This window comes from Malaya genurostris, chromosome 1 (genome assembly GCF_030247185.1).
Source record: "Malaya genurostris strain Urasoe2022 chromosome 1, Malgen_1.1, whole genome shotgun sequence".
In the NCBI taxonomy this organism is placed as follows: Eukaryota; Metazoa; Arthropoda; class Insecta; order Diptera; family Culicidae; genus Malaya; species Malaya genurostris.
The window spans coordinates 137406229-137478317 of record NC_080570.1 but is presented as its reverse complement, the minus strand read 5'-3'; the positions used below and the strand labels follow the sequence as shown (position 1 = coordinate 137478317).

At 37.8% G+C, this 72089-nt stretch overlaps 2 protein-coding genes across 19 annotated transcripts in view; both read left to right on the top strand.

The window, feature by feature from the left end:
- Positions 1–23684, top strand: part of LOC131425894 (neurobeachin) — a 241630-nt gene extending 217946 nt beyond the window's left edge. For 9 of the 18 annotated variants that reach the window (XM_058588152.1, XM_058588154.1, XM_058588150.1 and 6 more), the window contains 7 exons: positions 6938–7162; positions 7417–10171; positions 10241–10581; positions 10650–10746; positions 10808–11004; positions 11081–11232; positions 20128–23684. In XM_058588152.1, the coding sequence (XP_058444135.1) occupies positions 6938–7162; positions 7417–10171; positions 10241–10581; positions 10650–10746; positions 10808–11004; positions 11081–11232; positions 20128–20218 (3858 nt within the window). In that variant the 3' untranslated portion in view covers positions 20219–23684. The remainder of the gene's footprint in view (positions 1–6937; positions 7163–7416; positions 10172–10240; positions 10582–10649; positions 10747–10807; positions 11005–11080; positions 11233–20127) is intronic. The other 9 variants (XM_058588157.1, XM_058588156.1, XM_058588164.1 and 6 more) reach the window with 1 other exon arrangement.
- A 10681-nt stretch (positions 23685–34365) lies between these two features.
- Positions 34366–69946, top strand: LOC131425893 (CKLF-like MARVEL transmembrane domain-containing protein 4). The gene is made up of 4 exons (XM_058588149.1): positions 34366–35320; positions 63930–64097; positions 64295–64408; positions 68868–69946. The coding sequence occupies exons 1-4, from the start codon at positions 35159–35161 to the stop codon at positions 68946–68948; spliced, it is 525 nt and encodes a 174-aa protein (XP_058444132.1). The 5' UTR covers positions 34366–35158; the 3' UTR covers positions 68949–69946.
- The last annotated feature ends 2143 nt before the right edge of the window (positions 69947–72089 follow it).

Genomic DNA, 72089 nt, shown 5'->3' with positions numbered 1-72089 from the left:
TCGGTTCTTTATTTTAAACGTTAGATTGGTACATGACATTTACTTTTTGAAGATAATTTCATTTAAATGTTGACCGCGGCTGCGTCGTAGGTGGTCCATTCGGAAAATCCGCTTTTTTATCGACAAATTTTGTTCAGCGATGAGGCTCATTTCTGGTTGAATGGCTACGTAAATAAGCAAAATTGCCGCATTTGGAGTGAAGAGCAACCAGAAGCCGTTCAAGAACTGCCCATGCATCCCGAAAAATGCACTGTTTGGTGTGGTTTGTACGCTGGTGGAATCATTGGACCGTATTTTTTCAAAGATGCTGTTGGACGCAACGTTACAGTGAATGGCGATCGCTATCGTTCGATGCTAACAAACTTTTTGTTGCCAAAAATGGAAGAACTGAACTTGGTTGACATGTGGTTTCAACAAGATGGCGCTACATGCCACACAGCTCGCGATTCTATGGCCATTTTGAGGGAAAACTTCGGAGAACAATTCATCTCAAGAAATGGACCGGTAAGTTGGCCACCAAGATCATGCGATTTGACGCCTTTAGACTATTTTTTGTGGGGCTACGTCAAGTCTAAAGTCTACAGAAATAAGCCAGTAACTATTCCAGCTTTGGAAGACAACATTTCCGAAGAAATTCGGGCTATTCCGGCCGAAATGCTCGAAAAAGTTGCCCAAAATTGGACTTTCCGAATGGACCACCTAAGACGCAGCCGCGGTCAACATTTAAATGAAATTATCTTCAAAAAGTAAATGTCATGTACCAATCTAACGTTTAAAATAAAGAACCGATGAGATTTTGCAAATTTTATGCGTTTTATTGTTTAAAAAAGTTCTCAAGCTCTTAAAAAATCACCCTATATATTTGGAAAAAAAATATCTCAAAAAAAAAAATAATCACAAATTACATAAAATTTTCGAGATAAATGAAATTTATTTCATTTGCAAAACTGTTTTAAAGTGAGTGAAATCAATAGTATATAAAAGATATACAGAAGTTTTCGGAAAATCTCAGGAATATAAAAAAAATTAAGGAAATATTTTTAGTTTACAAAGTTGATCACTTTTAAAAAAAATTAATTTTTTTTTTTCGAAATACACGAAATATGCGAAAAAAAATTTATACCGCTTTAAAAAGAATTATATAATCCAAAATTTTCCAAATGAGTAAATTCACTATGATTTGATAAAAAAGTACAGTTATTAATCGAAATTTTCCGAAATATAACAAAATTAGCACAATGCTCAATTATCATAAAGTTCTGCAAAGTTTTAAAATCATACTAAAAATTATTTTATTTACCAAATTTGACAATTTTACAAAAAAATTACCAGATTTATAACATTAACCGTCAAAGTTTGTGGTTTCTATTTTTTGTAGGCTGAGTTGAACCTACAAAATTTACAATATTCATGAAGATCTCGGCATTCCCAGAATTTCAAAATCAATTTTGTTTATTTTTTTTTCAAAATTATAATAATTTCAAAAATCAACGAAATTTTCTGGAATTAACACTAATTTTTAAAACTTACAAATTTTGGAAAGGTCACGAAATCTACTAAATTTAGGAAACAATAATAACAAATTATACATTTTCAAAATAAATTAAGGCCATCGTCCAAGTACCATGCGCGCGGGTGGTTTTAGGAAATTTTCGATGGAAATTTTGAAAAATTTGACAAAACCAAAAACATACAGACCTTTGAAATACTTTTATCTGTCTACAGGGTGAAAATGTCTGGAAAATTCGGAGGATTTTCCGAGTTTTATCAAAAACAGCACTGAAAAAAGTGCTTTTTTTTTGTAATTTTTCACTATTATTTGAAAAAATAATTCGATGGAATGATTTAAAAAAAAAAACGTTATACTGGCAACAAGGATCACATTCGGAAACATTTTTTGAAAACCTTTTCACGCTTTTCATGGAAAATCAACGAATTTCATATAACCGATTTCGTGGAAATTTTTGAAATTCGTGGATTTTCTATGAAAAGCGTGAAAAGGTTTTCCAAAAATGTGTCCGAATGTAATCTTTGCATCCATCATAAGGTTAATTTGAAAAAAAAAATTATGTCATTGCATTATTTTTCCAGATAAATGTGAAAGATCACAAAAACACTCATTTTTCAGAGCTATTTTTGATAAGATTCGGAAAATCCACCGAATTTTCCGGCCATTTTCACCCTGTAGATAGATAAAAGTATTTCAAAGGTCTGTATATTTTTGGATTTGGCAAATTTTTCAAAATTTCCATCGAAAATTTCCTAAAACCAACCGCGCGCATGGTACTTAGACGATGGCCTTAAATTTATTTCATTTGCAAAACTGAATAAGTTTTCAAAGTGAGTGAAATCAACATTATATGAAATATATACAGAAGTTACCAGAAAATTTCAGGAATTAATAAAAAAGAAATATTCAGAGTCTATAAAGTTGATCACATTTATAAAGAATCGATTTTTTTAATATACGAAATGTACAAAATATAAAATTTTTATCATGTTAAAAAAGGTTAATTTTCCAAATGAATGAAATGAACATGAATTAATAAAAAATTACAGTTATTAAATTTTCCGAAATATTACAATCATACAAAAAATTATTTTATTTACAATATTTGACGAGTTTTTCATAAAAAAATTACAAAACTTACAAAATTTACTGTCAAAGTTTGAGGTTTCTATTTTTTGTAGGCTGAGTTGAACCTACAAAATTGACAATATTCATAAAGATCTCAGCATTCCCAGAATTTTAAAGTTACAGAAATAAAACAAACGAAATTTACAGATTTTGTTATTTATCTTCAAAATTCGTAAAATTTTAATATTTTATTAATAAATGAGATTTACTGGAATTTACACGAAGTTTCAGAACTTACATCATAGAAATAAAGATCACGAATTCTACTAAATTTAGAAAAAAATAATCACGAATTGTACAAAATTAATATATAAATATAATTAAAATAACGAGATAAATGAAATTTATTTCATTTGCTAAACTGAATAAGTTTTCAAAGTGAGTGAAATCAACAGTATAAAAAAGATATACAGAAGTTTTCAGAAAATCTCAGGAATATATAAAAAATTAAAGAAATATTCTGAGTTTACAAATCTAAAAAAAAATTCGAAATACTATGGCTGGTCAACTAAAATTAATAAATCGGTAAAAAGTAGCGCGGTTTGATTTTCCGTAACAATCTGCTTCTGGTAGAAAAGGGCAGACTATCAATACAACCTTCATAGGGTCTGTCGCTGACGATATCCAGCCAGCGACTGGCACCGAGAGAAGACTAGTGTTTGATGAACAGAGAAGATGTTTGGATGAATGATACCGGTCGAGTGACGGCCAGGATGTAGACCATGTTCGATATACGTTCTATCATGCCTAACCGTGTTTTAGAGTTGTGTCTATTACAAGGTTCAGGGTGGCGAAATGGTAGCGCGTATGCACGAAATGCATAAGAACACAGGTTCGAGTCCTGTCTCTGAGCGTATCTTTTTCCAAAAAATCATCTTTTCTGTTAAGTTTTTCATTCATTTGGCTTCTCCAGTATATGTATCCACTCAGTAATTGCAAAAACTGAGATATACAGAAGTTTTCAGAAAGTTTCAGGAATTAAATAAAAAATAAAAGAAATATTCAGAGTTTACAAAGTTGATCACTGCTAAAAAAAACGATTTTTTTAATACACGAAATGTGCAAAATATAAAATTTTTATCACATTTAAAATAATTTACACCTTTCAAAATTTTCTAAATAAGTGAGATCAACATGATTTTATGAAAAAATAAGATATTAACGGAAATTCTCCGAAATATTACAAAATAAGCAGAATTTTCAGTTACCATAAAGTTCTTTAATGTTTTCAAACCTACAATGAGAAAATTTGATACTTTTAAAATAATACTAAAAATGATTTTATTTACAAAATTTGCCTATTTTACAAAAAAATTATAAGATTTTCAAAATTAACTGTCAAAGTTTTTGGTTTCCATTTTCTGTAGGATGAGTGAATCCTACATAATTTACAATATTCATAAAAATCTTAGCATCTTAGCAGAACTTAGAAGTTACAGAAATGAAAACTTGTGGCAAAACTGTGCAAGTTGATAGTTTTCAAAATGAGTTAAACCGACAGTATATAAAAGAAGTGCAGAAGTTTACTGAAAATTTAAAAAATTTACAAGAGTTTACAGAAGCTTACAGTGGCCTCACCAATTTTAAAGAAATGCGTCAAATAGTCCTAAAATGTGTTCAGAAATTTATTAAAGTGACTAAGTTAAAAAATATTGCAAAATTTACATCATTTACATGACGATTTTGAACAGTTTAAAAATCTTTTAAAAATCCTGCTAAATTGACTAGAATTTACATAAATTTTCAGAGTTTGCAATTTTTTTAGAACTCAAATAATTGAAAAATATTAAAAAAGAAACAGCGAAATATAAAAAATATACACTATATTTAGTTTTAAACATGATCAGTATCTAACGGTGAAAACAGGTTGGAAAATTGACATGCGAATGCAACTATTGAATGAAAACCGCGAAAAATGTTAGCACATAGATGGGACTCGAACCCGTAGCTACTTAGTCGGGGAAAATTGTTTTACCAATTAAACTACCCTGCATATAAAAACACATGAAGAGATAGCCCAATTGATTAGAAGACCCAAGCATGCTTCGCTGTACTTGGTCACCACGGCATTCACTTGCAGTCCTATATCTACGGAAACAAATTCAACAGAACACATACACACTGATCACAAGTGTATTTTTTCCTTTCTACTTTGCCGTCGACACTGATTCGAGGTTCGAGTACCGTCTCTGCGGTAACATTTTCGCGGTTTTCATTACATAATTTCATTCACATGTCATTTTTCCAATTATATTTGAATACTTTTAAAAACTATCAAACTAGATAATATTAACATAATTTAGAAAATTCGTAAAATTTTTATAATCCAGAAAAATATGCGGGATTATGCATTACACATATTTAACTAATTAATCAAAATTCACAAAAAAAAATTAAGAAAAAACAAATTTTCGAAAATATACACATACGAATCTGCTATGAAGTAGAAGACCAAGCTTCGCATTGAGCTGTGCTACCTTGACTTTGTTTTCTACAAAGTTTACAATTCATTAAAATTTTGCGTCGTTTTCCAAATTGGCAAAACGGGTTAAATCTACATTATCTACGAATTTTTTTAGGAAATTGCAGAATATAACAACTTTATCAGATTGAAAGTTTACAGAAGTAAATTTAGTCTGCAAAAATTCTAGAAATTCATCGAGATTTATATAGTCAATTGATCCGAGGTTACAAAACTAGTAAACACTCACAGCAATATTCCGAAACTTCAGTTCGTAAAATTCACAAAATTGTTAAATGTACGAAGCACGTAATTTATTAAATACATAACTCGAAGATCACATATGATTTTTTTTTAAATTTATGAAATATTTAAAATTAGCGAAATTTTAAAATAAGTGGACTCACTGGAATGTTAAAAAATTTTACTAAAATTTATATAAAATTAACACAGTAGCAGTTTCAAAGAATAATAACTGCATATTGTTTCAAAATTAGGCAAATTCGACTCAGTTCGATTAAATCGGAAAATGCCTGTGTGTGTATGTGCTTGCACCATTCAGCGAATTTTTTTTACCGTTCAATTTTATCGAAGATGGCTGAACCGATTTCAACAAGCCTAGGTTCGTTCGAAACTTCTATTGAGCCATTGAGCAAGTTCGAAGATCAAATTTCTGTTACTTTCGGTTCCGGAGATAGAATGATAAAAGTGACGTAACCGACAAAACGCGTTATGTTTTTAACCGGTCAATTCTCTCAAAGATGGCTGAACCGTTTTCAACAAGCTTAGGCTCGTTTGAAGGCTGATGAGTTGTTGATCAAGTTCAAAGATCAAATGACTGTCTTTTCCAGTTCAGGAGAAATAATGGTGTAAGTGACGTAACTGAAGAGGTGCATTATTTTTTCCCCGCTCAATTTTCTGGGAGATGGTTGAACCAATTGTTACAAGCTTAGGCTCGTTTGAATGCCATTGTTGAACCATTGCTCAAGTTCGAAGATCAAATGGCTATCAATTCCGATTTCGGGGATAAAATGGCATAAGTGACGTAATCGAGTTACTGTACTCAAAAATAGTCAGCAAATTTCGATAAACTTATTTAAAAACTGCAATGTGGTCTTTGATCAAGTTTGGAATATTATGTCGAACATTCCCGATTCGGGAGATGTAATTTGTTATATGACTTAACCGACACAACGTAGTGTTTTTAGTGCGCCAAATTCAGGAATCGTCGAGAAAGCCTTAGACACGTTTGAAAGCTACTATTAGGATATTTTATAGGCTCACAACACGGTTGTTCTAAACATAACTGTTCCATATTTAATGGGAGAGATTATAATCTAATGATTGTAATAAATCAGAAAGGCATAATCACCCCACTATGTTGATTAGGAAGAGTTTTTTCCAATATTTTTGTAAAACTTCAAACTTACTTTCCAGTAGGCATAGAACCTCCTCATCTTTTACTCGTACCAACCTATTTACAGCACTTAAATGGTGTATTGTCTAATTCGTTTCAAATATTTATTGAATTGTAATGGGGCAGATTAATCGAATTAAAAAAAACAAGGTTTTTATCTGTAGAAACTCTTTTAGCACTCAATAATTTATTCCCATATAAAAAAGTAAGACCACTATAAAGGTGGCAAAACGCTACTTGCATTGCTCCTCGAGCTGGGAGTATTTCTTTGCATATGATTGCATCCAGCGTTCTTGTTGTTTGAAAAAAAAAAAATGTTGCTGTCTATAACTGCATGTATTTTCTCGGTTTCAATACAACTGTCAACGTCACCGTCACTGTCTGTTGGTATGTATAAAATTTTCCGTACACTCTCGTAAAGGCATCAACCTCCATCTACGGATCTTCGCCTGCTCCCGGTAGCCCGAATAGCGTCAACAGAAACAACACTAATAGCAAAATCACCACCACCACTACTACCACTAACACTAGGTATCCGGTTACTACTACTACTTCTATCACTACTACTAGCATAAGTACGATCCAAGATCAACCTCTGTCGCCAACGATAGAAAGAAAACAATCACTGATGCTACGTCAAACGAAGGTAAACCGATCGAAGTGTGCTTTGAGATTGCATGTTGTCCGTTATTTGCTTTGCATGTGTGTATTCTTCATCGATTAGTAGTTGCCTCATCGCTTGCTCAGTTTAATCTTTTTTCATCAACCTTCCGGAAAAAAAACTAGTCAAAATTTCCCACCACTCATCAGCGTGAGTTACCACAAAAATCTGTCCTCGTCATCGCATTTCTGTCCCGACATTGCCACTCATCTCGATCATTTCGTTCCGTTGAATTACAGAGCGTCGACTCGGACGCGGCCTCCCTGAATCTGAACTCAACCGAAAATGACGCCCCGGAGGTGGAAACGTCCAGTGAAATCATGGCCGATGACCACAAACCGATCAACTCGAACGATGAAAGCTGGACGGATGTCAACCTGAATGACGACGGTCCGGCGGAAACCGCCATCATACCCAGTAGTAAATCAATTATGCGCGGTGGTGTAGCACCGGATTCGGTTCCTGCCGTTGGAGGGCAGCTGTCGTCATCGTCATCGACGATTCCGAGCGGAACGGATCATTCGAGTAAGCTGGAATCGGACATTTCGGTGGTTCGTGTTCCCGACAATTATCAGTCGTCGTCCGCCGTTGGACGAGGCCGTCCGGATGATCTGAGTCTCAAAGCACCGTTCGTAGGTCAGATTCCGATGGCGCTTCCCTCGCGGGAAGCAAGTCTCACCCAGAAACTGGAGATCGCTCTGGGACCGGTCTGTCCACTACTGCGCGAAATCATGGTAGATTTTGCTCCGTTCCTTTCGAAAACCCTTGTCGGATCACACGGTCAGGAACTACTGATGGAAGGCAAAGGATTAACGACGTTCAAGAATAGTCACTCGGTTGTGGAACTGGTTATGCTACTGTGTTCACAGGAGTGGCAGAACAGTTTACAGAAACACGCCGGTCTGGCGTTCATCGAACTGATCAACGAAGGCCGGCTACTGTCGCATGCGATGAAAGATCACATCGTTCGAGTAGCCAACGAAGCCGAATTCATTCTAAACCGGATGCGGGCTGACGATGTTCTGAAGCATGCCGACTTCGAGTCCCAGTGTGCTCAGACCCTACTGGAAAGAAGAGAAGAGGAACGAATGTGTGATCATCTGATTACCGCTGCCAGACGAAGAGATAACGTGATCGCCAGTAGGTTACTCGAGAAAGTTCGAAACATTATGGGAAATCGACATGGTGCTTGGGGTGACAACAGTGTCGGTTATCAGAAGCATATCTTCTGGAAGTTGGATGCCTGGGAAGACGATGCCAGGAGGCGAAAACGTATGGTTCAGAACCCCCGCGGATCCAGTCATCCACAGGCGACTCTGAAGGCTTCGCTCGAGAACGGAGGTAACGAAGAAGCTCGCGAAACAGCTCGGGATGGAATCTACTCGCAGATTGCCGTACCACGTTCACAGCAACCGGATCTGCTCGACGACTCGGAGCTACTGATCGAGGATCGCGAACTCGACCTGGACCTAACGGGGCCCGTCAACATCAGCACCAAAGCAAAACTGATCGCTCCGGGTCTGGTCGCCCCCGGAACCATGTCAATTACTTCCACCGAGATGTACTTCGAGGTGGACGAAGAAAACTCCGAGTTTCAGGCGGTCGATCAGGAAGTGTTGAAATACTGTGACCACCTGCACGGAAAGTGGTACTTCTCCGAGATACGGGCCATCTTTTCGCGCCGTTATCTACTGCAGAATGTAGCGCTGGAGATATTCCTAGCGAGTCGTACATCGATTCTGTTCGCCTTCCCCGATCAGCACACGGTAAAGAAAGTGATTAAAGCTTTGCCGCGCGTTGGCGTAGGCATCAAGTATGGAATCCCGCAGACACGCCGAGCCTCGATGATGTCGCCACGGCAGCTGATGCGGAACTCCAACATGACTCAGAAGTGGCAGCGCCGTGAAATCTCCAACTTCGAATATTTAATGTTCCTGAACACGATCGCCGGTCGTACGTACAACGATTTGAACCAGTACCCGGTGTTCCCGTGGGTGCTTACGAATTACGATTCGCGTGAGCTGGACCTCAGTCAACCGTCCAACTATCGAGATCTTTCGAAACCGATCGGAGCGTTGAACCCATCCCGGCGAGAATACTTCGAAGAGCGGTACGAAAGCTGGGACACTCCCGGGATACCTCCGTTCCACTACGGTACCCATTATTCCACTTCGGCGTTCGTTTTGAACTGGCTGATCCGCATCGAACCTTTCACGGCAATGTTCCTAGCGCTGCAGGGTGGAAAGTTTGATCACGCAGATCGGCTGTTCTCGTCGATTGCACTATCCTGGAAAAACTGTCAACGAGATACTTCGGATGTGAAAGAACTGATTCCGGAGTGGTATTTCCTACCGGAGATGTTCTACAATTCGTCTGACTATCGTCTCGGGCAACGGGAAGACGGCAGCAATGTTGGGGACGTTGAGTTACCGCCATGGGCAAAGACTCCGGAGGAATTCGTGCGCATAAATCGCATGGCTCTGGAGTCGGAGTTTGTGTCATGTCAATTGCATCAGTGGATCGACCTCATCTTCGGCTACAAACAGCGTGGTCCGGAAGCGATGCGTGCCACTAACGTTTTCTACTATCTGACCTACGAGGGTAGTGTAGATTTGGATACAATCACCGATCCGGTGACTCGGGAGGCGATCGAAAATCAGATCAGAAATTTCGGTCAAACTCCCAGTCTGTTGCTGATGGAACCACATCCGCCGCGGAGTTCAGCAATGCATCTTTCGCCGATGATGTTCAACACAATGCCGGATGATGTGTGCATGTCGCTGAAGTTCCACCTGAACTCACCGATTATTCACATCTCGGCCAATACTTACCCTCAGCTGCCGTTGCCTTCGGTTGTTACCGTCACGGCCGGACATCAGTTTGCCGTGAACCGCTGGAACTGTCAATATACCGCTAGCATTCAGAGTCCAAGCTATGCGGAATCGTCGCAGAATGTCAATGCCAATCTACCGCTTGCGATGGATCCGCTTCTTTGTAAGTTTTATGACGAGTTTCTGCACTTCGGGTGTTAAAAATTCTAACGATTTTACTTCGTTTTTTTAGCTCAAATCAACGGTCACAACAACAGCCAGCAACAGAACCGTCGCCATTTGGGTGATAATTTCAGTCAAAAACTGCGAATCAAATCGAACTGCTACGTGACCACCGTCGACAGCCGGTTTCTGATTGCGTGTGGATTCTGGGACAACAGCTTCCGGGTGTTCTCGACCGAAACGGCCAAAATTGTGCAGATCATTTTCGGCCACTTCGACGTGGTGACGTGCCTGTCCCGGTCGGAGTGCAACATCACCTCGGATTGCTACATCGCGTCCGGATCGGCGGATTGCACCATTCTACTGTGGCACTGGAATGCTCGCACGCAGAGCATTGTCGGCGAGGGAGAGGTGAGAGATTGTCATATTGGGATGTGGTACCGGCTCAGAGTGATAACTGAATACCTTTTGTTTTGCAGATTCCAACCCCCCGGGCAACGCTTACCGGACACGAAACCTCAGTGACATCGGTTGTGATTAGTGCCGAGCTTGGCTTGGTAGTATCCGGATCGATCAGTAAGATGAATTTGCTTTTAAATCGCATTGTTTCTAATTGATTTATTGTTTCGACCAACAGATGGCCCTGTTCTGGTGCACACGACCTTCGGGGATCTACTGCGTTCGTTGGAGGCACCGAAAGATTTCATTTCGCCAGAAAACATTACTCTATCCCGCGAAGGTTTTATCGTGGTGAACTACGACGAGGGTAACGTAGCTGCGTACACGATTAACGGAAAACTGTTGCGACATGAGTCGCACAACGATAACCTACAGGTACCGGGGAAGAATTCGGCTTTAACGGTTCTACAGGAAAATTATATCATTTCTAACACTTTTTTTACCATTTTAGTGTATGCTCTTATCGAGAGACGGCGAATATCTGATGACCGCTGGAAACAAGGGAATCGTGGAAGTTTGGAGAACATTCAATCTTGCTCCGCTGTACGCGTTCCCTGCCTGCAACAGTGGCATCCGTTCACTGGCGCTCACTCACGATCAGAAGTAAGTATTGTTCTTTCTTCCGGAAATTTACAATGTATAGAAAAGGATTTTTGGACGTTTCTAAGGAGTGTATAGAAAATAAGCTATCCACAAATTTTTCTTTCAAATTAAGATAAAAACGATATTTTATTCAAACTAAAAATTGATCCTTTATTGTACGACGTTAAACTTGAGCATGATGAAAACCGGATGAAATTTAAGTTATTCCTCCACAACACGCCGATTCCTTCCGGACAAGTGTTGCATCGCATTTTTGGACGCTTGAGCCCAATTTTTTTGAACTCCTGCATGTTCCCAGCTGCCTTACCAGTCTTCTTGAAGACCCTCTGTACGATTGCCCAATAACGTTCGATGGGTCGAAGCTGAGTGCAATTTGGTGGATCGATATTTTCCTCAACGAAATTTATACCCTTTTCCGCAACCCAATTGAGAGTAGTTTTGGCATAGTGAGCCGACGCTAAATCCGGCCAAAACAGTGGAGGTGAACTATGCTTCTTATATAAAGACAGCAATCTCGTCTGGAGACACTCAGATCGATAGATTTTTGCATTTATAGTTCCGGTAGTGTAAACGCTGGATCATTCTGACACTCGTTCCTGCTTTTTTGGCCAAATCACGTATTGACATTGATTTGTTCTTCATGATTAGAGATATCACTTTCTGGTCCAGCTTCGGGCTGGAAGAACCGGGTTTTCTGCCTCTTCGTGGTAGCTCATCCAAAGAATTGTGTTCCCCAAGCTGGTGGTTTTAACACTGGAATGATGAATTCCAAACCGCTTTGCCAATTTTCACATAGTAATACCCTTCTCACTTAGCCACGTGTCCAGAACCTTAGTTTTCACTTCCTTTTCAATACGCGACATTTTAAAAACGCAGAATTTCAACCGCACAAACAAGTAAACAAACGAAAGCTTACCGCCAAATGCACAGCATGCTGTGATCTGAGCATACAAAACCATCACAAATACATGCGTACAACACAAATGTATGTGGATAGCTTATTTTCGATACACTCCCTAATCAGATCAGATTCAGTCAGTGATGCCAGATAGTTGTAGTGTCATTTCCGTTGATTGGCATTTTTCTCGGAAACTCCCGGTGCAAAGCAAGAAAAGATTTTTTTTCTGAAATCCAGGCTTTCCGTAGATCTGACATCGCTGCATCCAGTTCTAGAACAAGACCCTGAGTTATTATTCAGTGTTAGGTTTCATTTCCAGAATCCAGATCCAGAATTCAGTTCCATTTCCCTAGTCCAACTACAGAATTCAGTTTCTGTACGAGGATTCAGTTCTAGAATCCAGTTTCAGAACTGAGGAACTGGAACTGAACTTCGTAACTGGGCAATGAATCTTCGAGTTCAAGTTCAAGTCGCACGACTCGATTCCTAAGATATAGATCTGGATTTCGGAACTGAATTCACTGAATTCAGAACTGTTCACTTCCAAAACAGAATTCACTTCCAAAACTTGACTCGGAATCTATGTCAGTTCCAGTCTCCGATTTCAGTTCAAAAATTTAAGTTTGAAATTTTCATTATTTTCAATCAACAAATTGAAATAAAATCGAATACAACATCTTTGCTTTGGCTCAACCAAAGAAAAAATAGTTCGAAAATTGTTCTATACTGCTGTTACTGCGAGAAGAAAACTTGAAGTGAATGCAGCTATTTTCATCTTACCCTTGAAGTCAATCTATCGGAAAGAGACAGCAGATCTCACTCTAACTAATGGTTTTCGTATATGAGATGACTACTGGAGTTGTGATGAATGAGGATACCGCTACCCTAGAATTATGGAATTAAATTTGAAGCTGGATTCTGAATCTGAATTTTAGAACTGAATTAAGAACCAAAATTCTGCAACTGAATTCAGGGTCTGGATTTCGATCTGAAACTAAATTTAAGTTCAAAAACTCAGTTCTAGAATTCAGCTCCAGAATCCTGAATACAGATGGAGAAACAAGGTCCTGAACCCAATTCCAGACTTCGCGAACTGGGATTGAATTCTGGATCTAAATTCTGAACCTGAATTTTCGATCTGAATTTCGAGCCTTCATTTTCGATCTAAATTCTGAAACGGAAAGACATGAATGGGAGCTTGTGAGCACTTGGTTGTTTCACCTTTTTGACGACCCGTTTATCTGCCATTGACTACTACAACTCCTGTCCGAACAAACTCTGTCTTGCGGTTTCATCTGAGGCTCTAACTAAAGTCACGTTTGTCAATATCAGTTGACTGAAATTCACCAACCATGCTTTTGTGCCATTAGAATTGATTTTGGAAAACATCGTTTATTTGTCGGACTACAAGGACAAGAAACGGCTTTCTGGCCGAACAAATTCTGTTACACTAGTTAACCCAGTACTCGTAGCATTAACATTGAAGACCGCCTGTGTGTTGCTACCCCGTTATTGTTCAGAACCAACTAAGCTTGCAAAATATTTTTCTGAAACAACTTGCTTGGGACTAGCACGTGATTTCACATTGTGTAAACTGCATTGATCCCTGCATGCTGACCAATACCAACGCCGGCCACGTCCGTGTTTTGTATTAACATATGCTTCCTACTAAAATACGAAATATCTTTCGAAACTCGTAAAACTCCGGACAGCCGGCGGTCGGAAGGTTCGCTATCAATTCATATATTTAATTCATTATGTTCTGCTTGAACCACATGATTGACTAGTAAATTTTCACACATTCCATATGAATCTGATAACACCGACAATAGTTTAATTTTGGACGATAAATTCGCTGAGCATTTTTCAATAACTATAACACTATACAATACATAATAACGACCCCCAAGAAAAGGTGGGTGGGTAATGTCATGAGACATAACCGGATGACGTGAACTCAAATAAAATGTATAGTTCAGTTTCTTTTATGTTAAGGTATCTGAATTCTGGAACCGAATTTCGAAGCCAAATGCTAGAACCTGAACTTTGAAACTCAATACAATTAACTCTAGAACTGAGCTCTGGATTGTTGAACTGATCACTGAACAAGTGTTTTGAAACTGAATTCAAGAACAGGATTCCGGCTCGACACTGAATTCTGAACCTGAATCCTGGCACTGAACTCTGGATTCTGGTCTGCTGCTAAAATTAACTTGCAGAATTTTGGTCTAGTATTTAGTTTTCAAATTCGGATCCAGAGCTCAGCTCCAAAATTCTGTACTAGAATCCATATTCATGATTTATTTCAAAATTTCTGTTATTAGAATTCAGCAGCAGACCACAATCCTGTTTCCGAATTCAGTTTCAAAACATATGTTCAGTGCTCAGTTCAACAATCTAGAACTCAGTTCTATAGTTCAGTTTCAGAATTTAGCATCAAAATTGAATTTTAGAATTCAGGTCCATAATTCAGTTCTAGCATTTAGTTCCTAAAATCTGTTACACTTCTAGAATTTTTGGAACTGACTTTTGGATCCGTATTCTAGACTTGCTATATGGAACTAAATTCTGAAAATACAACTAAATTTTGCATCTGAATTCTGACCCTGGATTTCGGTCTGAGGTTCCAGAACTTCAGGTTCAGAACTCAGTTTCAGAACTCTGAACCTGAATTTCCAAGCGCAATTTTGGAACTGAATTCCGATCTGAACTTCAATTTCAGTTCCAGAATTCAGTTTCAAAATTCAAATCGAAGTCCAGAGTGAAATTCAGTTTTAGTTCCCAAATTCTGGAACTCGATTCTGGCCTTGGATTTTGAACGAGAAACTAAATTCGAGATCTGGATTCAGGAAATGGATAAACAAAATCTGATCTTGGATTCTGAAACTGAATCAAAAACAAGACTCGATAATTGGATTCTGGCCCTGAATTCTGGTTCGAACTAAACGGGTCGACTACGAAGGCTAGAAAGAACAAAGTATCAAATTTTTACTTTCTTTGCTTACCAAACATTATAGAAAATTTTAATTTTGAGTTAATTTTTGTAATCTCTTTCTATCACAAATTTGTGATCATATCTCTGAAGACTTGCAGAAGCAATTATATTGATTCGTTAGATACAACAAGAGAAATTCACGTTTAAAAACTTATCACGCTCCCAGAGGGTAAATTTTGAAAAGGTTGCCCATAGTTAAGCAAGACGTATGCACGTCAAAAGAGAGACAACGAGATCCAATAGTAAAAAAAGTTATTTTAACAAACATAAAATGGCAATGCGAATAGACCCAAATAAAACGTTTTACAAAAAAAAAACGGGTCTCAATGGACTATGGGAAGAATAGTAAACCAACACATCCCCAACACTCCCCGAGGAAAATAGTTACACCAAATTAAAATGAGACGGCTCCATTGTATCTTAAAGATCCCGAGACGTAACGAATAAATTAAATTGTTTTAGAATTTGGTAATGAGGAAATTTTCAAGAGCGATTAGACATGACAAAACACCTAATTGTTCAACCAAGCAGTGTGAACTTTTAGTTTGCGTGCAGCTTGACAAACATCCCAGATGATTCAATTTTTTGCGTGTATGAGTTTCTCGAAATTACACGTTGATTACGAACAATACAAATTTTCAAATCTGTGACAGTTTCTTTTAATTCTCATTCATTTCTTATTTCCAAGCTTCTGTTGGCATGTTTTCTCTCCTAACTCTATTATGAAAGTTTATAATTTATCTGAAAAATCTGTTCTTCTTACATTTTGTTATATTTAATCATCTGACAAACTAAAGTCCTAATGATTATTTCTAAAAATATTCAAAAAAATCGCTTTTATTCGGCTACGTAGAAAACGGAAATCAAATTTCATAGATACACAATTGAAGATTCGTTGCATTACAATAACGGCACCGTTGTTTCCATAGTTAGTTCGACGTAGAGGCATTCTGGGCGGGTTGTGATTGCGAAAAGCTTTAGAACGAACATTGATATTGATTCGATTAGGGCAAATGAAAATCAAAACGAACAAATCTGCGTTGTATTGATTCCAGTTTCAGAGCTCCATTACGTAACATAAGTGCGGTGTTCCATACAGCCGAGAAACTCATTCTATTAATTTCAACTTGACTTGAAAATGTTACGTCGTTAAAATACAGGAGAAAAATCAGTGGTCCGAGACGACTGCCCTGCTTATACCGGTAGAAAACTCCTTAATTACATTATCATCGATCTTGACGGCCAGTCGCGATTGCAGAGATACGATTGAATCTATCGAAGCCCAGTCTGTCCAATTTGGCAATCAAAAGCAGCGGAGAGATCCGTGTAGACAACGTCCGTGTGTTTTATCTTTAGAGATAGCATTCGTTTTAAGCGTCGTGGAGATTAGTTGGTTCGTAGTAGTAGTAGTGGAGAGTTTCTACTATGTACTGCTTGTCGTAATCAAAAATGGGCTCCAGAACGACCAATTCAATCAACTTAGAAATTACACTAAGAGTGGTGATGGTTGTCAATGTTTTTCCTAGATATAAATGTTCACTGCAGATTAATTTGTATATGTGGCAATGCTGCTCTTATTTTCTTGTAATTGCAAGTTCATTCCGAATACCAAGCAAGTGGTGCGAATTAATTCTATATCAATGGGGGTTGCACAATGGGCTCTGTTTAAATATTCGCATCACTAAGCAGTCACATACAAAAAGGCGTGGCTAGTGCGATCACATTATAACATATTTTGACGTGAATACGTTTTACTTTACTATGAGGAGCCTTTTCTAAAATTGCCGTCTAAGATAGTGATAAATTTTTGATCGTGAATTTTTGCTACATACCATCGGAAATGTGACCAGAATTTCTTAATAATAATTTCCAGTTGTATGACATAATCACTAATATTTCAAAATCAAAATGTTCTAAAATGTATGGTATCAGTGAATATCAAAGTAAGTAAGTTCCAGATACAGAATCCAGCACTCTCAGTTCTGCGGCGGTGCATTGGAGCAATTGGAGCAAAACACACCGCAAAGTGAACAACGACCATGAAAATTCTGCAAATCAGCCCTTTTAAGGGCTATAAATGTTTCTAAAAGAACTAATAAAAATGTTTCTTTCTGAAATATGCAAATCGGAAGCTAAAATAATCAGTTAAGTGAAGGCTTACAGTCTGACAGATTCTAATTAGAAAATTTATGCATATTTTTCTCGATTTCGGAAATTTCATGAAATTTTCAAACTTTGACCGCCGGGCGTCATTCTTTACCCATATCCGATTTAGTTCAAATTTTGCATAGGGACTTTTTTTGAAGTGCTTAAACTTTTGAGAACTACTGCTTAACGAAATTAAAGATAACCCTAAAATATTGGCACCCTACTGCGTAGTTCATTCGTTCAGTTTTTTTTTTTCATTTAAAAAATTCACAACCCATTTTCAGTTCTAGAATCCAAAGCCAGAATTGAATTTCACAAATTGATTCTTAAGATTTTGGAACCGAAATCTGGAGCTGTAAATCAAGATCTTTAATCTAGACCTAGATTCTGGAACTAAATTTTGGCAATGAATTCTGGACTTGGATCTGAATTGTGGGACTAAAACTGAGCTTCAGACCAGAAAACAGTTTCACAATCCAGGCTCAGAATTTGGAACCAGAAATTCTGGAACTTCAGATCGAGAACCAGGTTCAGAATTTCAAATTTATTGCATTGCCAGAATTCAATTCTAAAATGCATTTCAGAATCCAGGTTCAGAATTCAGTTCTAGAAATCAGGTCTAGAATTTAATTCCAAAATTCAGTTTCTTAATACTAAAGATGTAACTGAGTTCAGGAACTGGATTCTGAAGATTTTTGAACTAAATTCCGGATCTGAATGTTAGGGGAGCTTAATTTTTTGAGACGAAACTCTGGATCCGAATTTTAAAAACTGAATCCTGAATCGGAACCGTGGTCTCGAATTCGTTTTCAGAATATGTGTTCAGTTCAGGTTCAACAATTTAGATCCAGAATTTAATTTCTGAATCTAGCATCAAAATGAAGTTTATGAATCCAGATTCCAAATTCGAATTTGACATTCACTTCTTCAATCGCAGGTCCAGAATTAAGTTCTAGCACTCGGCTCCAGACTCAAACTGAACCATTTTATTCGTATTCACGTCATCCTGTTACGTCTATGAAATTATCCAACCCCGGCCTTTTCTTTCATTAAGATAATTTCTGACACAAATTTTGGTTGTATTTTGACACAAATTCATCCACAGCTTGATGAACATGATTTTTTTTGGTTGAAAATTACCATTATTCATCAACGTCATATCTCCATCTACAGCAACGCAATCATTCCAGCGACGCTCAAACATTTCAATATTTTTTTTTTGTTTCGTTTTAGAGGTTTTAACCTTAAAGTCATTCGCCTCTTCGGTCCAGAAAAATTTTCCGACCCTATGTGCGGGGTTGGGAATCGAACCCAGGTGGGCTGCATGAAAGGCATCGACTAACCCATCACGCTATACCCGTTCCCCACATTTCAATACATTTCAATACCACTTTTGTAGAACGAATAATTCTTTGCCTAAAAATAGGCCTCAGTTTCAGCGATAACCTCTTCATTCGTTTGAAATTTCTTACCTGCGAGAATTTTTTCAGGTCAGCGAACAGCCAGTAGTCGCTGAGAGCCAAATTTGGCGAATACGATGGATGTGGAAGCAATTCAAAGTTCAAGTAATGTAGTTTTCTCATTGTTTTGATTGACTTGTGACACGGTGCGTTGTCTTGATGAAACAAAAAACTTTTTCTTTGCCATATGCGGTCGTTTCTTTGCAATTTCAAACGCTCCAATAACGCTATGTAATATTCAATGTTAATGGTATGTCTTTTCTCAAAATAGTCGATAAATATTAGACCACGCACATCCCAAAATACCGAGGCCATAACCTCTCCAGCCGATTGTTGTGCTTTCGGTCGTTTTATACGAGGTTCACCAGTTGCTGCCCATTCAGATGGCGATCGTTTTGATTCCGGAGTGAAGTGATGAATCTATGTTTCATCCATTGTCACATATCGATGCAAAAATTCCGGATTTTTACGTTTAAACATGGCCAAATACTGCTCAGAATCATCAACACGTTCTCGTTTTTGGTCAACAGTGAGCAAACGCGGCACCCACTTTGAACAGAGCATTTTTATAGTCAAATGCTCATGCAAGATAAAGCCGTTCTTTTGATATCTTTACGATGTCAGTTAACTCACTCAATTTCACTTTTCGATCATTCAAAACGGTTTTATGGATTCTTCTGCGTTCTGCATCATCGGTGTCTCTACGACCACATTTGAAGTCAGCAAACCAACGTTTTTTGTTGCTTTGATCGGTATTTTTCCAGCAGTGTAAAATTAAAACACAAAATTGTTTTTGATCCATTGTTCTGAAAACAACAAAAGTAGCGTCACTCTTAACTCAATAACTCAAAAATTCATTAATAGAATATCATGAAATTCTAACAGCTGTCTTTTAAAGGTTAGTATTAACTGAAAAAAGGTGACTGCAATAAAACTAGCGCCATCTCTATGTTAGGCCCGGGACTTTTCAGCCCATGCGTTAGCTCACATTCAACAACATTCCAAAAACCAAAAGTATCAACAATAATACATTTGCACCTGGTGCACCAGGATAAAGGTACGGATTGAGGAAATGCGGATTGTAGGCTCTATTTTTTGTGCAATTATATCACAGAATTAAAAGTTGACAGCCATTTGATTTTCGAGCTTGATCTATAACCTAAAAATACGTTCTTAAAATGAATATACGGCCTCTAGTGATCTACGTTCAGGCGTTAGCGGCATCGACCAAAGAATTGTGCTGTCGTACAATGACACTGACGTTTGACATTTGGGTTTAAAGGGGACTTCTGAAAGTAATTCAAGTTGTAAATACTAAAATATGCTACTAGATGTAATCATGAAAATACCCAATTTGATAACCATTTCCTAACCTCTCGGTGTCATACTTTCAGGTACCTTCTAGCCGGACTGGCCACCGGATCGATCATCGTGTTTCACATCGACTTCAACCGCTGGCACCACGAGTACCAGCAGCGCTACTGAAACTCGTCCCTCCGGTACGTGTCGATGACGCGCGAAGGTGAAGCGGAACTGCAATACCGACAGTCACCGCAACAAAGATTGAACACCCGACAGTCGCCGCCCAGTTACGAAGGTGGTGGCGGCGGAGGCGGCAGTAGCAGCAGCAACAGTAGCACCAGTCCCGATGTGGCTGTGTACTAAAAAAAAACAAAAGAGGTAAAGCCGGGCCTGTCATACCGGTGGTAAGTAGTATAGATAAGCGTGTGTGTCTGTACGATTTTTAGATAGTTAGAAAGTTTTTAATCAATCTGCGAGTTGGAAGCAATGGCCAAAATACACACTCGTTGCGCTGTTGTTTGAACGCGTGCGAGTGCATCCGGTGTGTGGGAGACAGCGAAGAAGAAGAAAAAGAAAGTTAAATTGTTACTTATTATCTATTAAATGAAAAATCTACGCTTCAAACTGCGTAAAATTGTGCTAGACAAGCTTTCAACGGTTCAATAAACGCGTCGCCGCGAAAACGCTCAGCTTTTTCGCATTGTTGTGAGTGAAAAAAAATCGGCGGGGGTAAAACCAACAATGTTCATGCTTCGACAAAACAAAAAACAGTAGCGAAAATAACAAAATGTTTAGCCTTTAAGAGAGAAGAACTACTTTATCGACGGCGCGCATCGCACAGTTGAGTGTGCAAGCAAATACACACACACACACACATAGACACATACACACACAAGTAAGCCGTAAACGACACACAGAGACAGCTTAACAACGCAGCAGCGATTGCGATTGCGCTGAAAACGATGCCAAATTTGATGTGAAAATCAGCTGTACTTTAGGACAAAATTCTTTTTAAACGCATTTACGGTTCGGAAAGAATCGCATAAATAACCACCACCATTTTACTGATTTGAAGAACAAAAAAAAACAAATCGACGAGAACGAGACGGGAGAAGAGAGAGGAAAACCATGTATGCCAAATGTAAAATTTTTAAACATCCGTAAGAAAAAAGCAGTAAGGAACTTTAGGCTAAGGCTCTTCTTACTACAAGATGTTGTAAACAGAAAAAAAATTCAAAATAATAGCCAGGATGTGAGTTTAAGGTACTTCTGAAGGTTATCCGTCCGCAAATATTTACATTAATCTAAACACTAAACGATAAACACATGATCGAGCACTTAACCGTAGCACTTTTTAAAAGCCACTCCTACAAAAAAACGTTTCCGTTGCATGGATTGAAGAAGAAAATACATTATAAAAGCAACCTAGAAACTAGTATACCGAGACCGGGGCGAGAAGAAGCACCCCTGGAACCTACTATTCACGTGCCAAGCATCTTTTAGAATCCTGTCCAAGAATATGTGAGATCCCCTCCTGAGCTGAGAAAAATAATTAATAGAATTTAATTTAATTTTTCAGTTCCACTCTCGCTATGCAAATCGATCTGATAGCGGCAAATTTCGTGCATCAAATTTTTTTTGCGCTGACCCACTGGGAGTTTAAAATCTTCCGTCCAACATCTGAACAATTTTGTTCGTTTTTTTTTCTGTCAAGCGAACGCATCAAAATCCACGAGCGGATTCGTTTACTTAAGTATAATAAAAAAAACCTGTCACCACAATCCAGTATAGTTGCTCAACATGTTGCATGAGTGAGACAGAGAGAGAGTATGTGTGCGTGCGAGCGTGCGGCTTCGACGCCGAGCAAAGCAGGCTTTAGCATGATTCGATTGCTTTTTCATGGCGATTTTCCGATTTTGACAATTGAAAAACTAAAAAAAAAACTAACTAACGTACTTAAAGATTACTAGTCCCCGCAAGATTGTGTAATTCCTACCAGATTTCGTCCAAAATTTTGCTGTGCTAATTCGACACATTCCGGCCCCCACCACCCATCCGAAAACGAGACGGATGGAATGCTCATATGATCGCATTGATGTAAAATTCAAACCCCCCACCCCCCCCCCCCCCCCCCCACCCTTCGGGCTTAACGTTTTGTGGTAATCCTAGACTGAATAGAGAGAGAGAGAGAGCGAGAGCAAGAGAGAGAGGGAATATTTCTTTTGTTTTTTTTTATTGCCTTCCTTCTTGTTCTTAGTCATTCCGTTGTTGTTGAAAATGTGGTACGCAACAAGCAAGCAAACAAGTACTTAATTTTCGATAAGCATTACTAGTTTTATTCGTTAGTCACTTCTAGTATCTAAGTCGGTGTTGGTGTAAATTTAGACGAGTGAATTTAGATTACAAGCAGAAAAAAATCCAAATCTATCAATTTTGATGTGGCACTTAGCTAGTTTATTGAAGAAACAGAGGAAAAATCTATGGTGGATAATCAAAAAAATAAGATGAAAGGCTTGAAGTAAACGCTTTTTCTTTGATTGTTTTGCGCACTTCACACCTGCCACCGTTAGTAGAATCCTGCAAACAAAGTAGTTGCAAAAATAAAAAAAAAAAAAGAAACAAGAAACTTTATGGTTAATATTTTTAAAAGAACAATGAAAGCTAGTAGGAAATAAGTCAACAAACCCGATGCACCTCTTCTAATAAAATGGCATTATTTTATCAACTATCAGCATGAATTTGAACGGCAACAGATAAAGTTTTAACAAAACACACACACAGGACAATGAATGAAAAACCAAAACATAATTTCGACTATAATTTCCGAAACGTGCATTTTTAACTCAGTCTAATAACACAAATAATGAAAATCGCTGAAACAAAGTGTAGAAAATGCACTGAATAATGCTTAAGCAAACTAGCAAAGGAAACAATACAAACAAAAAAAAAAAACAAAAATATTAAGATAATCCCGCGATGTTTACCAGCTGTAACTTTTTTATATTGAAACGATAACAACTCTAATTAGCAAAAAAACAGCAGCAGCCAGTGTTGAAAACATTCCTTAACAAGATAAGCCACCAGCAAACCAGCAACAACCAAACTACGTTCTCACACACAGACACATACTCATATAAGCTTGTAGACTAGAACGAAGGAGAGAAAAGAAGAGAAAAACGCGTCCGCTCTTGGAGCCACGCGATTGACAGTTAGGTAATTAGCCGGACACCGCCAGAAATATGGGATATATTTTGTGAAACATTATTGCTACTAAAAAAAAACTAAACTAAACCGAGAATAGAAGCTATATGCGCCACCAAACCTTCGGTGGAATAATTGAAAGAAGATGAAAACTATACAAAACTAACACACAACAAGCAGCATCAAATTAATCGGAATCTAAGCGTTTGCTGGTTGCAGAAAAATATTAAATATTAAAAAAATATTTGCAAAAAAAAACCGGCGAACAAGTTAAATTTACTTAAGATTTAATTAATGATTAGAGGCGGGAATAAAGCTAAGTGAGTAAAACAAAAATAAAAACAAAACACAAAAAAAAACACATGAGAAAACACAGAGATGATGAGAACAAGTCAAAGAAGCGTTGTTACTATGCCCAATTTATTGTACAATAAAGTAAATTAAATTAGCCGCTTAACGTTACTGGTCAGATATCCGAATGTTCCGTAGAACGGCACCTAATGGAAGTTTTCGAATGATTCGTCTTCGATTTGTCAGTGCCTAGAAGTTTAACTTAAACGGCTAGCGCAACATAGCAGTTCCACTTACCAGATATACGAATATGAAACCGCCTTTTATCTATTTTTGTCAAAAACACGTTTATTTTTAGAAAATGGTTACAATTTTATTCTTCTAAGTAGTCACCCTTGCTAGCTGTCGAGCACGGTTCCAATCGACCAATTGTTGTTGGTTCACGTTCACAGTTAACCGTTTCACCAGAGTTCCGAACGCCATACGAGATGACGCTGTGCTGATTCCAGAAAATACAGAGTGTGATCTGCCTTTCAGTCAATTCATACGGCACCCATTTTCCGACCTTCAGAATCTTTCCCATGGCTTTCACATCCAAGGAATCTAAGGTTTGCTGGATCACACTTAATTGTTCTGCGAGTTGTTGTTGCGTTTGACCATCATTTCTATCCAACAATGCTTGCAATTCTCTTCTTTTTTTCAAGTCAATATCACCGCTTCTAAATTTTCGAAACTACTCTTTGCACTGTGTTCTACTAAAAGCATGCTTGCCGTAAAGTTCCACATGCAATCAATGTGATTCGGCAGCCGTTTTGTACAATTGGTACGAGAAAAGCAATGATGTCCGCTGATCGTACTTTGTAATGTTGTAATGTTAACAAAATGGACAATAAACACCGATTTTTCATGACGAAGCTACCCATGCGGTTTCAAGCTTAGTAACCCATGAGTCAGCAGACACAATTTGACAGCTCTATCAGTCGAGCTCTAACCGTGAAGTGAACAGAAAAACCGTTCAGAAGCGTGCGGCACTTTGTGGACGCCGGAGACGCCCGTTCTGGTATCATCAAAATCTTCGCACTATTAGACAATGAACAGAGCATCGAAAGAAAGCCCGGTTCCGGATGGCCGACGACCCTGAGCGACAAGAAGCTCCAAAGGAAGCTGAAGATGAAGAGCGAGGCAAAATTGGCTACATCGTAGCGTGCGTTTGGCCGGGAGGTCGATGCAATCGACCAAACAGTGCAAAAGTACCTGGCGAACATGAACATACATGTCAGGAAGTGGAAGTAGCGTATACTGGTTTCGGAGCTGCAGACAATGACGCAGCGGCAGCGGCTGAATAAGATGGACAGCTCGATATTTCCGGCGAATCGTGACGTGACGGTAGAGATGGACGGCGAGACGACTATTTTGGGTCATGGACCCCTTTACTAAAGTTAACTTAGGCCTCGGACCCCCATCAATAAATTTCTTTGAACATTCAATTTCCTGCTTTGTGAATTGTGATTTAAAATACTTACGAATTTTTGCGGATGGTCAAATAAACACAACTTTTTGAGCGTAAATATTTCAAATAACTACTGATATCAAACAATATGGGATCGATTTCTAGACCTTGTCGACCCCTATAGTCAGTTTTCGTTTACGTCGACCCCCGCATAAAAGGATATCGACTCCAAGGGGTCTATATCGACCACTTTGGGAACCCCTGCACTAGAAGGTGCTATTGTAGCTGACAATCAGCGAGATGTCAATAGTACGATATGCCTGCAGGAAGTTGCGTTGTTCATCAAGAAATATCATAAGGGCAAAGACGCGGTGTTCTGGCCGGATCTGGTGTCGGCCCACGACTTGAAGCGATCGTTAGAGGAGATGGAGCAGCTGAATATCGATGTGGTACCCAAGTTGGTGAACCCGCACAAAGTCATCCAGAATTTCTGGACCAACCTGAAGCGTAAGATCTAATCCAACAAATTTTTGCATCGAAAACTGAGGAGGAATCGTGCATCAATCGCCAAGCTTTACCATAATGATTGGAGCTCAATTCGGACTGAAGCTAAGCAGCAAACCCGAGATGAAATAGTACTAAGTATGTTGTGAACAATTTTATCATATGTAGCCTTCAGCTCCGTAATGCTCCCATCTGAGCCTTAAAACGTCTTTGTATCAAACGAAACACTTGCATGTCAACGCTAATTAAATTTAATGTAACTGATCTCCCTGGCATAAATCCTCGGTGATCGAATGAGATGTAATTCTTTGCCAGATCCAATTACGCACCACTGAAAAGAATCTCAAGAAGTCTCGAAACAATGAGGAGACTAGTTACCCCACGATAGTTTGACACACTCGGATAATCCTCTTGGAAATACAGAGATCGCGAAACGATGGAACAGCTGTATTGTACTAACGACAAGGAAGTTTTACGACAATTTCAAGTGGAAAACGAGTTTGTAGTACGATTTGTCCTTTGCCTCAAAATAGGCCTCAGTTTCAGCGATTACCTCTTCATTGCTTCTAAATTTTTTACCAGCGACCATTCTCTTGAGGTCTGAGAACAGGAAAAAGTCACTGGGGGCCAAATCTAGAGAATACGGTGGATGAGGGAGAAATTCGAAGCCCAATTCGTTCAATTTCAGCATGGTTTTCATCGACTTGGTTTTGATCGATTGTGAGCTCACGCGGCACCCATTTTGCACAAAGCTTTCTCATATCCAAATATTCGTAAATAATATGTCCAACACGTTCCTTTGATATCTTTAGGGTGTCAGCTATCTCGATCAACTTCACTTTACGGTCATTGAAAATCATTTTGTGGACTTTTTTCTCGTTTTCATTCGTAACAGCCTCTTTTGGACATCCACTGCGTTCATCGTCTTCGGTGCTCATGTGACCAGTACGAAATTTTGCAAACCACTTACGAATTGTTGCTTCGCCCGGTGCAGAGTCTGGATAACACTCATCAAGCCATTTTTTGGTATCGGCGGCACTTTTTTTCATCAAAAAGTAGTGTTTCATCAACACACGAAATTCCTTTTTTTTCATTTTTTTCACAATAACAAAAGTAGCTTCACTCAAAATGCAATATCTCACAAACTGATAATCAGACAGCTGTCAAATTTATACACGTATCTTTTGAAGGTTGGTACTAACTGAAAAAGGTATGGATTTATTTCTAGTGGCGCCCTCTCATAGAAACGATACGAACTTTTCAGCCGATCTGTTATTATAGAAAAGACATAAATGTCCATCACCTTACTGTAAGCCTTCTCCGAGACTCGAAAGGACTGCCGAGTGTTCCCTTGACTAATCGCATCAATTTATCTGGAAACACTTACTTACTTACTCTTACTCTTTCAGTCGTAGACCACGCGGGTCTCTGCTGTATACAGGAGGCGTCTCCATTCAACTCGGTTCATGGCTGTTCGCCGCCAGCCTCGGTAGCTGCGAAGGGTCCGCAGGTCGTCCTCAATTTGATCGATCCATCTTGCCCGCTGCGCGCCTCTTCTTGTACCGGTCGGATCATTATCGAGAATCATTTTAACCGGGTTGTTCTCCGACATTCTAACAACATGCCCGGCCCACCGTAACCGCCCGACCTTGGTCGTTTGGACGAGGGTGGGTCCTCCCAGCAACTGGTGCTGTTCATGGTTCATTCGCCTTCTCCACGTACCGTCTTCCATCCGCACTCCGCCGAAGATGGTTCGCAACACCTTCCGTTCAAAAACACCTAGTGCGCGTTGATCCTCCGCAAGCATTGTCCGGGACTCGTGCCCGTAGAGGATAACCGGTCTAATCAGCGTTTTGTAGATAGTTAACTTCGTACGACGGCGAATTTTGCTCGATCGAAGCGTCCTGCGCAGTCCAAAGTAAGCACGATTTCCTGACAATATGCGTCTCTTAATTTCTCTGCTGGTGTCATTATCGGCAGTCACCAGTGAGCCCAAGTACACGAACTCGTCGACCATTTCGATTCCATCACCACCAATCAGAACTCGTGATGAGGGGCCTTTCATGTACTTTGTCTTTGACACATTGATGTCTAGTCCGATCCGCTTGGACTCAGCTTTTAGTCCGATGTACGTATCTTCCATCTTCTCAAAGTTGCGTGCTATAATATCAATATCATCAGCGAAACCAAGTAGCTGGACGGACTTTCTGAAAATCGTGCCACTCGTGTCTATCCTCGCTCCTTCCTATCACACCATCCAAAGCAATGTTGAATAGCAGACACGAAAGGCCGTAGCCCTCTTCGAGTTTCGAAGGGACTCGAGTTTATCCCCGATACTCGAACAACGCACATCACTCGATCCATCGTAGCCTTGACCAATCGTATCAGTTTGTCCGGGAATCCGTAGTCGTGCATGATTTTCCATAGCTGTTCTCGATCGATTGTGTCGTAGGCTGATTTGAAATCGATGAATAAGTGATGTGTGGCCACATTGTATTCGCGGCACTTTTGCAACACCTGGCGGATGGCGAACACTTGGTCCGTGGTAGCGCGTTCGCCCATAAATCCTGCCTCAAAATTCAAATGAAATACAAAATCGACACGGAACGACCGAAATTAGCTCTGCGCCTAATTCGTATTACTGTTTTTGAATTAGTTGATTTTAACAACAAAATTTCCAAAATAACTATAAAATTAGTTGAAATTGAGAATTTACTTTGCTGAAAAAACTCTTATTTTTAGAGAATGTGTTTAGTTGGTGAATATCCTGGGCACTAACCAGCAATATTTCAATCCAACACGAAATTCTCATTGACAACTAATTTTGTTATTAAAATCAGAAAATTTGTTTCTATTTATCTATCACCATCATTACTGAAGGACAGCACAAAACAAAATTGAAATGGGTATTATTAACAACTTTATTAGCCAAAAGCTCATGAGAAGTGTCAAAGCAAATCAATCCATTAAAAAGCTAAAAAGGCCAGTCTTCTTTAAACTGCTTGAAAATTGTTTTGATGTTTTTCGCATGTGTTCGATATATCTTTATTTAAATTTCTAAACCGATATGTAAAAATGTCGTAAACTGTTAGTGGAAATCGTATTTATTCAGAATTTGTGCGCACTTGAAGCGATTCTGCGTAATAATGTTTTTACGCGGAGAAGTGAAGTGAATTTCGAATGTTTCACTCTAATTGTGATGAAGTTTTTTTGTATCTTCAAACCTTCCGAGCTGCGCCGTCCGGTGTACTACTTGTATTCGGTTTTTGTTTTCCGAGTGCTCAAAGTTTTCAGTGAGAATGAAGAAAACAGTGATTTAGAAGAAAAAAAATCAAAAAGATGTTTATGTTTCGTTTATGTCTTTTTCTCCAATACAACATCGTATTTATACCTGCCAATATAGAAAAGACAACCGCGTCTGAAATTTTTTCGGCAGTAGTGTGCCATCTAGTGGCTAGTAGTCATAACGGTGTTAGCGTTTCGGTGACAGGGCGCCATATAGCTGCAGATTGCAGAAGCCAATTCAACCATGCATATTGGTTGAAAACAACATTTTATTTCTTTAATTCAACTAAAAAATTAGTTGAATGGAAATGAAATGTGCCTTAGCTAAGAAATGACAGCACGTTTAATTTGTGAATTCAACTAAAAAAATAGTCATTTCAACAAATATTTTATTATTATTAAGGGAATGAGAATAATAAATCTAAATTAGCAAAAGTAAGATTTTTTTAGTTGTCTCAAAAAATAACTAACTAAAATCAGCAAATCAACTAAATTTTTCGCGAAAATGCTGATTTCGGTCGTTCCGTGGAGGTGCTAGGTTTTTTGTCCACTTGTTTTTTTTTCTCTGTTTGTCTCTGAAAGTATGATAATAGAATTCTCGACATATTGCACGGAGAACCCTTCGATCATAAAATTGCGATATCGCAATTTTTGATTTTTGCGATAGTTGATTTAACTAATTTCTTTTTGATTCAACCAATATGGTTATTGATTTGCATATATTCAAGTAGTTGAAAAATATGTTGTTTTGAATGCTGTCAAATGCCGGAGACAGTTGAAAGCAAAACCATAATCGCAATGCAAAATCAACAACATTTTTAGTTGAAATCTGTTCGCGTCGCTTCAAAGTGTCAATGAAAACAACATCGATGGTTAAAGCGTTTGATGAAATTGTGTTCATTCGATTTGTAAAATTTATGATAACAAGTGTTTATCTAACAGCGCACGGAACCACCCGCGATCCATTTTCAACCAGAATATTACTTGATTATCTGAATTCGATTGGTTAAAATTTGGTACAACTAATCGATTGTTGTTTTATCTAAACTGTCATTTTTATTTTTCGATTAGCAGAAACGATGGTTGGAACAACTAAAGCTGTCAATTAGTGAGGACACATACCTTTCAATTTCAACAAATATTTTAGTTGAAATAACTGGTGTTGTTATTGAAACAAAATTCTGTTAGTTGAAAAACAAATCGGTTTCAGTTGCTTTAGACCAAAGATGGCTTTTATCGTATCAAAGAACGTTCAATCTTCACTCTTCACACGATTGAATCAGTGCCATCAAAGAGAAATGGAAAACATCGCAACAACAAACACCCGACATGGCTCATTTAACATAGAACAGACACCAGTGCGAGAGTGAATTTCTCTCGATGACATTTCTGAGAATCAAAGGTTAGCGCGCTGCTGTGGAGATCCTCTCTGAAGCAACAAACGGTCGCTTATTCTCGTTTCGCGATCCGATTCTGTATGGGCAGTGGATAATTGCGATAGAATCATTTTACTATTGCCGCTTATTCTAACTATATACATATAACCTTTGTATATAAGTTGTGTCTATGAAAATGTATGTGAATGCTCCACACAAGGGTTTTGAAATATTGCAACCTAGTATGAGAAACATCAAGATGAACCATCGATTCGATTTTCTGCGATAATTGTTAACTTGCGATCCTCTCTTGGGAAATTCCACACAGCAACGATCATTATCGGACTGTATATTTTTTCATGGGCCGTGAAATACTCAGAGTATGAAGTGGAGCGAAGAAATGTAGAAAAATTTTCTCGCGGTTCATGCATTGAGAGACTCGAGTGTTTATAGCATCTTCTACCGGATTGAAAATGTTGTATACAATATAGATAGCAATATAGCAGCTTCTGTCAAATTTTCGGCAATCACCAACACTGCTTTAGACATTGCAATTAGTTGAATCAACTCGAACAATGTTATTGATTTGCGAAAATAATCAAAATATACTTACTGATACACGTCATGATCTATTTGAAATAAGTTCGGTATGTTGAGATTCATGAAATAAATATCGTTGTTTAAATATAAATAGTATTTTATATTGACATGTAATATCATTAGGGCTGGGTGAACCACCGATCACTGCTGATTTCAAGTGATCTTAACCAAGGAATAAATTATCATTACGAAATCAGAACTGATCTGATCTGAACTGATCGGAGGGGCGAGTAAATTAGCGAAATTATTAAATTTACCTAAAATGAGTATAGAAAGATGATGCCTTCAAACGAATGATGCCTTTTATTGCTAATGCATGAATATCATAGTCAGTATCAGACAGCTGGAAGTAAAACAGTCTGCTGGAAGTAAATCAATGATCGAATTTGAAGCATAAAATTTTTGCGCATACCTGGAAGACTACGTCATTAACATTTTCTAATTTGTCATAAAATCTTTTTCATCTTAAACAAGGTTAACTTTATCACAACACCGGTGTTAGATAAACACTTGTTATCATAAATTTCTCAAATCGAATGAACACAATTTCACCAAACGCTTTAACCATCGATGTTGTTTTCATTGACATTTTGAAGCGACGCGAACAGATTTCAACTAAAAATGTTGTTGAATTTGCATTGCGATTATTGTTTTGCTTTCAACTGTCTCCGGCATTTGACAGCATTCAAACAACATATTTTTCAACTACTTGAATATATGCAAATCAAAAACCATATTGGTTGAATCAAAAAGAAATTAGTTAAATCAACTATCGCAAAAATCAAAAACTGCGATATCGCAATTTTATGATCGAAGGGTTCTCCGTGCGGTGTTGTGATAAGGTTAACCTTGATGAAAAAGATTTGGTGACAAATTAGAAAAAGGTTTATGAATGATCATCTCGTAATCTTTCAGGTATGCGAAAAAATTTTATGCTTCAAATTCGATCATTGATTTACTTCCAGCAGACTGTTTTACTTGATTCCCGGGTTGGCGGTTCAATGCATAGGACACTAGTCTTACAAGCCAGTTGTCGTATGTTCGAGCCCCGATCTGGAAGGATTCTTAGTGTCAGTAGGACCCATAGTACTAGCCATGCAATGATTCATGTACACTAAGAATCGGCTGCAAAGTCTGTTGAAACAGAAAGGCCAAATTCCACAAGAGGAATGTAATGCCAAGACTTTTAGACTGTTTTACTTCCAGCTGTTTGATACCGATGATGATGTTCATGCATTAGCAATAAAACGCTTTTTGACATGAATTTAATATATGAAAGTAACAGGAGCGAAGGGTTTCAAACACACAGAACGCGCTGCGATTGAATGGTGCGTTTGAATTACCGTCGCAAAATTCCAATTCCCAGCGGTGAGCTTGGGTGCATGCGCATATAAATTGACTAAAATTTTCGCAAATCAATAACATTGTTCGAATTGATTCAGCTATTTGCAATGTCTAAAACAAATAAAACCGATTTATTTTTCAACTAACAGAATTTTGTTTCAATAACAACACCAGTTATTTCAACTAAGATATTTGTTGAAATTGAAAGGTATGTGTCCTCACTAATTGACAGCATTTTTGTCGTGAATACGACTTACTGTACTATGGGGTGCCTTGTCAAAATTTACCCTCTGAGAGAGTGATAAGTTTTTGATCGTGAGTATCTCTTGTTGTATCTAACGAATCAACATAATTTTTGCTACATGCCATCGGAAATATGATCACAATTTTATGATAAAACTATCAGTTGTGTGACATAATCTCAAATAATTCAAAATTAAACTTTTCTGAAATGTTTGGTATAAACGAGTATCAAAGAGGATAATTCATATGGCGCGTTTGCCTTTCTCGTATTTTTAAAGCTCATAGCTCAATGATCTGTGAAAGGATTTATATATTCTAACTACCAATAGAATCGAAATTTTTCAACTTAAACGTGTATAGCAAAAGCATTGAAGTATTTCAATAGTACACTATTGAAAAACCTATCTCATTTGACCCATGTCAACACCAGCCAATCAGAACGCGTTCTGAGGAAGAGAACAAAATATCTGCTGCTGTACAATAAATTGTTCGAGAAAAATGTTCCGAAAAGTGGTGAATATCGTAGTGAGTTCCTCAATTTGGTCCTTCTGAATGCTAGAAACGAATCCCTACAGCATATTGATATTTTCTTTCAATAAATTATACAAATCCGAAATGAAATAATCGACATTAAAATTCTGTATGCGGCTATTTTTATAGCCGTTAGGACCGCCCATTAGTGAAAAAGCTACAAACGAAATCAGGTAAACACAAGCCTCTCAACGAAAATTAGTTTACTTTGGATTCTATCGCCGCTGCGAGCAGATGTGTTTTGTTTCGTTTGCAAAGCTAGTTTCGCTTCCGAAAAGAGCGATTACGCCACAGCTGCCAGTTATTTACATTGGTGAAAAAGCAACGGTGTGGAGAGCATTACATAAAATCAGCCGTTCTAATGGCTCTAAAAGATTTCTAAAGAACTATTGGGATTTGTTGTTCGCAAATCGAAAGGAAATATCCTCAGTTTAGTGCAAATCTAGAACTGTTTGATTTGATTTTTGCACTTTTCGCTGTGTGAAATTCACAGTAATCTAGATCAAGTGAAGCCTTCTTTGTTTTTGCGTAAAATGTGCAAAATGGAAATGCTTGTATAATTCATACAATTGATCAACTAATTGATATTCGGAAGTGTTAAGAAACATGTCAGTGGTTTTCGTATTCACGACATCCAGTTATGTCTCTGACATTACCCACCCGCCTTTTTTTCAAACAGTTAAATTAGTTGTTTCAACCATCGTTTCTGCTAATTGAAAAACAAAAATGACAGTTTAGTTAAAACAACAATCGATTAGTTGTACCAAATTTTAACCAATCGAATTCAGAAAATCAACTAATATTCTGGTTGAAATGGGATCGCGGGTGGTTCCGTCAGTTGTTGTAATTTACTTTCAATAATTAATTTGATCCGTTCTTGAAAAAAATGGTGTTCGGCATCTCGATAATCTCAATCATAAAATTCTAAGCAGACTCGAGTGTGTTCAATCTGGACTGATTTCTACAGTAACGGATAAAACAGAATGACAAATTAATATAATGGACCTATGATCTTGCTTACACAGATCGGAAAGGCAAATGAAGCTTCGCGAGTAAATACACAATTTGTAGTATGACAGCTACCCTACGCTACTGGAGAGATTCAATCATTCAAATGCTGCAAAGTACTTGAAAGCAATTGACTCCTGTTAACAAGGTCATACCGTCGCACAGTTCGAACAATTAGATCACCGAAGAGTAATCAGCGAATTAAAAGCATAAATTAACCAGAGATGTGGTCCCACGTCAAAAATAAAAAGCAACAACGATTTAGTTTCTTCGAGACCTCTCTCGATAAACCGTCCGCTCAGAAGAGAAAACCCTTTTCATTCTGCTACGAAAAAACAGTGCGCAGCTCAAAAACAAAAACACCTAGCGAACTAAACTTCAAAACAGAGAGGAGATTTCGTGTGAGTAATGCCGGGTCGAACCGGGATTGGAGCGCTCGCTCCCCCGGAGAAGCAACTTCACTTGAGTTGAGTCTGATATCGAAGCGTGGGGCCAGGTCAGTATCGAACGCACGGTTCCCGCGAGTGGAGGTTTGAAGTAATATTGTTGTAGCTTATTCAGGTGAAGTGGAATTTGTCAAGTTAGTAGAAGCAACAACAGCAGGGGAAAAAAAAGAGCGAGAGGGAGCGAGCCGAGAAGAAACAGGTCTTCTGTTCCGGTGCAAAGAAGACAAAAATACAGCACACCTGTTTTTTTTTTTTACTATCTCGACACATTCGTGGTTGTATCAATTTTCAGTGTTTGAACGGAACAGAGAAGAAAAAAAGTCCGAGGAGAAAATGCATATTTAATCAAAGTTGATAATTTAGTCGGTTGGGTGTCTAAGTTGGTCAATTGGAGAGGTTGTCACCAGAAGGTACCGAGCAAAGTGAGTAGAGTGGTTATTTCGAGTGTCGCTACTAGAAGTAGAATTACATTCCTGACGACGGGCCGTGTAGACTTTCCTGGTACGCTTGTCGTGTTTGGGTGCGTAGCGTAGAACTACGCTTCAAAAATAGATCCCTGCTCGATCGAATACAGACAGAGAGCGGAGTGGTGGTTGAGCGACGGAACGCGCCGGATTGGAGAGGTGGAGTGTCACAGCAGCAGCAGCAGCAGCCGGGGGAGGCAGCAACGATCGCACACGGGCCTAGTGCGTGTAGAAGTTCGGAGAAAGTTTTGTGGTCAAACTACTGCTGCTCTGGACCTTTTGCCTGGGTTTTTGTATAGCGGTTCGCGTATACACGAGTGGGGGGTTGAGCCAACAGTCGGAGTTAGCCGGAGTTGGAATAGTAGGCGCAGCGATAAACCATGATGACAGAAACCGTGGTAACGGTTGATCAGTCACAGGCGACACCTGGTGCCAATGCAGCCCACCAGACACAGGCCAAGCCGGACAACAGTCTCAACTGGATCAAGTTCAATGTGCAGTACTTCCAGTCGATTCCGGGCATGCTGAAGCTGGTGCAGTTGGTGAGTGTGCTTTTGATATTGTATCGTTGTTCTGTTTTAATTCAATATGGTAAATAATTATCAATGTCTTGATTGTTTACCATGACCTGGACGTTTATTATATGTAGAATAGATCTACAATCCTTGAAATTGAGTAATATTCGCATATTCGCGATAATTGTCATTGTACTCAATTTTACCCTGATAATGACAATTGACAAAATCCTGACCAGCACCCCAACTGGCAAAAATCTCTATCCGATGAACTCCTATTATGGGTATAAACTTTCGATGATATAACCTTCCTGTCTCCGCGACTGCGAGCGGTGACCGCTGACAAAAAAAAAAACAGTATTCGAAATGTTTGTTTTTGTTTGGGGTCTGCGACATGCCGACCAAAACAAATAGTAGCAGCAACGACAACAACAACAACAAAAAACGTGCGAATCGAAAGTCTTGTATTTGGGCTGGAAACAGGTTTCTTTTTTTTGAGCTCTAATATTTGAAATCAATTTCACCAACTGTGACCAGTTTGCAAAGTAACGAAGCTTTCTTGTTGATGGAAACTAATTGATTACCCAAGTAGCAATCCGCAACTAGTTCTGATACGACAAAGTCCAAACTATGTTGCAACAAGAGCACGAATATGTTTTTTATGTTATACTGGTTAAAACATGGTGACAGCAGTGTTTCTTTATAACGTAAACATTGAACTAACTATCATTTGTAAGTTATCGTTACTTGATTCTAACATATCTTTAATCACAGCTATGCTTTTAGCTACTAGTTGAAAAAAGGTTCATTTTCCGTTGCGAAATCATTATAAATACGTAAGCGTATATGTAAATCGTTACTGTGAATTGATGTAGTAATAACTTAGATATTATAAGATTATAACATATAATTTCTTCATTGATTCAGATAGTTATCGGTAGGTTTTCCCAACGTTATGATAACGAAAATGCAAACAAAACAACTTTTGTTGGCTCGAATATGGCGAACACAATATGGAGTCTCAAGAAGTGTATGAAACATAAATAAAACCAGGATAATACTTGTTTCAAAACTACTTTTTGCCGAAAATAGTGAAAGGCAGAATAGTCATTTTTGTTCTATGCACTGTTATAAACACGAAGAAAATAATATTGGGATTGAACATCGATTGTGATAATATTATAATTCTTATGATATATGATTTAAAAATGATGAGAAATCACTCTACTTGGAATAATTTTGAGCATTCTGAACATAGTGTTATTTTCCTGTTTTTTTGTTATATCTTTATAAACAGATTGATTGAAGGCGCATAAAAAACAGTTAAGTAAAATTTAATTCCGCTCGACAGTTTGAAAATCGTTGTGAAATTTGTACCTTGTATCAAGTTTGTGATTTAAAGTACTCTTCTGTTTTTTTATTGATGATAGAAAAGTGTTCTGTATTCATTCAATGTTTATAATGTCGATGGTGACTAAGTTTCAACTAGTTTAATTGAAAACAAGTTATTTTCAAGTTATGAAAAAATAAGTTCTTTCAGTATGACATTACAACGTAACGACAACTTATTTTTAGCCGACCTAACAACTAGTAGAAACTGCGCTTTTTGAGTCATGCAAGTGGTTAGATATTAGTAACAATCACTCAAATATCTGGTTGCAAACTAGTCACAAACAAGCTAGCGTAACAAAAATTGTTACTTGGGTAATAACTATTCACCGACGATTAGCCTTAAATTCATTTTTTGAAAACAAATCAGGCCGGTGCTTTGAAAACGGCCGGTTTAAAATAAGCAATATTCTTGATCTATTACACATTCCTTCGGTTAAATTTTGCCCATCTCAGTTTCAACAGACCGTACGTCAATTCTAAAAGCATACATAATCATTACCAGATCAGGGCTTGAACTTACGATAATTGGCTTGTAAGATCATCACGCATTTGAACCGGCAGCGGTTGGCCAACCAATTCTATAGTTCCACGACAAAAGGGCCAAACTGGGAATGAAAACGTCTCTTTGTTTATTTTTGTACTATGACAGCGCCATTACCGAATTTTCTTTAAAGTATTCAATATAAACCGAAACCTTGTGGTTTTAACTTGAAAGAGTAAAGTGTCAAATACAAAATCAATCCGGTAATTAGTGAAAGAAAAATTTAACAAAACGTAACTGTCATTTACGGTTAGGTTCTTTCGTTGTGGGGCTATAGAATTGTCAAATATATCTATGAAGAAGGTGTATTATGTAGATATGGTCGGTTAAGTTTGTTTTTGCCTTTCTCATATAGAAAGGCTAGGCAATCACTGAAAAAATCGACTTTTAATCGAGGTCCGGAGGGCCGAATTTCATATACCATTCAACTCAGCTCGACGAACTGAGCATATGTCTGTGAACTGAGCAAATGTCTGTGAGTGTATGTATGTAACCAAAATATGCACTCACTTTTTTCGGAGATGGCTAAACCGATTTTCACAAACTACAATTCAAATAAAAGGTCTCATGGTCCCATGGCCTGCTATTGAATTTCATCCCGATCGGACTTCCGGTTCCGGAGATATAGGATGATATACACCAAAAAAATGGAAAACATATACACTCACTTTTCTCAGAGATGGCTAAACCGATTTTCACAAACTTAGATTCAAATGAAAGGCCAAATGGTGCCATAATCTGCTATTGAATTTCATTTAGATCCGACTTCTGGTTCCTGTGTTACATGATAATGTGTGAAAATTAGAGAAAAAGTGTGCACGCAATTTTCTCTAAAACGGCTCAACCGATTTTCACAAACTAGGATTTAAATGAAAGGTTATATAGTTTCCTAAAAATTTACTTACGATAATTGGCTTAACATTTATCTACATTGAAACATTTTATCCGGATCCGACTTTCGGTTCCGGAACTAAAGCATGATGAATGGAAAATTACCAATATCATTACTATTTTTTCACGAACGATGGTCAAAAATAGGTACAAATCCCATAAAACTGTCTGATAAATTCTTCTAGTTTGCAGAGTTTGTTAGTTTGTGGGCATAAAAGCTTAATTAGGTCCTACTGGTCCCCCCTTTTGCTGTTCCGGAAGCACTGAAAGAGGTGAAGAAAAACTTCAAAAAATAGAACCAACTTCGGTTTCTCATCGATGCTTGAGCCGATTTCCATAAATTTGTTGATTTGAATTGAAGCTCATATTATCTTTAAAGCTACTGTGAAATTTCATCCGGATGAGTGTCAAAGTTTTGAAATCGCCATATAGATGGAAAATATGTACAACACGAAAAAGAGAAGAAAGAAGAAGAAAACATAAAACGAATGATGCGTGCTTTGTTCTATTTCGTACACGCTATGAAGAAACGGTTACGGATGTCTGCTACTGGTGTGTGATATTGGTAGAAGACGGTGCTGCGGTTGATGAGAATTTTAGCTATTCTATGATAAGTGCGACCGAAAGAATAAACAAATGTCATTGAATTCAAATTTATTTGAAAAAATATGCAATTTTCACAGCCAGTAACATTGAAAACTGCAAAAAAGGAACCACACTCGCTTTCCTTCAAGATGGCCAAATCGATTTTCACAAACTTATAGGTTCACAGGAAAAGACTTACAGTTTCATACGGAATTTCTAGATTTCTTGTTGATACTACTTCCAGTACCGGAACTACAGGGGAAACAGGATTTGTCAAGGGGAGGACGCTTGGAACAATGTGCCAGTCACACATTAATACAATGCGTTGGTGCATTTATCAATATTGGCTCTTTCGTTTTCATACAGTTGCACAGCTGCGACACACAAAGGGCTCAGTTTTGACAAGTAGCTGTTTCATGGGGCACAGCGTGGCACACTTATGCTCACATTATATTACATGTTTTTTAAAGGCACAATATACGAGGTCTGTTCAAAAAGTTCCCGGAATTTTTTAATTGCGCGCGTCTGGAGAGTCCGGTGGTCATTTTTTTTTATTGTGTTGGTACATATGTCCCTAATGTATGGTAAAATTTTCAGCTGTATTCATTGTTTACATTCTGTCTTGTAGCGGCTGGTGTAGACGTGTTTTTTTGAGCTCGGCGATTTTTGTCTTGGTGACGTTGGGTGCTTCCACGTGGATGATTGTGCTTTTGTTTCGACATCATAACCGTACACCCATGTTTCATCACCAGTTATGACCCTTTCAAGTAAATTTGGATCGTCGTTGACGTCGTTTAACAGCTCCTGAGCGATGGTAATGCGTTTGTTTTTTGATCAAAATTCAGCAGTTTTGGAACGAATTTTGCTGCCACTCGTTTCATGCCCAAAACATTTGAAAAAATATGATGGCATGAGCCAACTGATATGCCAACTTCATCAGTAGTGATTCGGTGATCATCCATAATCATTTTTTCCACTTTTCCCACATTTTCATCGATTATTGAAAATGTCGATTATTGTCTTCGCGGCCATCTTGGAAACGCTTATACCACTCGTGAACACATGTTTTTTTCATAGCAGACTCACCGTAGGCTCTCTGTAACATTTCGCACACTTGGTTACACTTTATTTCAATTTTCACGCAAAATGTAATACAAATTCTTTGACTCTTCCATTGTTTAAACTAACATTGTTTTAAACATCCATTGTTTAAACTAACAAAAATCGCCGAGCTCAAAAAAACACGTATACACCAGCCGCTACAAGACAGAATGTAAACAATGAATACAGCTGAAAATTTCACCATACATTAGGGACATATGTACCAACACAATACAAAAAAAAATTTGACCACCGGACTCTCCAAACGCGCGCAATTAAAAAATTTTGGGAACTTTTTGAACAGACCTCGTATAACACCGGTCTCCGGAGCTTCGATCAAAAGTCGGAATTCGCAGCAGTTCTATTACCTTTCTGTAGAGAAAGGCAAAACTAAATTAGCCTCAAACCGTACCAACTCATAAAAATACCCAGAATGAAAGAAGGAGTGGTTAGTACAGCCTGCAGAAAAAAAATATAATAGAAGAAGAATACGCTTAAAGACAGAACTCGAACCTGCGTTCTTATGCATTCCGTGCATACGTGCTACCATTTCGCCACCCTAAGGCTTGTGATAGACACGGCTCTAACACACGACTGGATATTTGAACAGTATCAGCTAATGTCAATAGTTTCAAGAGTTTAGACATCTGTCATTATTTTTCAGTTCATTTGCCTACCAAAAAAATCGAAGACAAACAGTTGGAGGCATTACTCGATGAAGATCATTCAAACAAAAAACATGCTCTCAATAGAAAACAATAGTATTTTTCACTCAATAAAGAACCATCTTCGAAATAAAAGTTTTCTAGCTCATAAAATGATAGTTTTTTACTTTCTACAAAGAAAAATTAACAAAAGCTTTCAAATGTACCAACGATCTTCTTAAATTACCCAACGTCATTTTTTCTGTGTTTCTCTGTCGACTGTAAATGTCAAGCGAATTGAATACTAAGTGTCATACATTTGAAGTTAATTTACTGTTTGGTGAATTTGATTTGAATAAGATTTAAAAAGACTTACGCTTACAATTGAAGTGTCGAGTTAAGTGCGACGAAATTAGTTGTAAAACACTTCGGTTCAACGTGTCGATTTTTACCAGTGTAGCATTAACCACACAACCAACGTTGTTAAGTATACTGATTTATCGTATTTTATACAGATTTTTGACCTCTGTACCGCAATACAGATATGTACTCCCAAAATAAACCGATAATTCACGGATCCACGGATCATATAGTTAAATACCGATTTTGATTTTCAGCTTTGATAGACATGAGAAAAGATTGCCGTGGGACCCTTTTTCTGATTACCTAAATGAGCTTTGGTCAAATTTTCTTGGTACTTATGTAGCAGAGATTCTGATATCGATGGTAGAGATAGATTTTTGCGTTGAATACAGATTTTTGAAAAATTACCTGGCAACGCTGCAGCAAAAGGAACGGTACAGTAGGATAAACAGTGTGTCCAGATATTAAATGATTCAAGCTTTATCTTTTCTTCGGTTTGGATTGCATCCAGAGAAGCCATGTCTGAAGAATTGTCTACAAATTTGAAAATTTCTGAAAAAAGAGCTGCAGACTTTTTAAAATCATGATTTTTTCAGACATTCATCAAAATTTACTTTTTAAATCACCGCTTTTTATTTTACTCGCCAAATGAATTTCGCGTTCCATTCTTTATAGAGAACTTGAGTCCGCAGATTTCTATTCGAGTTTTCAGACTTTTTCAGTCGTACTTGAAGATATTTGAAAAGTTTACCTGGCATCTCTGATTTAATCATCAAAATATCACTTGTTTTGATAATCACGTACTGAAGTTATGAACAGTTCCGCTATCATTATTTTACACCTAGTTTGGATTCAATGATCTGCAGAGATGTCAAGTTTCTCATATAGAGGTGCAGACATTTTGCAAAACTACTACTTTTGAAAATCGAGGTTTTCGCAGACATCCGTAAAAATTTACAGCCTTTGGAATTGCCATGCCGTTTTTTTTTATGCTCGCCAAATCAGTTTTGTGTTTCACATTTTATAGAGAAATGACTGCACTGCACTGCTAAAAATCAATACTTTTTGTAATAGTGTTTAGTGCATTATAAAAGGTGATTTTTTTTAGGTTAGGATTTTCATGCATTAGTATTTGCTCAGATTTTTTGAGGTTATGATTTTCATGCATTATTATTTGCTCAGTATGCTCTGACATTTCATCATGAATAGACTTACTAACGAGCAACGCTTGCAAATCATTGAATTTTATTACCAAAATCAGTGTTCGGTTCGAAATGTGTTTCGCGCTTTACGCCCGATTTATGGTCTACATAATTCTGGTTGAATGGCTACGTAAATAAGCAAAATTGCCGCATTTGGAGTGAAGAGCAACCAGAAGCCGTTCAAGAACTGCCCATGCATCCCGAAAAATGCACTGTTTGGTGTGGTTTGTACGCTGGTGGAATCATTGGACCGTATTTTTTCAAAGATGCTGTTGGACGCAACGTTACAGTGAATGGCGATCGCTATCGTTCGATGCTAACAAACTTTTTGTTGCCAAAAATGGAAGAACTGAACTTGGTTGACATGTGGTTTCAACAAGATGGCGCTACATGCCACACAGCTCGCGATTCTATGGCCATTTTGAGGGAAAACTTCGGAGAACAATTCATCTCAAGAAATGGACCGGTAAGTTGGCCACCAAGATCATGCAATTTGACGCCTTTAGACTATTTTTTGTGGGGCTACGTCAAGTCTAAAGTCTACAGAAATAAGCCAGTAACTATTCCAGCTTTGGAAGACAACATTTCCGAAGAAATTCGGGCTATTCCGGCCGAAATGCTCGAAAAAGTTGCCCAAAATTGGACTTTCCGAATGGACCACCTAAGACGCAGCCGCGGTCAACATTTAAATGAAATTATCTTCAAAAAGTAAATGTCATGTACCAATCTAACGTTTAAAATAAAGAACCGATGAGATTTTGCAAATTTTATGCGTTTTATTGTTTAAAAAAGTTCTCAAGCTCTTAAAAAATCACCCTTTAAAACACTTTTAAAATGGAACTTTTGAAAAGTGCATACAGTTTAGTGCATAATTATGAAGTATGTGGTCATATGACATGTGTGAGTGTTATCGCATTTGAATCTTAAGTGTGGACTTGTTGATATCGAATGCATTGAATACAAGACTAAAGTGCGTAATTTATAGCATCATCAATATCATAGTATGTCAGTTTAAAGTGCATTATTGATGTATATATGTTGTCTAAACAATCTTTATATACTCTGACATTTGCGGCAATATTAAGTGTCAAGCATATAGATAAAATGTTATGAAACAAATGGCAGCAATTCATCTGGTTTTGAACGACTCATTTTAGAGATTTTGAACAGTAAGTGGATTCTTATAAATTCCCGTTGAATTTCTCACAGACAAACATTAGCAAGTGACTGTTCCGTTTTATTTATTTTCTTTACTAATAATTACGAAACAAGTTCCATGTTCACAACTCTTTGTAAATGGAACGAAACCTGAAATTATCGAGTATCGGTTATTACTGCAAAATTTATGAAATTTTTCGTGACCGTGTCATAATAAGAGGAAAAGAAAGTAAACTCGCTTGCTAATGCCTTAATCAAGAACTGCTTTATTTTTATTTGCGTGACTCATAAAATGCGTTTGTTTTCAGGCAATGTAATTGTGGATCGTCAAACAACATCATTTGGTTCGTGGACTAGGATTTTTTTTGTCATTTGCTGAAAACGAAACTATTCTAAATAAATTATTTTAATGGAATAAGTATTATTTACATGTTATTTGAATATTAGGTATATTTAATTAATGAGTTCAATATGAAAATGTTCAATAGTTAGTAGTTAGTTTCATAGTTCAATATGAAAATTTATTCTACTTGATAATTAATTCTAAAACTTTTGAAATCTAAGCCTTTTCGTCAATTTAAATTTTTTTTCTGACATTCAAATTTCAAGTGTCGAGCCAATTGAATATTAAGTGTAATACATTTTGAATATATCTACTGCTTGATCGATGAAATTTAAGTGTAATATCATTAGGTTTTAATTTGATTCCATTTAAATTAGATTTGAATTGATTTACACTATCAATTTAATTATCAATCCATATGCGGCGAAATTAACTGTAAAACACATCAGTCTAACATGTCGATTTTTTTCAGTGTGGCATCTCTGCTGAGCTGCACAATGTAGGGTAACAAAAGTTTTTTATCCACTCTTATTCATTTGGGCCCGGCGCTCATAACTTTGGTTGTAATCCAAATGAAGTACATATTCATACTGTATATGTTAAAGAAAATTAATTTGGAATTTGGAAACAATTTTGACTTTCTCTGACACGATGTACTTCATTATGATTGCATCCAGAAATATGTACGCTGTAGTCGGACAAGGTTGTATGGGAAAAAAAAGGTGAAAAGGTGTATTTTATCGCTCCACCAAACTTTTTCTGTTCCTTTTGGGTCCCATAAGAACTATACAAAATTTTAGCTCGATGGATGAAACTATATTTTCGCGCCCGAGGTTTAAAGTTTGTATGAGATTTAGTATGGAGAAATTCACTTTTGTCGTGAATACGACTTACTTTACTATGGGGTGCCTTTTCAAAATTAGCCATATGGAAGAATGGGCAGAACTTAATCGTGAATATCTCGACTTGTATTAATGGTAGCAACATAATTCTTTCATCATTTCATCAAAAATATGATCAGGAATTTGGGATAATATTTTGAACAGTGTGAGATAACCACAAACAACTCAAAAAAGTTTTCTCAAAATTTCAAAATAATGCGGAAAACTCTTTACTTTCGCTTGGGTTTTTCGCACAAGGACGACGATTTTGAGGTAGTCAGACACATATCTTCAACTGAATGCGTATAAAAGGGGAACCGTGGTGAAAATCGATCATTTCTTTTCGTGCGTTCGATGGGAGCAGACGTCGTGGGAGTTAAACCTTCAACCAGCAGCGACGGAGAGAGCGCCTTCTGCGTGGTTAAAACCTCAAACGCTCAGGTAGCAGCTTTCATTCGCTTGCTGGCCTTCAAGGCGAGCAGACTGCCATCGCGAGAGTTAAACCATCAACCAGCAGCGAAGGAAAGAGCGCCTTTTGCGTGGTTAAAACCTCAAACGCTCAGGTAGCAGCTTTCATTCGCTTGCTGGCCTTCAAGGCGAGCAGACTGCCATCGCGGGAGTTAAACCATCAGCGACGGAGAGAGCACCTGCCATCATTTGGTTTTCGGTAGTCGTAACGAGAAGTTCAATTTTCAGATTTTAGTTCCGCAATATAGGTTTAGAATTCAGAGCCTGCGTGCTGAAACTGGATTCTGGAACTGTATTCCGGAACTAATTTGAGTTTCGAAATTGCAATTCTGGAATTGAAACTGGATTCTGAGTCTGTTATTGGTTCTAAATTTAGTTCTTGAACTCAGGATCCAGTTCTTTATTCCAGACTTCTTCTATTCGGTTCTTTTTAGAACTATAATAATACTCCTAAAGAATTATGCGGAAATTTACTTTACTGTACTCTATAAAACCCATTCTGGTAGTCATGCGAAAAATCGTCTTCATGTTTTAGAGCTTAGTTCTGGAATATGGGTTTAGAATTCAGAGTCTGCGTGCTGAACTAATTCAAATCGTCACCATTTTTTTATTATAAAGAACTATACTGCTTATTTCATAGTATTTAAGTGCGTTTCAGAATGTTTAATGTAACTAATCTGTAATTTAGTCTAGGCGCATCGTTTAAATTTCTAGTAATGAAAGAGGGGAAAGTTGCACAATTCAAACAATCGATGAACTACCAATTCGAATTCGGAAGCATAAATAAAGTGTGTCATATTCGTATTCACGACATCCAGTTATGTCTCTGACATTACACACCCGTACTTTTTTCATAGCAGACTCACCGTAGGCTCTCTGTAACATTTCGCACACTTGGTTACACTTTATTTCATTTTTCACGCAAAATTTAATACAAATTCTTTGACTCTTCAATTCTTCCATTGTTTAAACTAACAAAAATCGCCGAGCACAAAAAACACGTCTACACCAGCCGCTACAAGACAGAATGTAAACAATGAATACAGCTGAAAATTTCACCATATATTAGGGACATATGTACCAACACAATAAAAAAAATTTTGACCACCGGACTCTCCAGACGCGCGCAATTAAAAAATTCCGGGAACTTTTTGAACAGACCTCGTAGTTTGTGTTAAGCGACTCTCCCCTTGGGATTTGTAGAGTTTGTTACATTAGTTGTTTTAGTGAATTTCACAGTAATATTTTTGATGTTATAAGTAATATGAAAAAGGCATCGTTACACCACTAGGTGGATTGAAACAGGTTTTTGTCGTGAATACGACTTACTTTACTATGGGGCGCCTTTTCAAAATTACCCATATGGAAGAATGGGCAGAACTTAATCGTGAATATCTCGACTTGTATTAATGGTAGCAACATAATTCTTTCACCATTTCATCAAAAATATGATCAGGAATTCAGGATAATATTTTGAACAGTGTGCGATAACCACAAACAACTCAAAAATTAAGTTTTCTTAAAATTTGAAAACAACGCGGAAAACACCTTACTTTTGCTTGGGTTTTTCGCGCAAGGACGACGATTTTGAGGTAGTCAGGCACATATCTTCAACTGAATGCGTATAAAAGGGGAACCGTGGTCGAAAATCGATCATTTCTTTTCGTGCGTTCGATGGAAGCAGACGTCGTGGGAGTGGAATCATCAACCAGCAGCGACGGACCAAATTGAGTTCCTCAATTTGGTCCTTGTGAATGCTAGAACCGAATCCCTACAGCATATTAATAATTTCTTTCAATAAATTATGCAAATCCGAAATGAAATAATCGACAATTAAATTCTGTATGCGGCTATTTTTATAGCCGTTAGGACCGCCCATTAGTGAAAAAGCTACAAACGAAATCACATAAAAGGAAATCTCTTAACAAAAATTCAATCAGTTTGGATTGTATCGCCACTGCGAGCTGATGTGTTTTGTGTCGTCTGCACGCTTTCGACAAGAGCGATTACGTCACAGCTGCCAGTCATTAGCATTGGGAAAAAAAAACAACGGTGGAGAGCATTGCACAATATCAGCCGTTCTAATGGCTCTAAAAGTTTTCTAAAGAACTATTAGGATTTGTTGTTTGCAAATCGTAGGGAAATATCCTCAGTTTACTGCAAATAGTTTGCTTAGATTTGTGCACTTTTCGCTGTGTGAAATTCACAGTAATCGAGATCAAGTGAAGCTTTCTTTGTTTTTGCGAAAAATGTGATAAAGGGGAATGCGTGCATAATTCATACAATTGATATTCGCAAGTGTTAAGGAACATGTCAGTTGTTTTCGTATTCACGACATCCAGTTATGTCTCTGACATTACCCACCCGCCTTTTTTTTTTATTTCTAATCGGGCATGGGTTGCATTTGGGCTTAAGAATTCCCATACTCTACCGAGAATCGTTTCTCTTTAAAATAGATATTTACAGGTGACTAATCGTTCGTTTCCGGAAATATTCGTTCCATCTCGAAAGAATTTAGAAGTAAGCTCCTAGAGTTTTACATAAATGTCATCACCAGTAGATTACGGACAGGAATGACAGATCCCATGTGTCACATTTAAAGGAATTTTCTATCTGCACTCCAAAAAAATTTACGAATTTACGGAATTTTACGGGTGACTTTATCCCTCATACGATGTAATTCGTAAAGACCTAATTTGTCAAACGACGGAAAATTTTATATGTATTGACTTAATGCTAGATGAGCTTGAATTTTACTGGTTTCGACTGTAACTTGCGTACAGCTAGCAGGTGCGACTGTATGAATTTAAATGCACCTTTTACCAGCCAAGCAGATGCATGCCTCTGTGGCTCATTCGATTAACAGACGTACTTTGCGATCCAATGAGTGTCGGTTCAAGTCACGGCGGTTATTTTCAGCATTACTTTTTTTTCAATACTTTCATGTCATGAAGTTTTAGACACAATATTAAATGTTCTTCCACGTAAACTTGCGTGAACTGCGACGCTTAATTTATGTGCATCTAATAAGATGTAAAATCACAGTGTTTTTTTAAGTGTGTGTCAAATACATTGTAATGTTACAGTCGTTTATTTCTGTTGGTATTGTGTATGTTTTTTTTAAGAAAATCATGGCAAATTCTAGGACAGGACAGGACAGGATATTCTATTTCAAGAAAAATATTTTCTTTCTTATTCCGGTTGTTCCCTGTTGTAAATAATAGATCCCTCGTAACCTCTGTTGCCAATAGAATTGATTATTCGTCCTAAAAAACATCTCCCCATATTAATTAATATACTAACAAAAAGAATTATCTAAAGATCTGGTGCTCGTCTCACGTACAACCCTCATAATCCATATTACACTATTTGATTTGACCAATCTTTCGTTCAAAGTAATCATTGAAGGGAAAATAGCTAGCACGTTATACCAGTCACGAGTGTGTAATTTACCTTCACACCAACGCTTGACCTCATACTGTGGCTTTAGAAAAAAGCTAACGGTTTGTTTTTAAATGTCTTTTAGTGCGGAAAATTTGACGAATTGCGGATTTTTTTTTGTATCAAAGCTGTTTCCAAGTTACCACGATGCATTATAACCCAATCTTATTTCAGCTTCAAAAATTTCGCTTAAAGAAATTGATTAAATGCACCAGAGCTAAAAAGGGGTATTATACTGTTCTAGGATCTGATGTAGCTATAATGCAAGTATTTTTTTTCGATGGTAACAATTTTAAATATAAACTAGAACTGCCATGATGCAATAATACTTTATTACTCTAATAGCGTATTTGAGTTTTCACATTTCACATACCATGTGTATATGTTACCAATGCATAACGTTGCAGTTGTTTCCGAAAATTTCGAAGTAAATGAAATGCCAAATTTAAGTCGGCATTCATTTTACTACCGACTAAAATGGATAAATAAAGTTACATTCAGATTAGCTTCAAATTAAAGAACTACTTCTACTTTTTATCAACCCTACCCAAGCCACCAGTAAGCACTGTAAGAGGCTGTAAAATATCCTTTGATTAGCACCGAAAACTCTGATAGCTCTGTATCTGCAATCTGAAAGCTCATCTGTTATAAATCAATCAGAAGTAAGCATTCCGAATGCACACTAGCCATAAATAAGCATTACCCGATCAGAAGAAAATAGTTGAAGCACACTCTTGTCTCTGACTAGCAAAAGAGCTAGCTTAAAGTGATATTCGTCAGGTTGTATCAAGAGCTAAAATAGCGAAACAGAATACATAAAACAGTCACCCGCATGAGCAGAGTAATATCTAATTGAAGTATTTCGAATACCAAAAAAATAGCCCAGTAAAATTTTAAATTAAATACGTTGGTCTTTAACCGATTTTCTGTTTAATTTGCGCGATGATCGTGTAAAAAAAGTTTTTGCATGATGAAGAAAATTTTTATTTATACGTATACGAAACAATCCAACATGCTTCAGCGAATTGAGTTTCATGAAATGTACATTACGGAATTGTTTGGTTTCATAGAATCTAGTTTAGATCGGTGGCATCCAAGAATTCTCTGGAAGAAATAAATCAGTATATGAACGCGTGAATTTTGCATAACTTTTGAGTGCGGTCTGTTTTCGTAGTACAATAATCAACAAATTCTGCATATACTGTGCTAAATCCTGTTTGGAATATAGGTCTTGAGATCTACCAACGAAACCGATGACATTAGTGAATTTCTTTTTTGTGGTCCATACTCGTGGTATGACATTCAATTAAGTGGTTCATTGTGATGAGTTATGAGGTAGTGCTTGTTCATCCGAAAACTACTTGGAGTATAGGTCTTGCGATCTACCAGTGAACTATCAGGATCCTTATAGGCGGTTCATGTTCGTAATACCACCTGCAAATCCTTTGCTTATTGTGAATATTCTAGGCCATCCAAAAATTACCTGGAGTTCAGGCCTTAAGATATACCAGCATAATGAACTGCACTCGTGATTCCACTTATAATTAAGTGGTTTATTGTAGATTCTCTGTGTTGCCAAAACAATTACCAGGAGCTTAGTCTTTAAGATCTACCAACTGCGGAACTGCATTAAGGTCTGAGGACAGAGGGCCACGTGTTGAGTTTTGAATCGATCACGTGGCTCGCTCAATTCCCTTTGCGCATCTTATTTCTGTTGTACTCTCTCGTATATGAGCAAACTGAACCGGGTTGCCAGCATACATTTTATTATTTTGATGAGTTTTATCACATTAATCTATCGTATGGGTTGGACATTACATGGATTCCAATGAACAATAAAAAAATATTCAACTTTCACAAAGATTGAATGTCTGTGTGTTTGGCAGCCTTGTCGAGCCAATTTGATTTCTCTCTTCTTTTTCAGAATGCTATCAGGAAACCAAAGCGAAAAAAATGGCGGATGCATTTAAACTGACTTTGTTTCACAGAAAAATACAAGACTTTATTTTTATCGCGATAACATTTATGTTTTTATGTACTAATCGCATCTAAACAAAATTATCTAAACTTTGTCACGGTAGATTTATGATACAAGCCTTCAAGCCGACATATTCGATGAACAAGTAGAGGTATGCATTTCCGAGCGTTCCAATTTTCAGCAGTTCTTCAGTCAAAAAAAATACAACACGACCGCTAAACTCAATGAATCATTCTGAAAATTTCACAGAATATTCTCAACTAAATTTCGAAGACATTGCCAGGTGGGTTTCTCTATATTCCACCGTTTCTGTTTACGGCACTGTCCTTAGCCCTTAAAGTTGGTATACAGGATTAGTGTAATTATACATTAACAATGTCAAAATAGAGTTGAAAATGTGCAATAATAAACTTTAATAAACTTCCTCGAATAAGTTGAAAAAATTGTGATAGAATAATCCGAACACTGCGATAGAATAATAACGCTTATGGGCTCAACGGACTACCCTGAAGTGATCCACAGTTAGAAAATAATTTTTTACTTGTGTCAGATGACTTCTCCAGAACATCCTAAGATCGGTTCGATATGATTGAAGTCAATGAATCAAAGAGCCATTAAAATCAAACCGATCCGGTATAGCTATTGTCATTCGATACTTTATCTTATCGAAGATTGAAGTGGAACAATCAGTGTGAATAGCGTTTTTTTTACCGGAGTGTTTTGAACGAGGAGAGAAATAACTGATTAGTAGAATACTAGGTTTTTAGAAGTAGATCGACGCGGCTTCAAACCGACTTCTTCTAAACGTCTGCTTAGAAGAATTAAAATCCCAGTTTGCTGGACACGATCCGTTTGGTTAAAAAGCCGGCCCCAAGTATGTGAGCTGTTCGATGAAACACGGTTTCCCATGGCACGCAAGGGTGCGAAAATTACACGTGTTAACTGGAAGGTCTTTTGTTTTCATGTTGAACCATTCATCGTTGTTGCTATTGTTGACTGATCGGTACAGTGATGCCAGTTTCGAATATTGTTCTAACGTGGCTGAACAAATAGCAGTAATTTTGTCGCGCAATTTACGTCAGCAAACCACAAATATTCAATTTATTGCTTCCTTTTACGTTTCGACCGACCGACCGACCGACCGACGGTGCGGGAATTTGTCGGATGGGCGACCTTGAACACTTGAACGAATGAATCATCGCGTCTCGATATTTCTCGGTGTAGAATCACAATCCCGTGGGCCAAACATGGATTTGTGCTGCAGTGACAGGCGCCGCCAACTGCGATCGATCCGATGCAGAGCAAAAAAAACGCTAATCTCGCGAAACTCGCCTACTGCGGGTGTGATATTTTCCATGTTTGGAATTGTTTCCGATCTTTTCAATCATTTTCCTCTTTGCTTCAGTGAGTTGAATATTGGTTTAGTAATTAGAATGCCACGTTGTTTTTTTTTGTTTCATCGAAAACTCTGAAATCACTCCGTTGCAAGTGCTAGTTCTAACACCTCAGTTCGTGTTCCCACCTTAAACCAGTCATGCTATTCCGGCGAAGGTAATATAATATGTTGCAAACAGTTTTATCTATACATATGTATTTGCTAACGCAGGTGCTACCAAGGGGTACGTATATGCAAATTGTGAGCTCATTTTCAGTTTTCTTGGCGCGCGGCACTTGTGTCTGTTATCATCATTGAATGGAAAAGAAAACAGTAAAGTTGTTTGCTTAGTTGAAGTCTCGTCGTCGTCGGCGTTGTCGTCGTCAACCGGAAGGGTTGCCATATTTTCGCTCGAAGCAAACTGGGATGGGGTAATGAACTGAACCTAGTGGAAATGACAGTTTCTCTTACTTTCTCTTTCGATTATTACGTAGTAATCTTCAGTTTTTTCCATAATCCTTCAACGTAGATGATAATTTTTCGTCATCTTACTATGCAAAAAATCGATAAAGAAACGATCCATTAAAAAATGTTTGTTGTCATATATAAACAAATTTTTGGTGATAAAACTTATTGGGATTTTGCGTTAGAGTAAAGGTGGCAGGAAACCTACCGTCCAACACAATCGGCCGTGGTCTTTCGAGCATACCTAAAGAATTCGAAGTGTCACGACTCCGGTATTGAAATGCACTAGACGACAAACTTCCCACAGTGTTGGTAGAGTTATTTATCATTCCTAGCTTCGGTATGTCAAATGTAAGGGTAGGTACATACGATACATTACCACTCTTATCCGGACAGGTCCGAACTAAGCAATTCGTCACCGTCACCGAGCGCCCCTCGGTTGTTCCCTTTCGTCGCACGAACGTACGCACGCATGCACGCAATCGAGTGGCAATTGTCAGCTGGTCCGTTTATTTACGGTGTGTGGGAGCAGTGCTAATCTTATCTCGGTGTATTTTTGATGCATCGTTTGCGATAGCTTTTCTGTGCAGTGTGGGTTCGATTCGAATCGGATGCGTGCTTCCCCATTTCCGATTTGATGCAAAATTTAGGGTTTCATCGGGATATGAGTTGCCTTTGTTAGAACATTTCGTCACTTCCTATCCTGCAAATTGAGAAATAAATTAATGATTCAGGATAACTCAGAATAGTGATATAGAAAGTATCATCAAATTAGCATTAGAGACCCCCCGTGTGGTGCTACTTTGTTATTGATCAGAACCAATTAAACTTGCAAAATGTTTTTTTTCTGAAAAAACTTGCTTAAGAATAGCACGTAGTTTCACATTGTGTAAACTGCATTGATCTCTGCAATACCGACGCCGGCAACGTCCGAATGTAGATCTACTTGGGAAGGAAGGATTGGTAGTTCAATGTATGTCACTACTAGAAACCTAAGAACCCTCTGCATTTTTACATGCATCACAGGAAGCGGTTGTTTGTTAGTAAATTTTCGAATAATATTATCACGTGTTTATTGCTCTGGGTAACCAGCTACCGAGGATACGTTGCAATTTTGTCGCGTTTTGTATTAATATGTGCTTCTTACTAAAATACGAGATTTTTTCCGATACTCGTAAGACTCCGGACAGCCGGCTGTCGGGAGATTTACTATCAATTTATACATTTAATTCATTGTGTTCTGTTTTTTTTCAATAGACAAGCCGTAATACTGACAAAAAATCACTCAATCATCATCAATCGAACACCAATGCCTTACGCGATACGAAGTAATGTCTATATTTACTCCCTAACCAAAATGATAAAATACCAAATGGATCCTCCTCGCAGTCTGAAATATTTTCATGCGTTCTAGTTAAGTACGGTCTCAAGAAATATCTGCACGATTATAAACCTCACACGCGCGTCTTAAACTTAGCGTTGAACCCGAAAAAAACAGATCCATTGATCAAACGTTCCCCGAATAATCGACGGAGTTTAGTTTAGCTCGATTTTCAGTAAGGTTAAATATTATGATACATTGTTAATAAGGGAAATGTGAAATATCTCTATGGAACGATCTTACCAGTGTTCTGCTTCTCCTGCTTGCTGTTAACAACGCGAGATGACATGCTAGTACTGAGAAAAATAAAATAAATTGACATGTAAATTTTTACACATTCCATAAAAATCTGCATAAAAAAATCTGATAACACCGACAATGATATCCATTCAGAGATGGAGTTTTTGCTCACTTAATCTATGATGGCGGAGTAAATTATCCGAGATTCGACACTGATATTCGACCTCAGAACATTTTTCTAAAGTTTGAGCGAATTCTATATTTTTGATGTGGAACACATCTTTCTTTTCTATATAGGGGTGCAAATCAGAAACTCAAGGAAAAATACACGTAGAAATGTGGTCAGGTTTTAAACACTTACTGCTCGGTCTTTTTTGTTTCAATTATTGATATTATTTCATCATTTGATTGGAAATATTTCTAAGTTTCGATTTGAACGTATCAAGCCACGTAATTTCAATTATATATGATTGATATTTTGATTAGTAGCGAGCAGTGTCCTATTTTGTCTGCTAAAAATCTTCGGCATACGGGATTTCCCTGCCACGAACGACGTTTTTGAAGGAGTAAGCGATATATCAAAGGGAAAGCATCGCTCTGATTGGTCAATCGATGCAAAAGCGAAGCTGTTGGAAGCACACGAATCTATAAATAGAAGCGAAATTATAGTTAACGTTTCAGTCCTACGTGTAGCATGCTAGAGGTAGGTTTTTGCTAGACAGCAAGACAGAAAGCGTCATAAAACGATTTGAAGCTTTAATTGGTATGCTCTGATCTTGTGTCATGCAAGCTCGTATGAAATTCCATGTTATGGCGTTTCGCCTGAGAAATTGACAACTACCCCAGGGAAAATTTTGAGTGCTTAAGATTAATTTCTAATTCATATAAAAGGAACTCGATTGATAATGAAAAAAAGTTTATCGCTTCAACCGAAATCCCCTAATGGTAGAGAATCTTAACGCTATAAAAATAACTGCTTGCATACAAAACTTGAACAAAACCTTGGCGAAGAGAAGCTTAAATATCGAAATCCGTATCGCAAGTATGTACAAAGATATAATTGCATACATTTGGGATATTGGTGTAATTTCGTCGGCTGTAAAAAAAAAACAAATCAAAACAAACAATGTTCGGTGTTAGTTTCTAATCAAGATCAATCAAAGCAGACTGTCGTGCAAATGCGGATTCAGAGTTTGATTGTAGATCATTAGAAATTTTGGTTGCCCTGTTCCACATCAATGGCTCGAACGACTCGATGGGGCTGATCCTCGTAGTTTTTTTTTATATTTATGGAAAAGGTAAAAAAATACGATTTGTTGCATCGAGCCAAAAAATATTACTCTCTAAAATGTAATAGGGGAAGATGTTCGGTTGCGGGCAGTGTTTGATTGCCGGCACACCACCGTAACTTTTGACAGAAAGCAGATAGCGTCTTTCCGACAAATGACATGTGTGTGTAATAGCAGCACGTTCTTGTTGAGCCGAATACCAAAGCAAACAGACGCTTGTACTTTTTGCTGCGCTCAAAACAAATTAATTGCGTGAAAATCAACACAAAAGTTTTTTGTGACATTTTTTATAGTATCATAAATTGAAAAACTTCAATCGAAAAGGTGAGTGGATTGAATATTTATGAGGTGAAATGCTATCAAAATTTTCGCAATCAAAGTTTTTTTTCGTCATTTTCAAAATGTCTATCGATTTCGGTTACCGGCACCCCATTTTTTTCAACAAATCGCGAAATATTGTCAGTTATATGCAGAAATGCCAAGTCTGCAACTTTGACTGTAAATTATCCAACTTCTTAGTTAGCATGTGAACCTTTTGTCGTCTAAAGACTTTTTACAGACTTTTGAAACTTCGATTGTTTGCAGACATTCGTCAGAAATTACACACTTGAAAATTGGCGCGATCTCTTCGTTTTTGTTAGCCATGGCGACTTCAAACAAATCGTCCAAGTCAAGGAAAATGAAATTTAAAGCACTGATTAATGCCATTAAACGTTGTTTAGAGGATAAGAAGAAACTAAATTCGACTGCAGCAACGTATTCGATGTCGCGAAGCCGGTGGAAGACCGGCCAAATCAACACCAAAGGCGCCACCATCCAAATCATTGGCCAAGAGGGTCTGTCAAATGAGATACTCGATAGTTCTATGACCAAGTAGAAGTCTAAGACAAGAACTGACAACTGGCTTCTTATTCTTCCTTCCGAATCATCCTTCTCGTCATTTTGGCCCTGTGGAATAAATACCAACGTATCGGCTACAGTGTAGCCATATCTACAGATTTTTTAATAACTGTATGCTAAGGAAAAAATATTTATTTTATTTAAATTTTTAGACTCGGATTTTGATTTGCAATAAACATGAACAATGTTTTGGTGAATGCATTTTTTTCATTATATATTAACACTTAAAAACAATTAATTGAGCTTTGATGACAAAACAAGAGATATCTCATGTTGAACGCATAACCGAATCCATTGTTGACGTATTACAGGATTTTTTGGAAAGTCAAGTTTGGATAGAAATGGATCAGGGTCATTTCGCCGAGATCCATTTCGCCGAAAGTCGTTTCGCCGAAAGTCATTTAGCCGAAAGGGTTATTTCGCCGAATGCCATTTCGTCGAAAGGGTCATTTCGCCGAATCCTGAAATCGTCTTGAAATCGTAATTAGAATTGATTTAAATTAAAGACAAACGAAAGATGATAGCGTTAACGTCCGTTTTGTTGACCTACCATTGTAGTTCCCAAGAAAACTTGTTGTCTATTAGCTACTAAGCATCAAATCAATTGCATAGGTGTATCTACCAGGCAAATGTAGGTGGTATTTTCCGTTTATTAAGTGAAAATGAAAAAATACTAATGCGGCTACGCCACATCGTTTTGGTTCGTGTGCTGACCTAACTAAAACAAAGAAACCTAGCTTTGAGTAGACCGGGCAAACGAGGCGGTTACAGGTTTGTATGCAAGAGGCCGCCGCTTCCGACGGTGGGTCGGCGGCCGACTCTTGGCTTCGGTTATGTGGCTGCGCCACATCAGTTATATTGGAGACATAACATGCAGGAGATATGACCCTTACGGCGAAATTACCCTTTCGGCAAAATTACCCTTTCGGCGAGATTACCCTTTCGGCGAAACGACTTTCGGAAAAATGACCTATTCGGCGAAACGACTTTCGGCGAAATGGCATTCGGCGAAACGACTTTCGGCGAATTGGTTTTCGGCGATATGACCCGCTCCCGATAGAAATGCTTGGTGCGACCACAGTGTGGAACACAACAGTTCATTCTTATCGTAAAACTAAACACACTTTCGAGTTTACACTAATTTAACAAATCTTTTATGGTTACACTTTAATTCACCAAAAAGAAAATCGGCTTGATGCTGATTTTAATTACACAGTGCTGTCATTATAAACATTTATTACAAATGAGATTGAAAAAAGTGAGACATTCTCTGAAAATTTTCATTTTCATTGGTGAGCTAAAATTATACATTTTAATAAACTTGTTTTCTGATTTTCTTTATATTTGGCATCATTGCACACGTACCCTGCAAAAGTTTTTTCTTTTAACAGCGGGTAGCAACATCAAAAATAGCCAATCCATTTTGGAACAAAAGCAGCCTCCCCCCCCCCCCAGTTGTCAGGTCTTGTTTTAGGTAGAAGTATACTCAGTCAAAAACAGACGATTTTTTTTTGTTTTCTCTCTCATTCTCCTATTCCCTGTTGAAGTAAAAAAAATCCATGAGAGTACTAACATAAACATAAATTGTTAAAGTTCATTGTTTTTTTCAAAAAGTCATCGGACTTCGGAGTTTATTTGTGTAAATGAATTAAATTCAATGTTTATGTTGCTTGATTAATATTTAGTCACATCGTAATCAAGCAGTGACAGGAGAAATGGTGATAATATCAATCGCATCGGAAATCAATGAGTGCTGGTGAGTGTTTTAGAGAATTTAAGTTCTGACAGATCGGCTCTCAGACACTCATTATATGATGATTGGTAGAGCCTGGTTGGTAGCAGTCCAATGACATAAGCTTCAGTTTTTGCAATGACCGAGCGGAAATATATATTGGAGACGCCAAGTGAAAGAAAAACTAACAGAAAAGATGAATTTTTGGAAAAAGATACGCTCAGAGACAGGACTCGAACCTGCGTTCTTATGCATTCCGTGCTCAGTCATTGCAAAAACTGAACTTAGTCATGGCGGCTTTACGTCAAACTAAAATTAATAAATCGACATAAGCTTTCCAATCACCGTCGTGGAAAGTTGCTAGTTGATAGTGACATTTAGCAGCTCTGATCGTGACCATACTCGATGGAGCATCGCAAATATCAATTCTAAACTAAAAATCTCTAAAATTGAATATTGCTCTCAGAAAAAATCGTACAAATTTATGTCTTCGAAGCCATATATATAAAGGGTGATTTTTTAAGAGCTTGAGAACTTTTTTAAACAATAAAACGCATAAAATTTGCAAAATCTCATCGGTTCTTTATTTTAAACGTTAGATTGGTACATGACATTTACTTTTTGAAGATAATTTCATTTAAATGTTGACCGCGGCTGCGTCTTAGGTGGTCCATTCGGAAAGTCCAATTTTGGGCAACTTTTTCGAGCATTTCGGCCGGAATAGCCCGAATTTCTTCGGAAATGTTGTCTTCCAAAGCTGGAATAGTTACTGGCTTATTTCTGTAGACTTTAGACTTGACGTAGCCCCACAAAAAATAGTCTAAAGGCGTCAAATTGCATGATCTTGGTGGCCAACTTACCGGTCCATTTCTTGAGATGAATTGTTCTCCGAAGTTTTCCCTCAAAATGGCCATAGAATCGCGAGCTGTGTGGCATGTAGCGCCATCTTGTTGAAACCACATGTCAACCAAGTTCAGTTCTTCCATTTTTGGCAACAAAAAGTTTGTTAGCATCGAACGATAGCGATCGCCATTCACTGTAACGTTGCGTCCAACAGCATCTTTGAAAAAATACGGTCCAATGATTCCACCAGCGTACAAACCACACCAAACAGTGCATTTTTCGGGATGCATGGGCAGTTCTTGAACGGCTTCTGGTTGCTCTTCACTCCAAATGCGGCAATTTTGCTTATTTACGTAGCCATTCAACCAGAAATGAGCCTCATCGCTGAACAAAATTTGTCGATAAAAAAGCGGATTTTCCGAATGGACCACCTAAGACGCAGCCGCGGTCAACATTTAAATGAAATTATCTTCAAAAAGTAAATGTCATGTACCAATCTAACGTTTAAAATAAAGAACCGATGAGATTTTGCAAATTTTATGCGTTTTATTGTTTAAAAAAGTTCTCAAGCTCTTAAAAAATCACCCTTTATATGACTATTCTGAATTCCAGTTATACGACAAACTAATTGTTAATAAACTGCATCACATGTGGAGTTGTGATATTAAATATTAAACTGTTTCCGTATCACATATGTAATGACATACACGAGTCTGACGTTAATAAATATTCAATACGTATAATTTTATCAACCACCCGGTACTGTTCACATGTCCTGTTTTTCCATCCTGGGTAGCACCGCCCAATTTTCAGGCAACAGCTAACTTTACTCAATCAGAAAATGTTCAATTTTCGATTCCAACCAGTATGGGAACCACGGAGCCGTGGTGAGTGTTTCTGGCGCTCGAGGTGAAGTCAAAAATGTTTGCCCCCCACCCATTTTTCAATCAACATCATGAAGACGAACAGACATTATTTTATGTATTTTGCTGTAAAGTATTTTGAATTCTATTAAATACTGGTAGCAGTCTCGAATCATAAATCTCGCATTGAAGCTGTTAATTCTACAAAAGTCTACTCAAACCCAAGATCATATTTTTACGCTATAAATCGGCTGCGAAGAACAGAAAAGCAAAACTCCACAAAAGGGAATGTGATGCCCAGGACTTTGCTTTGGTGTATCTACCAGGTTAATGTTTTCAATATTTTCCGTTAACTAAGTGCAAATGCAGAATCCAGTCAACTCTTTCACGATCGCAGCGCTGCTCAAGAGACGAGCTTTGAACTAAGCAATAGGTGATAATTTTCAAATTTTGCAGAAGTTTTATTTTATATTACACATTAGTTGAATCAAACCAGAAGTGTTGTAGTCATTATTTATTTATGTTTAAAATATTTTTTGTGCGGTGAATTACCGGAAACTCAACGATGCGTGGGATATGTGCATTGTTTTCTCTATGTCTGTCAATGAGTGCTTATGGCTCTGTACCTGAGACTGATCAAAATTAAATTAAGTTGAAACCGTCTTGCTTCCAAGTATTTGAGCATGAATCAGCATAAAATCTTCAAAAATATCTGTGAAGCATAGTCTCTTTTTCAATGTGATGTAACCAAATTGTTAATACTTATTTAATTATGCCACTCTCAAACTGTATTCGCAATTTTATTTGCAGTATAAAATTTCAACATTATTTCTCGCTGTGGTTGTTATATTTCAAAACTCTTTGGAACTTAACTGAAACAGCCAAACAAATGGAGTTGATTTTATGCCACTCGGTAGTGTTTTCATCTCAAGCTCTTTCATATTTGTGCTTTTTAAGCTAACCGATGTTCTTCCATGATTTAAGTCCTAAAATTTCACCAGCTGTTACAGTTATGTTAGGCAGAATAGAATCCATTCGTTTCCTGGTCATAATTCATTACTTTGCGTTTGATTCACTCCATTAGGCTCTGAGAAGTGTCCTCAGTAATCTGTCCGGGAGCCCTTTCTGACTTTCTGACAAGATGTTTCTCATAATTTGTCTGGATCAGAAATGCCAGGTTAACAATTTCAAATATCTTCAGACAGGGTTGCAAGAGTCAGTAAATTCGAAAAAATGTCAAAAAACAGTAACTTCTCTAGAAAGCTAGCAATTTCTCTATAAAGTATAATACGCTAAACTGACTTGAGTCTGTAAATTTTGTCGAAAGTCTGCGAAAAACTCGATTTTCAAAAGTCTGCGAACAATGTTTGCAGCATTATATACGAAATCTGCAGATTTACAGACAAATCTACAGACATGGTACAGACACGGCATCTCTGGTGGGTTCTATTCACAATGACCCCAATATTGGATGAAATGCTAGAGTGTTCGGAGGATTGCACTTCAATGCGCGAACAATGTTGATGTTTCTTTTTTCTGCATACCACTCCTGAACAGCTTTACCATGATGACAAGACGCCATATCAAACCAAAACAACACAGAACTTATGATGAAGTACATTCAAATGTTTTATGATATTATTGCAGTGCATCCAAATGGTTTCTGAGTGCCACTTCCCGTTCCGGAGAAATAATTGTATAAGTGGCGTAATCGACAGAACGCTTCTCTCTATCTGCCCAATTTCTCGATGATGGCTCAACTGATTTAGACATACTTGGGCTCGTTTGAAAACTGCAAAAAGAATCATTGATTAAGTTCATATGTGTAATTGCTGATAGTTCAGGATCCGGAAGCACATTTACGTGAATAAAATAGGCGGGTGGGTAATGCCAGAGACATAAATGGATGACGTGAATACGAATAAAATGGAACCGCATTTTTGATCCGAATACTAGCATTCTGAAACTCAATTTCGATTGAGTTGTGGAATTGAATTCAAGACCAGGATTTTTTTTCGGCTCTGAATTCTAAATCTGAATCCGAGCACTGAATCAGGAATCAGAACTAATTGGCTCATATTGGCTGAGCTCTGTTCCTGGATTTCAGTTTCAGAATTATGGTACTTGATTCTGGACGAGGAAGCAAAGTTTAGATCTGTGTTCTGGGAATAATAAAAAATAACTAGAAGGGCAGATTACGTGTAATGTTTTCAATTTTGCTTCAATGCACACGATCAGCAGCAGGATGACGCAATCGCTCTTGTTTGGAGCGAAATTGGCTCTGCGAACGACCCGCAATTGATGCAATGCTGAACTGAATTCTTGATACTAGAACTGGAACTGAGCTCTGGACCTGAACCAACCGGAATGATGCACTTGCTTTACTTCCTGCTCAGTCAACTGCGCAGTCCAGAATGAACGAAATATATCGAGTGTTAACCTTTTTTTATATTAATTATTTTACCAACCCAGGTACGAGTCATTCGTTGATATTAAACATTTTAAAACATTTTAATTTTGAATTATTTTTGATTATGTCATACAACTGAAAATGTTGCTGATCATATTTACGATGGCGTATAGCAAAAATTATGCTGATACGTTAGATAAAACAAGAGATATTCACGATCAAAAACTTATCACTCTCTCAGAGGGTAAATTCTGAAAAGGCGCCCCATAATAAGGTAAGTCAGATAAATACAGATTTTTTAAAAAAAAGCAATACCGATTTTCTGTGAAAATATCTGGCATCTCTGCATTCCACAGCTAGCTAGATTAAAAACCGGGTTCCTAGATTTAAATTGGAATATCACCTAATTAGGTTTTGCACGTACATGACATAACCTCACAAAAATGAAGCGAATGAATTTTTTTTGACAGCCGCCGTGTATTTGTTTACAGTCTAAAAGTTCATCAGAGGTTCATCATTTGAATTTTAAAATTGCAAGTCGCCTCACACTAAACAGATTTATACAAATATCGCTCCCTGATGCTGGAAACACAAACAGGGCAATCTTTTTAGTTCTTTTCACTGTGAAACACGTTTTTAACCGGCACTTTTTCGTCATTTTTCAATTTGCAGTCGCAAAACAAAACAGACACACGGCAGCTGTCAAAGATGAACTTGATTCATCGGCAGTTCATTTGTATCGTCATCCTGTAAAAAAAACTAATTCAATCGTTTCACCTTCTTTTTTTATTTCCGACGAAATTCGATAGATTCTGCGAATGGAATGACCGTAGAAGACGATTGTTAAAATTTTCCTTCTGCATTTGGTTCTAAAGTTATGACAATGACAATACAATTCTTGAAACGTTTTTTTTTATTGTTTTATTTTATTAGCGACTTTAACCGTTTCTGGTCATTCGCCGTTCTTGAAACGTCAAATGCAACGTCAAAGTGTTATTTGCGCTGTCACGACACGACTGAATAACTTATGGACCATCTAATATTTTACTTTAATGTATTGGGATTTGTATTTGATGTAGTGGCGCTCGACTTTATTCACCGTCTAATTAGAAACCAGGCGAGATTGTGGGCAAACCCACTCGCATTCGGTCATCATCTCAGAATGGTCCGAATTGCACAAGTTTTCGTGACTAATAAATTACCTGCTTTTGCTTGCATGGATTGGCGTCGTCGTCCGTTGGATTTTTTTTTAATATTTTCCTTACCGATTTGATTAAACATGTGAGAAATTTTTTTATTATTATTACAAAGATGACCAACGTGCAAACCGGATGACACCCGCCCGTGTCAAAAGCGAATGGGTTCGTTTGGATGAACGAGTGCGACGGGGAACAATATGAATGACTGTCACTGGTAAACAACACACGAAACCCACGCACCGCGTGCATCTATGACTGGGTCACGATGACTAGTAGTCGTGTGTAGTAATGACAGTTGGGAAATCAAGTTGAAGAGTATAGTAGAATACTGGATGACGAAATGCATGCGGGTATGTTTTGAACTAGACATACCAGCCTACTGTGCCAGTTTGTGTGTCCGACAAGTTTTTGACAGTTTAGACAATCAGACCATTTACCACACACCCATTCCAAATTTGTTCTTCTTCTACAAGAACAAAGTATCATGTTCCTGTTCTAGATTTTTTCTATCACGGAGAAGCACCCTCTCGATTGTGACACCGAATCATAATAACTGTTCCGTGAACCGACAGTGTACGGCTTTCTAGCCGATTCCCAGATTAGGGCCATCCCAAATGCCTGAAGCCTCAGCCGCTCCGTTATTCATAGTTTATGGTTGGAATCGGCTCCGGCCATAGAAAGTGGCATGTGGATCACCATATTTATGCTAATCAGTTACGAACTAGTTTCTTCGAGCCCCCACTGGAAGTGGCTGGTGGCGGTGGCGGCGACTTGGAACGACGACACGCTCTAACTGACTGACTGAGGCTGGGAGACCGTTCTCCATCGGAACATCTACCCGATCATCATTTGTCTCGCTCTGGCATTAGCCAGCCGCAATCGAAAGCCTGTCAAATTAACTGACGCCGACCGTTTTGGTGTTTTTTTTTTCATTTTTTCTGTTCGTTTCAGGTAATCGGCATCATCTGCATGGCCTGCGCTTCGCCGGCCCTGGTCGGGGGAACCCACTGGTTCCTGTTTGTGGTCATTACCTCCTTCATTGCTACCGTGCTGTGGAGTTTTGTCTATCTGCTCGGAATCCGAGAAGTGCTCAATCTTCCGATCAACTGGATTCTGACGGTACGTTGCTTTGGTTTGGGTTTGTTTGGGTTAAGTTGGTGACCCTGAGCGAGAGAGAGGCGCTCAATCAAGCGTAGGATCGTTTCGGTTCGGTGAGAGCCAGCCGCAGATTACCCTCTCTCTCTCTCGCTCACTCTCTGGGACTCGGTTTTAAATCTAATCAACTTATCTATTTGTTCTGTCTCGTTCTCTTTCAGGAGCTACTCAACACGGGCATCGCGACGTTCCTGTACTTCATCGCATTCATCGTGCAGCTGGCGTCGTGGTCCAATTATCACTACGTGGGCAGGGGATCAAACATTGCTGCTGGCGTAAGTAACAGCTGGTTTCTGGGCGGTTGATCTGCTGGCGTTCTGGAGCCTAGTACTAGAGTGGTATCAACCGGAAAGATGATTCATGACTAAAATGATCTAAAGGGTGATAAATTGTATGACTTACAAATTCGGATACTGTTGATTTTATTGTTTATAGAAACGATAATTCAACTTCGCTTTTGTCAGAAAATACTTGAGTGAGATAGTAAACATCAACCTCAAAACTCATCATCGCGTGCATTGACTAAGTGGTAAAAATGTGTCACTTTGTTGAAAACATCGTGCACATTTTTTCTTGCAATATCAAATTAAGCTCAATTCTCTGAAACCAACACCAACAACTTGGAGTGCGGTACGTTGAGATGTACCGCACTCCAAGTTGTTGGTTTTGGTGGTGCTGTGAGAGCAGATTGTTTAGATGGTTTTCCTCTTCCAATTTTGTTACAATTCATTCTGATTTCTAAAAGGTGTAACTGATGGAAACTGAAACAAGGAAATTATTTTAAAGACCAACATGAAAATCTAGAAAATCCGTCCAAATATTTCGAAACTGTTAATTTTATGCTTTGTAGCATTCACTAATGCAAAAAAAAGTCCCGGGCCTAACAAAGAAAAAGTCGATTTTTACTGTTATTCCAGAAAAAATCTGCATACCCACTTTGATAATCCTACGTGGTCTGCAATAAAAATCGCAAAAACGCTCAAACGTTTCAGGGAACGAAACAGCGTAGATCGAGTGCCTCAAGGTAAGCGTCGCAAGATGAGCCAGTAGGTGTTGTGAACCGTCAGAGCAAACCCTGGACTATCAGATAACTAAGCCGCACAAAAATTCAGTGCTGCTCGAAGTACCATTCGAAAAATTCGTTTGCGAGAAGGATATCGTTTTAATCGAGCTAGGATTCTACATGGCGATGGCAGGAGGAGATGTTCCAGCGAAGTTTCGGTTTGCTTTTATGGACAGTGTTCGTGACAAATAAGACGAAGGACTCGAAGCTGTACAAAGAAGAATGCCTCAAAACCGTTTCATCAAAACCCATAAAGGTCCCGTGAAATTTTAGCAAGATTTGGCTAGGTGCCACTACTGCCGAGAAGTCATCCAATCGACGAAACATAAATCCACCCAACTGTCCGCAGTTCCGGACCATCGAGAGATTGTAGGCAATAATGAAGCGGAAGCTTAAGAATGTAAAAACGACTCTGATGATCAACATGTGGAACAAATGTGCCAAGAAAATTGATTCCGGAGGTATCCAGCGTTTGATGGGAGAAAAGTGTGAATTTTCATTAGAAATGAAGAGAAATGATTTGTATTTGTATTTTTTTCCCTTAAAGTACAATGAGTTACCTTTGTGTTGATGTATTAACCTTATTTGTACGTCAATACGTACCGAGATAAAGACAGCTCTGTTTGGTAGTTAGAATTTTCACGGAAGTGATTGATTTTATCCGTACGATGTTATTCATTTCAAATATTCAGTGTCAACTATGACTGTAACCAATCGTGAATATTTAGATGTGTAGACCGTTGATTATTGTTTGAACCTTTGAAATCTAAGTAGAATGTATTTTCGATAACTGAAAATGCTTGAGTATCGTATGATCAATTTCATTGTTTATCGATAGTGGTCGAACATTGTTGACACAGGTCAAAAGTCCCGTTGAACGCACTCATACATGAATATCTCTTTGAGAGTGACAATAATAAAATGCGAATGTCATACACCAATCGATTCAGCTCGACGAACTGAGCAAATGTCCGTGTGTGTGTGTGTGTGTGTGTGTGTGTGTGTGTGTGTGTGTGTGTGTGTGTGTGTGTGTGTGTGTGTGTGTGTGTGTGTGTGTGTGTTGTCAACTAAGAGGTCGAGATCTCAGAGACCGATTTTGATCAAACTATACGCAAATGAAAGGTCTCCCCGTCACCCAGAACGCTATTGAATGGTTTTGAGATCGGATGTTTACTTTTTGAGTTATACGAAGTTTTATGTCTAAAATTTTCACAGAATATGTTTCTATACTTAGATTGAAAACAGAATATGTTTCTATTCTTAGATTCCAAGGTAATAGCTATCCAACAAGCCATACATTGTTAAAATCCATCCATTTTCAACGGAGATATCGACATTTTTGTATAAGCGACTTTTCCCTCCTATTCCAGCAGTAGAAGTGAGCACTGTTTGACAAAGCAATGCTTGGGAGCAACGTGAAACATGATTTTTTATACTGTTACATACAATTGTTTCTAAGTACCAAAAAGACTGTGTACAGCATGACAATTTGCCTCGAACCGATTTTAGCACGGTTTGTTTTTGGCAACATAATTGTTCGAATATGACAAATGTAAACCAAATGATGGCAGCATTTTCCAGTTGAAAGTAATTCCATAATTATATTGATTTAAACTACTTACAGCAATAAATGTTGGAAGAACATGACTTCCATATACCATACGACTCAGTTCGTCGAGATCAACAAATGCGTGTGTGATAAATAATATCACACAATTTTCTCGGAGATGGCTAAACCGTTTTCTACAAACTCAGATTCATATGAAAAGTAGTATACTCCCAAACAAGGTTCCTGAATTACGGATGGTATGTGAAACGAAATTAAAACTGAGTAACCCATTTTTCTCGTAGATGGCTGAACCGATCTAAGATTCAAATGAAAAGTTTTAAGATTCTATAAAACATCTTGTTTTTCAGTCAGATCCGACTGCCGGTTTAGGAGATACAGGGTGATTAGTATAAAAATGTCCATAAATTAATAAGGTTTATCGGGTTTGCCGATTTGGATAGTCGATTACCAAATAAATTTATTTCAGTTTAAGCGGTTCGTTTTTGGATTCGGAATGTACATCCAAATTTTAATTCGCACTACAATTTCTCAAAGATGTCTACACACTCCTCAGGTGCATCTAACTGATTTCGGCTACACCGATTTTAGAATTCCGGTTCCAGTATCAAATAGTTTCTCAAAGCTCAATCATTTTCTCAAAAAGGCCAAATTGAAAACAAAAACTTAATTTAAGGACTTAAGGTCCCATAAAAAATTGGTGAATTTTATCCGATTCTGGAATTACAGATGATGAGTTTTTAAAATTCATACCGATATAGAAAATGTAAATTGTTTGGCGTATTCATTTATGGCCATTCGAATCATTCTGGGTTATGCTAGTTCCTAAATACCGGCTCTGGAAGTACCATAAATAATGACGAAAAACTCTAAAGTGGAACTTACTTCGACATCTCATGGAATGTTCAATCGATTTTCACACGTTAAGATTGAAATTCGATACGATTTGCAGTTTCGACATTACAGGATAATGAGTGATTCAAATCTCAATTTGCCGTTTAAAACGATGATAATTAAAATAATGTTATGAGAACTAAAATACCTAAAAATATCCATGCAAAAAACACATGCGGATTGATAAAAAAAGGTATCATCTCACTGCCAGGTGGATTAATCACCTTTTTTAAAAAAGGTATTTACAAAAGTAAATAAATCGATTTTCATTGTTTTTACGTTTCGTCTTTGACTCATCAGTGCAGAGCAGTTCAAATTGAACTGCTTAGTGCTAAACTCGGCAGTTCATTTTGAACCGCTAAGCAGACGTAAAGTTTCTGCTACTTACAGAACACCTTTTGTTTTGCAACGAAGTGCAATGTCTTTTCTGACGTGCCGAATGTATTTCTCTTATCTAAGTTCACAACTCGGGCACCGGCCGAGCAGTGAAAAAAAATACCTGGCGAACATGAATATGCATGTCAGGAAGCGGAAGTCGCATCCGCTGGTTTCGGAGCTGCAGTCAATGAGGCAGCGGCAGTGGCTGAATAAGAGGGCAGGACACTTCGTGTTGTACTTCCCCTACAAAGGAAGTGAATACTGAGGTGAAATTCACTTCACACACCAAGTTCCTCAAGAAGGTGCTACTGTAGCTGACAGTCAGTGAAAAGGGGACCGGACTGGCCGTCAACGGAGAAATTTATAGTACGAAATGCCTGCCGGAAGTTGCGTCGTTCGTCAATAAATATCGTAAGGGCGAAGACGCGGTTTTCTGGCCGGATCTGGCATCGGTCCACTACTCGAAGCGAACGTTGGAGGAGATGGAGTGACTGAATATCGATGTAGTACCCAAGTCGGCGAATTCGCCTAACGTCCCAGATGTTGCGTCTCATCGAGAATTTGTGGACCAGCCTGAAGTGTAAGATCTGCTCCAACAATTTTGTCGCGAAAAATCAATTCAATTTTCAATCACTTATCAATATATGGATTCAAGTGATGTGTACTCAAAGTATCAATCATTTACAAGCCGTGTAAATTTCAGTAGTTTTAATTTTACGTGTATGATACCAGCTGCCACAACGCGAGTCCGGAATGTCCACCCCCAAACATATGCTTTAACTATCCCATATGCTTTCAATGTATTGAAAACTCTTATTATTTTCTATTTCAGATATTCGGACTGTTTAACTTCCTGGCCTACGCCATCGGAACGTACTTCCTGTACGTGGAGCACAAATCCAGTGGCGTGTAACAAATCAATAAACAACCTTAAATGTCAATATTTTTGTCGCTGACACACACACAAACACACACACGCGCTTTAATACATTCATTAAGAAATACGAGATAGAGCGTAGAAGAACGACGAAAATCTTTCAGAAATTTCCCGACATTCGTTGTGATATCCCGTGTAACTGAGCTGATGATGTTGATACCGTAAACAATCTACGCTACTGTCACCATCGCAACCACCGATTCCAGCACTACTACTACTCTCACTTCATGCCTACTGTTTTGTTCAAAACTTCTACTTTCCACATTGGCTATTGCTAAAAGTGACCTGGCAAATCGGTTTTCAATTTCCGTTTGTGTGTGAAAACAAACAAAAACACTATTCGGGTGCAATATAAAAGATCGCAAATTGCCAACAATTTTGGCAACCGTTTTTTACGTGACAGCGCACATCAGTAGAAGTATGATTAACATGCTGCATTTTACTACTACTACTACAACTACTATCTAGACGTAACGCAGTAATAGAGACGGTTTATGTTCATGTTCATAATATTTTTTTTGTTAAATTAATAGTAATATATTGTTTTACTAGTACCTAATGAACACAAATGCAAAGAAAAATAATGCATGTTGAAAACTGACACTCCGTGTCACAAACACTAAAACAAATATGCAAAGAACCAAATCATCACAAATCGTTGAACGGAAGAACCAAGCCATGTGTGTCTTTTAACGGATAACATATTCGACACACGGCTGACACAAAAAAAACGGCGGTAGAAATTTGAAATTTTCCAGCTAGACAATGGAAACAAAATTGTAACGTAAATCAACTTATTTCAATTAGCTTATGGTTAGAAGAATACGAAGATCTACTTTAATCACAATTGAGTTTAAGGAAACAAAAGATGGAATTTCGACGAAAACATTTAATCAAACAAGCAATTATTTCGAGAACGATAGGAAAGTAAGTTTGTTAATTTTTTCAAAGTACACAACATATTTATACGATCACTAGTAGTCATTTACTGCCGTAGGCTATATCACCTGATCCAGAGTAGAGTGTTAGTAGAATGGCTGTCCGAAGCCACGACGTAAAATACACTGGTGGCGTGATAAGACAGTTTTGGTTGTGTTGGTAATTTTCTCACGAAAATAAGTATGGCGCGCCGGGATTCAAGCATGTAAACATTTCAGATCGGGATTTCACTTCTAAGTTACTCCAGTTTTCGCGCAGCCTGGCGAATCTTTGGCACTAATTGAAAATCTGGACATTTTTTCTTCAAGGGCTTGCAAGGTAACGTCGAAATATAGAAAATTGTATACACATCCGATTCTGTTCATTTCGTTGGAGGAAGCATTTGGCGGATCGCACTGTGGTATCTATTACAGTTATTATGGATAATGGAGTGATTGTGCTGTGGGTGGCATTTCAAATGCAGGTGATGAAAACGATTGAAACATCCCGGAACAAAACATCGCATTTCACTGTCAATATTTTCGCAAGCAGAACCAACTCTAAATATTTACATAAAAGCAACTCCCGGAACGTCATTTGTTTATGTTTTTTTCTTCTTCACGTCTCTCTGTTATTCCAAAATAAAATGACAACCGCACCAAATACAAATAATAATACCCCTAAGTCCCATACCAACGAACCGCCAATGTTTGGTTCACAGCCTGAACAAGTATGCCTAGCAAATTACTCCCTTTCATTGCGATAGTCTGAAAATGTGGAAGAAGATCGTTTCTGGCAACGCTTTATGCTAGTTGCTACGGTGCAAAACAAACTTGTTTGTTTATGTTTATCGTTGCTGTATTAAACTGCAACAATCAGTCTAAATATCACCGGCACTAGCACAAAAGATGAAAAATGAACACAAACACCCACGAATCTACAAATATCAATACATTCATGGTGGCCTAACCATTCTAGATTGTTTAACTTACATTTCGCTTGTGATCTTGATTATCAGATAAAAACTGTTTGTTTATTTATTTTTTCACTATAATAAACAGTAACTATGGTGAACTTGTTCTTACCCTTCAGTGTTGCTAGTTTTATAGAAAACTCGTTAAAGTACATTGTCACTCTGACAGTGTATCATGACAGTGTACCGCACGATGAAAAATGTGTCCTTGAAAATTTGTCGAAGTATTCCGTATTAAAATTTGTATTTGACCGCACTAACACATAGAAAAACGTGATCACCAGGGTATTTTACATCGTGGTCCGAAGCTGTTTTTAAGGTAATATTGTCATCATTGTCAATCCATACGAGCAGACTATATATCAATACAAAGTATAAAAAAATGGATGTACGAATGATGTAAGAAAAATGACAGCAGCTGTCTATTTGAAAGAAATGTTTTCTGTCATTGTCATCCCACATAATCTGTCAAATCGGGGACGAAGCTGTTTATATTCTGAACTCCTGAAAACTAGATAGCCCTGATCCGACTACAATTACACACAAAGAGTCCAGCACCAAGATGAAATCTAAGCCCAATTCAAAACTTCTTCCCAGAATTAATTTGCAATCCTATTTTTTAGTACAATTCCGTGTAAAGTTCAAATTAAAATACTGTTTCAAATCTTTATGTTCAAACTCGTGTTAAATTCACGCACTGGTCTTGAGTCAGACCTTAAGTTCAGCTACAGTAGACATCTCACGCTAGTTCTATATCCAAGTACAAGTTCTTAGACTATATTTAGGTTGGAATTCTTGCACAATTTAAAGTTGAAGTTCAAGTCAAAGTGCGTGCCCGAAACGAGATCCACGTCCTAAATTATGCATATATCTTAGTTCAAGATCATGCTTCATCCAAAGTTTGTGTATTTGGTTTCTGAGTTGGACTTCGAGCCTGAACTAAATTTGATCACAAAACCATGTTGAAGTTCAAATTCAAAACCAAGTCTATGTTAAACTTCAAGACCACGACCAAAACCCAGTCCAACTTCAAGTCTAAGACAAAGATAAAAACCAAAACCTCGCCCAATTCCAGCTCTATTACCAAGTCCAAGACTAATTTAAAGACCAATTCCAAGACTGAATCAAAGAACAAGTTCAACACGAAGCCTATGACCAAAACCAAGCTAAAGTGTAAGTCCAAAAATAAGTCCAAGTCTAAATCCACGTCCAACACCAAATCAGAA

What these genes read in the sequence shown, in the direction of transcription:
- LOC131425893 (XM_058588149.1), top strand. Translation starts at nt 35,159, where the DNA reads ATGATGACAGAAACCGTGGTAACGGTTGATCAGTCACAGGCGACACCT. An exon ending in TGCTGAAGCTGGTGCAGTTG is followed by an intron (nt 35,321 to 63,929) that starts GTGAGTGTGCTT and finishes TGTTCGTTTCAG; the next exon opens with GTAATCGGCATCATCTGCAT. An exon ending in CGATCAACTGGATTCTGACG is followed by an intron (nt 64,098 to 64,294) that starts GTACGTTGCTTT and finishes GTTCTCTTTCAG; the next exon opens with GAGCTACTCAACACGGGCAT.